The sequence below is a fragment of the Helianthus annuus genome, chromosome 9 (genome assembly GCF_002127325.2).
Source record: "Helianthus annuus cultivar XRQ/B chromosome 9, HanXRQr2.0-SUNRISE, whole genome shotgun sequence".
Taxonomy (NCBI): domain Eukaryota; kingdom Viridiplantae; phylum Streptophyta; class Magnoliopsida; order Asterales; family Asteraceae; genus Helianthus; species Helianthus annuus.
The window spans coordinates 187,660,512-187,721,459 of record NC_035441.2 but is presented as its reverse complement, the minus strand read 5'-3'; the positions used below and the strand labels follow the sequence as shown (position 1 = coordinate 187,721,459).

The 60,948-nt window shown below is 37.8% G+C and overlaps 5 protein-coding genes and 1 long non-coding RNA gene across 15 annotated transcripts; 3 read left to right on the top strand and 3 right to left on the bottom strand.

Annotated features, from left to right (window-relative positions):
• The first annotated feature begins 11,109 nt into the window (after positions 1 to 11,109).
• On the top strand, positions 11,110 to 14,581 carry LOC110880230 (protein indeterminate-domain 7). The gene is made up of 3 exons (XM_022128815.2): positions 11,110 to 11,766; positions 12,089 to 12,488; positions 13,483 to 14,581. The coding sequence occupies exons 1-3, from the start codon at positions 11,559 to 11,561 to the stop codon at positions 14,399 to 14,401; spliced, it is 1,527 nt and encodes a 508-aa protein (XP_021984507.1). The 5' UTR covers positions 11,110 to 11,558; the 3' UTR covers positions 14,402 to 14,581.
• Positions 14,582 to 18,958: 4,377 nt separating this feature from the next.
• Positions 18,959 to 19,813, top strand: LOC110876985 (2S seed storage protein-like). Its single transcript, XM_035977177.1, has 3 exons — positions 18,959 to 18,977; positions 19,101 to 19,473; positions 19,651 to 19,813. Exons 1-3 carry the CDS (start codon positions 18,959 to 18,961, stop codon positions 19,811 to 19,813), a joined length of 555 nt encoding a protein of 184 aa, XP_035833070.1.
• A 39-nt stretch (positions 19,814 to 19,852) lies between these two features.
• On the bottom strand, positions 19,853 to 21,199 carry LOC110876984 (uncharacterized mitochondrial protein AtMg00810-like). The gene has a single exon (XM_022125141.1). It carries the CDS (start codon positions 21,197 to 21,199, stop codon positions 19,853 to 19,855), a length of 1,347 nt encoding a protein of 448 aa, XP_021980833.1.
• A 1,955-nt stretch (positions 21,200 to 23,154) lies between these two features.
• LOC110876982 lies at positions 23,155 to 24,123 on the bottom strand. Its single transcript, XM_022125140.1, has one exon. It carries the CDS (start codon positions 24,121 to 24,123, stop codon positions 23,155 to 23,157), a length of 969 nt encoding a protein of 322 aa, XP_021980832.1.
• Positions 24,124 to 32,737: 8,614 nt separating this feature from the next.
• Positions 32,738 to 34,153, bottom strand: LOC110876981. Its single transcript, XM_022125139.1, has one exon. It carries the CDS (start codon positions 34,151 to 34,153, stop codon positions 32,738 to 32,740), a length of 1,416 nt encoding a protein of 471 aa, XP_021980831.1.
• A 7,575-nt stretch (positions 34,154 to 41,728) lies between these two features.
• Positions 41,729 to 46,675, top strand: LOC110880229. 10 transcript variants are annotated; one of them, XR_004868285.1, is made up of 12 exons: positions 41,729 to 42,340; positions 42,473 to 42,748; positions 43,693 to 43,888; positions 43,957 to 44,069; positions 44,195 to 44,286; positions 44,365 to 44,477; positions 44,571 to 44,655; positions 44,771 to 44,835; positions 44,928 to 44,999; positions 45,085 to 45,140; positions 45,682 to 45,783; positions 45,872 to 46,675. It is a non-coding gene; the product is annotated as an uncharacterized LOC110880229 (long non-coding RNA). The 10 variants fall into 10 exon arrangements; XR_004868286.1 differs by having other exon boundaries at positions 44,571 to 44,835; positions 45,872 to 45,974; positions 46,397 to 46,675; XR_004868280.1 differs by lacking the exon at positions 45,085 to 45,140.
• The last annotated feature ends 14,273 nt before the right edge of the window (positions 46,676 to 60,948 follow it).

Below are 60,948 nucleotides of genomic sequence, written 5' to 3'. Positions count from 1 at the left end.
TTTAGTTAAGTCTATTATTTTGATGTTAGTAATAGACATTATCACAGCTTCGTTATGTAAAATGGTCATTATTTTGCCTGCCTTAGTTTAACGTGCCCATAGATCACATTAGTTTTCTTCCTTAGTATCATAACTTGCTCATCTTATTTCCACTATCAGCACCCAACTGCGGGATTCCACCTTTAACTGGTGATAACTTTGCTGCATGGAAGGATGCTCTCATGCTTACTCTCGGATTGCTTGATTTCGATTATGCTCTAAGAGAGAAAAAGCCAGCGGACCTTACCACTCAAAGCACTGCTGCTGAGCAGTTAACTCATGAAAAGTGGACTAGGTGTAACCGCATGTGTCTCATGTTTATGAAGCAATCCATAAGCAATGCAATCAGGGGAGCTATTCCTGATTCTGAAAATGCTAAAACCTACTTGGAACATGTGGAGGCTCAGTTCAAAGGGACGTCTAAGGCGCACGCTAGTACTCTTATTCTCAAGCTTGTGACAACTAAGTATGATGGGAGGAGCGGCATTCGCGAGCACATCATGATGATGAACGACATGGCCAATAAGCTGAAGGGGCTGGAAATGGAAATCAGTGATGGTTTCCTTGTTCATTTCATCATTACTTCGCTTCCTTCTTCTTTTGAAGCATTCAAGATCAACTACAACACTCAGAAGGAAAAATGGACGATGAGTGAGCTGGTCGCCATGTGCGTACAGGAGGAGGAGCGTATGAGGATGGATCGCCATACTGATGTTGCCAATTTCACTACCTCCAATCCTAAGAAAAGGAAGCACAATTATCAGAGGAAGGATGCTTCTAAAGTCCATAAGTCTAATCCTAACACTAATGCAAGTGCACCTTCCAGCTCTAAGAACTCCTTAGGCAGTATCCGCTGCAAGTTCTGTAAAAAGACAGGACACATGCAGAAGGAATGCCCTGACTTTAAGGAGTGGCTGGCTAAGAAAGGTAACGATTATTTTATGATACTTGAGTCCTATAATTTAAGTGTTCCTGCTAATTCTTGGTGGTTTGATTCTGGTTCTATGGTTCATGTTACCAATTCTACTCAGGGATTCCTTTCAATCCGGAAGCTGGAAAGAAACCAAAGAACGCTTAAGGTTGGGGATGATCGAGAATTAGAAGTGAAGGCCATTGGAACATTACAATTAGTTATGAAAACTGGTTTATGTATTAAACTTTATGATACCTTATATGTTCCTGAGGTAACTCGGAACCTTGTATCAGGACCAAAGTTAGACATGGACGGTTTTATTGTTTCCCATGGTCATCGCCAACTCTCTATCCATTATGATTCTGTTCTTTATGGTACTGGTGTTCTGGATGGAGGTCTCTATAGATTAGAACTAGATGATGGCTTTTCCAAATCTTTGTTGTCATATAACATTAATGAATCACTCACAAAGATGGAAGAGAAACGAGACTTAGAGACTTCATCCATGTTGTGGCATCAGCGTTTAGGCCACATTTCAAAAGAGCGATTAAATCGTCTCGTGAAGGATGAAGTCTTACCTCCTCTCGATTTCTCTGACTTTGGAACATGTGTCAAATGTCTTAAAGGTAAAATGACATTAGCGAATAAGAAAGGTGCCACTAGGAGTTCTAATTTATTAGAACTCATTCACACTGACATTAGTGGTCCCTACCAAATCGCTGGCATAACAGGACATACTTCATTTATCACTTTTATTGACGATTATTCTCGTTACATGTACTTGTATCTTATTAAGGAGAAATCTGAATCTCTAACAACTTTTAAAGATTATAAGGCTGAAGTTGAAAAGCAATTAGATCGTCAGATTAAAGTTGTGAGGTCAGATAGAGGCGGTGAGTATTATGGAAGACATACTGATGTGGGTCAAGCTCCTGGTCCATTTTATGAGTTTTGTAAGGGCCAGGGGATTGTGAACCAATACACCATGCCTGGTACACCTCAGCAGAACGGTGTCGCTGAAAGAAGAAACCGTACCCTTATGAACATGGTGCGCAGTATGTTAGCCAACACTAACTTACCATTATTCCTCTGGACTGAAGCGTTAAAAGCAGCTGTTCATATACTCAATAGAGTTCCTTCTAAGTCTGTCCCTAAAACTCCTTATGAACTTTGGACAGGAAGGAAACCGAGTCTTAAATATATGAAAGTATGGGGCTGCATTGCTGAAGCAAAACTTTACAATCCTTTCCTAAGGAAACTTGACCCTAAAACAGTTACCTGTTTCTTTATCGGGTACCCTGAGAACTCTAAGGGTTATCGTTTCTATTGTCCTTCCCATGTCACCCGTATTGTTGAAACCAAGCGTGCCGCGTTCCTGGAGAATTTCAAGGTCAGTGGGAGCAGTACCAACCCTTACGAAGAATTGCAAGAAGTACAAGACGCGGGGGGGAGAGACTCGTCGCTTACCATTACTCCGATTACTCCTCTTGTACCCAATGCAACTATTGTTCCTGAAGCTACTGCACCAACTCCAAATTCACCTCTACAATCAGAACCAATTATACCTCATGACGAAGGCACATCAAACGCTCAAAACCAAGACAACGCTGAACCCGATAATCCACTCAGGAGGTCATCCAGGCAAAGAAGGCCTCCTAATTGGGATGATTATGTTACCTACCTGACTGAAATGGATCCCGGAAAGCTCAATGATCCTATCTCTTACAATGAAGCCATTAGCAGTGATCAGTCTTCTGAATGGAATAAAGCAATGATTGATGAGCTTGATTCCATGAAGAAAAATGACGTTTGGGATTTGGTAGAATTACCCAACGGAGTCAAACCCGTAGGATGCAAATGGGTGTTCAAAACAAAACTGGATCCGAATGGTAACGTTGAACGCTACAAAGCGAGATTGGTTGCAAAGGGCTACACTCAGAAAGAGGGAATTGATTATCAAGAGACGTTTTCACCTGTCTCTCGTAAAGATTCATTAAGGATCGTCATGGCCCTAGTAGCTCATTTCGATTTAGAGCTGCATCAGATGGACGTTAAAACCGCTTTCCTTAACGGAGATTTGGACGAAGATGTTTACATGAAGCAGCCTGAAGGCTTTGAGCCTGAAGGTCAGGAGCATCTAGTCTGTAAGCTGAAGAAATCCATTTACGGGTTAAAACAAGCATCACGTCAGTGGTACCTCAAGTTTGATGAAGTCATGAAGAAGCAAGGTTTTATGAAGAATCAAGTGGATCAATGCACCTACCTCAAGATGAGTGGGAGCAACTTTACTATACTTGTCCTTTACGTTGACGACATTCTATTGGCAAGTAATAGTTTAGACATGTTGCATGAGTCGAAGCGGTTACTCTCGCATAACTTCGACATGAAGGATCTCGGAGATGCGTCTTACGTCATTGGCATCGAAATTCACCGAGATAGAAACAAAGGGATCTTAGGATTATCCCAAAGGGCCTACATAGATCGTGTCCTTACACGGTATAACATGCAACAGTGCAAACCCTCCGTCGCTCCAGTAGTTAAGGGAGATGTTTTCGGTTCGTTTCAGTGTCCGACAACAGAGGTTGAGAAGGAGCAAATGAGCCAGATACCTTATGCATCAGTAGTCGGGAGCTTGATGTATGCTCAAGTCTGTACTCGTCCAGATATCGCTTATATTGCTAGAATGCTAGGCCGTTATCAGACTAATCCTGGTCTAGATCATTGGAAAGCAGCTAAGAAGGTACTTCGATATCTGCAAGGGACGAAAGACTATAAGCTGACTTATAGAAGAAGTGATCATTTAGAAGTGGTGGGCTATTCTGATTCTGACTTTGCCAAATGCAAAGATGACAAGAAATCCACTTCGGGCTATATCTTTATGTTAGCAGGCGGCCCTATCTCTTGGAAGAGTCATAAACAACAGTTGACCACAACTTCCACAATGATGGCAGAGTACATTGCTGTCTATAACGCAACCTGTCATGGAATGTTGATTAGAAATCTGGTCACTGGACTCAAAATCGTTAATTCCATTTCTAGACCATTGAAGCTTTACTGTGATAATTCAGCTGCCGTTAGTTTCTCGAACAGTAACAGTTCGACTGGAGCTGGTTTATATCTCGATACGAAATATCTATTTGTACGTGAACGTGTTGAGGAAAATAATCTTTGTATCGAGTATATTAGTACTAAGGATATGCTTGCGGATCCGATGACTAAAGGTCTCCCTCCTAAGGTTTACGAAGAACATGTTCGGAATATGGGATTATGTAAAGACCTTATTTGAGCATATTGTACTAGCTTATGTTTTATGTTTAATGAAATTTCCTCAAGTTTGATTTTGTATGTCTATTAGAATATGTTCAACCGGTATAATGGCATATAGACAAATAAAAAGTTACAAATCAAACAAAGGGCTTACGCGTATTTTGATCATAACGACTAGGTTTTAAATTAAGGCTATAGTATGATTAATGGGGGTCCTGAGTCGCATAATGATTCAACGGCTGTATTTCTCTGCTATAGTACTTGTTTAAGGCTAAAATGAGTGTTAACTCCTGATCAGGCTTAGCTAATACTCATAGTAAATGATTACTCGGCTAAGTGGGAGAATGTAAGATTAAATATATTATGTTTAATATTTAATCTATAGCCATCTTAATCATTTACATTATAGAGATCAAAATATATAATAACCTATTATTTAATTAGTTGGTAATTGTTGATGGACCATATTACCCTTAGTAACTAATTAGGTTTCCTCCTGGGTGCTTATATAAGGAGAATAAGGTGGAGGTTTAAGGGTTACTCAGTTTCACAATTCACACCCCATTAGATCATAACATCATTAGTTTCGGCCTCCTCTCCAAAGCCGATATCCCTTTTCGGTTTTCTTAGCACCATCATCAGTTAGCATCCTAAGGAGGAACCAAATCAAGATGACAGGCATGTCGAACTCTCTCACAGGATTCTCCTCTGCACTATCTGCTGTGACAGGTATGATTATATTGTTTTCCTTTATGCATAAACAGAACTGAACCAACATATGAATCAACCCATAACACGTAAAAACATTAATATTATGCCATATAGAACGTACTCACCTTGAAATTTGAATGCTTATAGCGTCTAACTATTGTCGTTGAGCATCACCTCAGCGTTGATCACATACAGTAAGAAAATGATCATATTTGTATGTTCTTCATTCTTCGGTTTTATAGTTTTGTTTCACATACATTAGTAATTTGATTAAAGGTTGTACATATGTATATTTATGTGATTCTGAAAATAGTGAAACACTGGTCAAACTTATGAATGACGTGTCGAGTAGATCTTCAAGTCTGAGCAAAGATTTGGTCGATCTTTATTGATGAAATGCCATTTTTTTCGCTTTCAAATTTTCTTATTCAACCCTCACACACAACCCCAAAGTCCACAAATATACATATTCAACCAACCCCACCCTATAAGTGCTTTTCTATCATTTTTATAAACATTAAAATAAAATAAAAAAATTTAATAGCAATACCAAGTCGCAACCGGTCATTTCACTTTACCTCCCGAGTCCCGACCAAGTGAACGAGCAAATATGGGTGCTGTAGTGTGTTTTTGAGTTGGAAATTGTGCGAAAAATTGTAAAAGGTTTGAATTATTTATAGGAGTAAAAATTGTATATATATATATTTTTTTAATTTTGGAATTATCATATGACTCTTGTCAAACAATCATCTCCACAACCCCATGCCTCTCCACGACCGCGATGTGTATCACTAGATTCATCGTTACATTCGTGAAAGACCCACTTGTGGCTGTGTTTCATGGGGGCGCCCCGAATACCCTAATACTTACACCATACATGATTTATACTTCCAACATTTTGATTGTAAAGTAGATCACTTAAACAACAAGATGTTCCTTTTGAGACATTTAAAAATAAATATGGAAACACTTTATTATATTTTATAAACGTGTCACATCCAATGTCACTTTACATTTCTATTTATCATTCAAAATACACTCAAATTTTGTACATTGTTACGTCCACTTACAAGCACTATTTTTTTAATACAAATATGTGTGTGTGGGGGGGGGGGGGTAGGGATCTACACCATCTGTTTGCTCGTGTCTTTGAATCGGACGCCAAACGGATACCTCCGGTGGTGCCATCCATTTTTGTGCGTCGTCGTCCGCTTTTTTGTGTAAGGGAAACCCTTACAAAATTGATGTTTATGGTTGAGAATTGATAAGATGTTTTGGGATAGCAAGCGAAATATGTTTTGTTTAAATGGTTAGTTTAAAACATATTCAGAAAATGAGAACTATTGTCCACATATGAATAAATGCTATATCAAGCTTGATTTTACATAGCATATCATTATAAAAATGATAAACTGTTTTTTATGTTAATTGTAAACATATTGAATATGTGTTGGGCAAGTCTACATATCTTTGTCCAATTGATCTCCTTTGTGTGAATTTAACTGGATTTTTAAATCATTTAGAAATTAAAAATAAATAACCCATAATAAATTATTTTAAAGATAAACATGGAGAGCATGTTGATGGCTTTCTGGTCGTGCTGCAAGATCCCATTTCAAAAGTTAATTTATTACAACGTATAAAGTGTATATAGTGACAAAATAAATACCATATTATATTTAATAATAGCTCCAAAAGACACTCATATGAGATTTGAATAAAATAAACCGAACATGGAATTTAGTGTACAAACTAGAGTCATGTTTTCGTGTCGCTTTTAGTTTTTATTTAATTTCAGAATAATATTATTATAATACAAATATACAAACGGGATGAAAGGAACATTGCCATGGTTAAAACTGAAGTTATTATTTTATATAAGATGAAGCTTAATAAAACTATGTATTTACTTTTAAATACGTGTTTTAAGTGACATGAAATGGTGATGATGCACATAACTATATAATACAAGGCTTGTACAATATGGAGTAATTTTGATACCTCTTCTTTCTACGGAACACGTTGAAAATACTAGTTTTAATTATTTCTATAGAAATTTAGTTACATTTCATACCCATAATTACGATGAATATTGGCAAACCGGCCTTTTTGGTAACAAGTTGTAACTAAAGGGTTTGTAACATGCATATTATTTAAGTACATTGGCTCAAACATAAAACCAACATCAGCCAAAGAAAACTCATGAAGAAGGTTATGGTTGAAGAACAATTAAAAACAAAATGCGTTAATTAAACCACAACACTAATTAATTTTTACAACTTTCTTTATCATGTCTAATAAAATATTATGTTTTTGACGACAATCAGTTAAGTTTTTTAGAACAAAATTAATGGTTAAAATAGGGTGTCAATCATGTCAAGCTAGTAGACGTATTTGTGGGTTGATTGGTTCAAGTTAGTGTGGTAAATCGATGAACCCTAAAACAACTCATATTTATTCAATTTAAACATATCAATCATACATGTACATGTTAAAAACATATACAAGAAGACAGAGCCGTCTCCGAAAACTCTCAAAAAAATTTAGGCCTCGGGCGACGAAAAGAATTGGGCCAAAAATTATAGTTAAGGGTAAATGAAATACAAATATAAAAACTTAGTGATGAAAAAAGACTTGAACTTGAGACCTAAATAATATTTTGAGATGGTTTTTGCCACTACACCACCAATATTTTTTTGCATAATAAATGGATGAATATACTAAATATATAATTTAATAAATATATACAAACTTATATAGACTTTTCGGGCCCTTTGAAATTTTGGGCCTCGGGCGTCGGCACGGGTTTGCCGGGCCCAGAGCCGGCCCTGCAAGAAGATGATCCATGTAACACATGAATCTAAATTGATCAAGCAGGTTAATGGGTCAAAATAGGTTAGTGGGTTGTTAATGGATAATCAAGTCGTAAAAGTGTTGAATTTATAAGCTTTAAATTCTCTAGATTATTTTTAATTCTAATTTTAAACGGGTTAAGATATCGGACCACATATACAAATTTACAACCTAATTCAAAACAAAAAAAATTTAGTAAACCAGTTATTGAGACACCTCGTTTTATGCCGTGAACTTGTTTAAACAAAACTGAAAAGATGGTTAAAAACAATTATATTCATATTAATAGTAGGTTTGTTTAGGTTGAGGAGCATATTTGAATTTGGTATTTGAACTCCAATTCAAATACGGGTTCATATAAGCTCGGCATGATTAGATATTTTATTGAATAGATTACGAGTAGCATACAATAACTCAGCTCATTTGAACACCTAATCACCGGCCCCTCAAGTTAGAATTGACAACTATGACGTGTCAATGTGGGGCTTTTGATTGTAACAAATAATTATATATGTAATGATTTTTACTAAAAATATCCTAAAAAAGAAAAGAGTTTGTTAGTTATTTTATTAGGATGCATGGAATTTACCCGGGGCCAGGGATTATGGACACTGGAGAGCATTCACGGGAACATCTGTCATATTCAAGAGCGGAATGATCGAAAAATTGTTGTTATCACGCAAAATTTGTGAAGCTGAGAGGAGAGATCAGGATGATAAAAAACAACCCCCCATTCCCCTAAGTGAACCGCAAAGCGTCTTCATCACAAGTACTTGGTCCAAAACCATGTTGTGTTGTGTTATAAAAAAATATTTTTAGCTAAATTTAGGCTACAAGATAATTGAAAATCAATTTGGTGTTGTGAAATAGCTTTAATAATTGAAATTTCAATTTGACAATGACTTGCTAATCATTCAAACATTAAAGATGAAGCAAGTAATGAAAAAGAAAGTTGCGGGATGAGGCATTAAGCACTAGGTACTTATTAATCAATAAACCAATAATCAATACACCAATCTGCATTTGTTTGAAAATATATTTGACTTTCATTTAATAAGAAACTAGATTAAAAATTCGGACATTTAAATGCTATTGGTTAGACTACTCGGTGTGAAGGAGGATAGTTCTCAAAGGATACTCCGCCATATAGGATTGGTGTGAGGATGGGCCAGAAAGGGATGGACATAAGGAAATGGAGGATAGGCCTATATATATGTGTGTATGTGTGTGTGCGCGCGTGTGTTGTTGTATGTATATGTGTGTGTGAGAAGAAGGGGCACGTCAAGAACGTCTGCAGGAAGGCGATCCCGACAGGAACGGTCCTACGGAAACGGTGTTTCGGGGCGGCGTCAGGGCTCGACGGGGCTAGGACGCGCCCACATCAAGTAGTCCTATATGTGTATATATATGTGTGATCGTTTATATATATATATATTCATAACTTCAATTATCTATTGATTAAATATTATTATTATTATTATTATTATTATTATTATTATTATTATTATTATTATTATTATTATTATTATTATTTCATCCTTTTACGTAAAACCATATACGTAATGGGGGTTGATAAGGGTGGTCACGCACATGTGTGTGTGGGGGGTGGGTGGGGGGGGGGGGAGATGGCTTCGACGTGGGATCACTTTTGCAGGTTTCTAGCATGGATGGGGCGTGGGCGAAAGACGTGGTTCCAATCACACATGAAGGGATCGATTGTTGGCTACATAGCGACGGGTCTGATGTATTTCTGAGCTAACTCCACGTGACGGGTGGCAATCCACTGGGCATGATCCATACACTACTAAAAAACTGCTGCTATTCCCACATCAATTTCCGTGGGAAATCCGTGGAAAAAGTGTCGGTATTTTCGTTCATATAAAAAGTGTAGGAAATTTTGGTAAGAATAGTAACGGTTTTCTAGTGGTGATAACAGATGGTGTAAGGCGTTTCATACATGCAGGTTATTATATGCTATTAAATAAATAAAAATCACTATTTTTTTTGAGTTTATAACCACAAAAATATAAGATCATTATTTTTAAGATTTTTGTGAAAGATTAAATACACCTATTTCATAAATAATAAAACACTAGGATTTTCCACTCGTTGTGCCGGGCATTTGGTCGGTATCGGTTCAGTGTTTCAGTTTATTACGAAATTTGACTGATACAGACACTCGACATAACAATCGAAAGAGATATGCCCAAGAGGATCTCAACACTTGTTTTATATATATCTAAAACGATAAAAATGAATGTCGGTATCAATTTACTCGGTCAAAATCAGTATGCTTCGTCATGGTTAAGAAAAAAAAAACAAATATGTTGACTCATTGACTTTAAATAGAACTCTGATCGAAACATAGATAACAATAAGCATGTTGCAACGACAGATTTGTAATATTATAAAATACTATATTATGTTATATTATTAAAATAGCGAAAATCGTAACCACTACATAAAAAAGTAAATCGTGAGACATGTTAATAACATGTATGTTTGTGTTTTAGTTGCTTGGACATTACTATTCAGAACTCGGTTTTGAGTAAATTTATATCGAAACATAAATAAAAATAAGTAGGTCGTAATAGCGTACTTAGAATGTTATAAATCATCGTATTTTAAAAGATATAAAGGAAAAACAAAATATACTAAAAACTAATTACACTAATAAAATGATAAAATATATAGAGGAATAAAAAGTCTTTATCACGTTACGCGATGTGGTCTATATTCCTCTATATATTTTATCGTTTTATTAGTATACTCTCATAACATTAACAAATTAACATTTTGTAACTTGCACAACACTAAAAATTATAGCAACTGTAACTAACTAAAATTTAAAACACTATCAGTTATCAGTAACAACTAATAATTGAGATTTAAAACATTAATGACAACGCTAAGAAGAAAGGTGAATGGTAGAAATAAGAAGAAATATAATTATAATAGGAAAATCAGTGATATGTTGGTCAAATATCAGTCCAACATCTGTTAAATATCAGTCAATATCGCTGATATTATTGATATCGATATTATTACTGATATTTTGCATTGTTATCTCGGTAAAGGATCGAAAACCGATAATTACTCATGCACAGTTTAACACTTAAAACACTTTGTTCCATGAAGGAAAAGGCGGTGGAATTTTGGAAAAGTATTAAACATAAAATGCTTGAAACTTTCATTGTCAAAAAGAGATAATTACTACAGTAATATGCAAAAAGAAAAAAAAAGGTGAGATTGGGAAACAGAAGTGATAAAAAGACAGAAAGCAGTACTCTAAGTCATACATCAACCCTAACCCCACTCTCTCATCTTTTTTAGCTTCATTCCCATTATATCTCTTTTCATCCACACCTTCTCTCTCTCTCTCTCTCTAAAGAATCAAGAACACACACCAGTGTGTGTTACATGTGTGTGAGATTTGATGCAACAATAGCTGATCATATACAGTGCTTAGAGTGACTGCTTCAGTTTCTTCCAAAAAACTAACCATTGTCTTTTTGGTTGATGCCATATTAGAGCTCAGATCATGGCAAAACAGTTGAGATTTCAACAAGTAAACTAGGGTTTAAACAAACAAAAACCTTTGTTTTTTACTTTAGCTTCTTTCCAAGTTTGATTCTTCTTTTGTCTTCTACATCTTTACCTTTTTATGATGATGCAACATACCCTTCTTTCCTTTCTATAGATACTCTTCTACTACATATATATATATATATATATACACACACGTACACATATTGACACCTAGTGAGACAAGAAGATGATGAAACAGCAGAATGTGATTTTAGAAGATGATTTGAGTTCTGCATCTGATCTTCATGCAACTACTGTTAATTCTTGCTCTGAGAATATAGGTCAAGAAAATGGAAGCAGTTATAATCCAAATCATCAAAATTACTTTGCTCATCCTCCTCCAAGTCAAAGTCAACCACTAATCAAGAAAAAAAGAAGTCTTCCAGGCAACCCAGGTTTAAATCTCTAAAATCTTTAATCTTGTTTGTTGGCTTTTTCACAATTTTCAAAATAAAAAAAGACAAAAAAATGAAAAACATGTTTTTTTTTTTTAAAGAAAGTCTACTATGGATGTACTAGCAGTTGACCCCAGGTTGAAAATGGTTAAATTTTTAATCTTTTTTCATGGGTTTTGCCGGTGTATATTTTTTACTATGTAACTCTTAAATCAAAAAAATATTTATAAAAAAAGTAATAATAAATTATGAAATTATGAAATGACAATTGAGAGAGTTTCTTACTTAATAATAAACTTAAAAATAAATTGTAAAATTGTAGATCCAGAAGCAGAAGTGATATCTTTATCACCCAAGACACTAATGGCAACAAACAGATTTGTGTGTGAGATGTGTAACAAAGGGTTTCAAAGAGATCAAAACCTACAACTTCACAGAAGAGGACACAACCTGCCATGGAAGTTAAAGCAAAGGAACAAAAATGAAGTGGTGAGGAAGAAAGTGTATGTGTGTCCAGAAGTGAACTGTGTGCACCATGAACCATCAAGAGCTCTAGGGGACCTAACAGGAATCAAGAAACACTTTTGCAGAAAGCATGGTGAAAAAAAGTGGAAATGTGATAAGTGTTCAAAGAGGTATGCAGTTCAATCCGATTGGAAAGCTCATTCCAAAACTTGTGGCACCAGAGAGTACAAATGTGACTGCGGTACCCTTTTTTCAAGGTATTATTATAATTCCTTCATTTATTATCACATTCAAACATTAAATAACCCTAAATTTACATACCTTACCTTAAAACTCTATATTTAATGAACACCCTTTTCATATTTATTGACAAGTTTGAGTCTTTCAACTGTTTATATGATTAAAAACACATTTTTTTCGATAAATCAGCCATCTTTGCTTTGTGGGTGTGGTTTTTTACTCTTTTTTTATGATTAAAACCACATTTTCTACAAACAAGTTTGAGTCTTTAACTGTTTTTATGATTAAAAACACATTTTTTTCGATAAATCAGTCATCTTTGCTTTGTGGGTGTGGTTTTTTTTACAAAAACCAAATTTTTACAATATATTAGTCAACTTTGCTTTGTGGGTGTGGTTTTTTACTCTTTTTTTATGATTAAAACTACATTTTTACAAACAAGTTTGAGTCTTTAACTGTTTTTATGATTAAAAACACATTTTTTTCGATAAATCAGCCATCTTTGCTTTGTGGGTGTGGTTTTTTACTCTTTTTTTATGATTAAAACCACATTTTTACAAACAAGTTTGAGTCTTTAACTGTTTTTATGATTAAAAACACATTTTTTTCGATAAATCAGCCATCTTTGCTTTGTGGGTGTGGTTTTTTACTCCTTTTTTATGATTAAAACCACATTTTTACAATAAATTAGTCAACTTTGCTTTGTGGGTGTGGTTTTTTACTCTTTTTTATGATTAAAACCAAATTTTTACAATAAATTAGTCAACTTTGCTTTGTGGGTGTGGTTTTTTTATGATAAAAATCACATTTTTTTCAATAAATTAGTATCTTTGCTTTGTGGGTGTCTGTGATTCTTGGATTAAGAACTTGTATCAAGATGGGTTTTTTCATATTTCAGGAAAGTTTTTGTTTTTTTCTGTTTGGAGTGTTCTTGTTCATGGGTATTCTACTATTAAACTATTATATTCTTCCAATTTATTATTATTTTTTATAAATCTTGAAAATGTACAGGAGGGATAGTTTCATCACACATAGAGCTTTTTGTGATGCACTAGCAGAAGAGAGTGCAAGAGCAATCACTGGAATAACAAACCCAACAACACTTCCGGGTCAAATACCGACCCATTTCAATGATCATTCTCATCATCATCTTCTTCTTGACCCGGTTCACACATCCTTCTTGAAAAAAGAAGAAAGCCCATTATTCCCATCATGGCTTCAAACCCAAACCCAATCCCAAGATCAAGACTGTAGCCCTAGCAGTACTAGTACAAGTCATGGTGGCTGTGGGCCCACTCTGATATCCTACCATCCAGCACCATCTGCATACATGTCAGCTACTGCATTGCTGCAAAAAGCAGCTCAGATGGGTACAAGTCATCTAAGCAGGGGTACAACTCTTCAAGCACCATGTACAACCTCTTTCGGACCCCACCCCCACCAACACATAGCTCACGTGTCTGCTAACTCTCCTGCAGCAGCTGGTAACAACACTTGTGGTACAACTGGTTCAAGCAGTCTACTTAACAACAACAATGGTGCATGTGCAGGTGGACCCTCATCCCTAACCCTACCCCTACCCCATCATCCATCATCATCATCTTTTATCCATCCCGTGAACATGAGCATGATGACCATGATGATGAATGAAGATAGTTTTGCTGATGTGTCACCTTTTGATGATGCATTTAGTCAAATGTTGGATGCAAAGAAAGAAGAAGATGATGATGATGATGATAATGGAAGTGATCTTAATGAATGTCATATGATGATGCATGGTTCCAAGAGTGGCAATGGTGGTAATATTGGTGGTGGAGTTAGGGGTAATGAGGGAATGACTAGGGATTTTTTGGGCCTCAAAGATCCCTCACATGGTGGTGATATTGTAATTGATCATACCCTTAAACAACCATGGCATCATGCAAAGTAATTATTATTATTACTATTATTATTAATAGATTAATGATATATAAGTCATTTAGGCTTTTTACCTTTTCTTAATTAGTTACCTTTATTCTGTTTCTTATAAACTTTGTTACTGTAATCCAAAAGGAAGATAACTTTTGAGCCCCAATGATCAAATCAATGCATATTCTTGTAACTTCACACACATGTGATGCTATAGACAAAATTTTAAATCAGTTAATTAGTTAATAATGCTTGATTTTGCTATGTTCTTATGGGTTTTTGGATTTAAATAACTGGGGTTTAGAGAAAAAAAAAAACATATGCACACATTGGATTCTTATAGCCCATTCCCCTTGAAAGATTCCTGAAATGATGCATGGAAAAATTATATTATCCCGTGACAAATGCTGTCAATTTACATATACCGTATATAGAGAGAATCATTAACATGTTTTAATTTTTTGAATTTAACTTTATAGTTTTAATTTTTGTACATATTCACAAAGTTATGAAGTGAAGTTACAGGTTACAAGTTGTAGCTGTAACTTTAATTGACTAATAACTAGTATTTACTATAATTTTCGCATAAATATTTAATAGTCATCATTTTTTAAATTTAATTTTGTAAACCAGATTATTTATACAAAAAATGCCTTGTTGACACGTTGCTTTATATAAATTAAGCTACATTATAAGAGAGATCAAAATGGTGTGAAAATATAATTTTTTTTTAAATTATGATGTTACATAATTTTATTATTTAAGGGTGTAAACAAGCCGAACACTCATAAGCTACTCGAGATTGGCTCGTTAAAAACTCGAATCAAGCCAAACTTTTAGTTAGGCTCATTTAATAAACAAGCAAGAATCCGAGCTTCGTATATTGAGCTCGAATTAGCTCGCAAGATAAATAGAGCTTTTAGTTATATAACTTTTATATATTAAGTATATATTTATATAATAATAATAATTATCATTATATAGAAAATTATGATAGATTTCATCAAATAACGTATGTTATAATAAATATTTACGTAAATAAATATAGAAATATGTTAATAAATAATTAAAAAATTAATAAAAAATAAACAAACCAAGCCCGAACTCGAAAAACTGCTCACGAGCTGAGCTCAAGCCTAAGCCATGCTTAACTCAACTCGTTTACATCCCTAATTTTAGCCAGTCACTACACATATAAGAATTTCATATTTAAATATATATTCACAGCAATGCGTAAAAATATTATATCCAATCAAAATAGTGTAAAAATATGAATAAACATTTTAAATTACAGATTACAAAATTCAATAATTCTAGCCAATCACTACATTTATAGTAATTTTAAATTTAAGAATACTTACATCAAAGCGTAAAACTGCTATATTAATGCAGAAGCCGGTCTCTCTGTTGCATGTAGGTGTGTTCATATAGTCTATAGAGAAGGAGTATTTCATAAGCCTATAAAATACGAGAAAAATAAAAATAAAATTCAGGCAATAAAGTTTTTTTTTTTCTCTCATTACTCGTTAGTAAGTGTTCATTAGTAAATGTCAACTCTATTTATCTATGTTAAATTTTAAACGCCGTATTTTATGAAATTTATTGAACAGAATATATATTATTTTTTATTTCAAAAAGGATTTTAAATTCCAAACACATATGAGTTGTTCACGAGCCGATCCGAATTGAGTTTGCTATGATCTTTTTTGGAAGTCTCACCGTGTTTTATCGGGTTTGCTATGATCTTTTTTGGAAATTAAAACAAATATTTTGCCATAATCTTCTCTTTTAGAGAAATAAAATCTTGAATTCAAACATTTTAAACACTACAGCTGTTCACGAGCTGATCCGAATTGAGCGGAACTTTTCTCGTACTTGGCTCGTTTACAACCGAGTGAAATCCGAACGAGCATATTCGAGCGTGTAATTTTCTGAGCGAGCGACGAGTAAATTGGACAACCATAGATTTAGCATGTTTCCTTCGATGTCTCCGCTATCGGGTCACGACTAAGGTCCAACTGTTCGAGGATAACCCTAAGATTGAGGTTGGATCGTCCGAGGATGAGGCTCTGGTTGAGGCAGGTGAGGCGATAAATATACAACAAAGAACAATTGTTGCATTGTGGCATATGGTGAGAGCGAGAGACGATTGACGACTGACGATTGATGAGAAAAAGATGTCAAATATTATCGCTTCACGACTTAGAGTTTTAGTTTTAAATTTGGTGTTAGTTTTTTTTTTTATTTGTTTGATTAGGTTAGTATGGATAAGTATAATTGTATATTTGAGTATAGTGATCCAAATCTAATAGAGCGGTATGTATAAAATGAATATACATGTAATTTGTGTGTGCATATATAATTATATATGTAATAAATTAATAAAAATTAATTCGAACCGAGCGCAGACCTTTGCTCATATTTGGCTCGTTTGCAAACCGAACCAAACCAAGCGAGCATATTCCGAGCATTTTCTGAACGAGCGATGATCGATTTGAACAGCCTTACTATACACATTTTGATTTAACATATCTTACCTACAAAGTACATGTATTTACATAGGTGGCGGACCTATGCAAATTGAATTGGTTTACCAAACTTTATGGGGGCAATTGAATTTCTTTTCTCTAAAAACAAAAGATGTGGCTGGTTAAGACGCAGATGGACTTACGGGACGTCGGGGGATTGATTTATAGTGGGCAATCAAATTGGTTTACCGAACTTTTATGGGGGCAATTGAATTTTTTTTTCTCTAAAAACAAAAGATGTGGTTGGTTCAGACGCAGACGGACTTACGGGACGTCGGGGGATTGGAGGAGCTTCTACTGCCACTGTCACCACCTCTAGAGGAGGACAACTAGCCTATGTTAGTTTGTGTAGTTTTTATTTTGTATTAGACATTCACTTATACTTTTGTTTTATATGTACAAACTGATTATATATTTATAAGTTGATCTTTTATTTATACAATGTTTGTTTGGATTGTTTGTAATCTTTTCGGTTCTTTCGCAACATATTGTACGATATTTTAATTAAACATGTTTGTGTTATTTAATAAAAAATAGAGTTTTCTAAATTGTTAAAATAATAAATAATATAGAACCAACGGAACAATAAAATCGGTTAAAAATTATAAAACAATAACATAATAAGTCAACTTTTAAAAATATATATATTTTTTAAAAACTAAAATCAAATTCTACAACTTTTGAACCAAAAACATCCATACTCACCCAAACAACAACTCAACACTACAACTTTTCAACTACAAACGCCTATACGCTGCGTTAAAGTCATAACGCAGCGTATAGGTACGACCGACAGGAAAAGAATGACAACGTCAATATCTGCTCATTGACCTTGTACCTATATGATGTGTTAAGGTTTTAACACAGCATATAGGTGTGATGGGTGTTAAAACAGACAAGAGAGATGTAAGAAACCTTAATTTTCATCAGTATTGTAAAAAAAACTTTCCCATCTTTATAAATTTTTAGATTAAAGACTTTAACTTTTACAAATATATTAAATTGTTACTTTAAAGATTGATGTAGGTATGATTAGGCCATGATCTGTCATAAAGTAGTAGTAGGAGTAAAACTTTTATTAAGGGAAATAGAAAAGCCAAAAAGCAAATATTGGAAAGTGATACTACATGTCCCTCCAATGCAATTTATTTATGAATCATTATGCCTTTTTGTAAATTCATTATAACTAAATTAAATCATTAGCTTTTACTTTTTATAAATCTTAGGGGGAACGGGGCGTAAGCGGCAAACGATTTCGGGGACTGGTTTTGCCGAGCGGTAGTGCACCGCCATTGACGCGGTATCCATTTCGGTGAGGTGGTTGGGTGGATCAGTCACCGAACAAGAGAAAGAGAGATGGTGGGCCCCATGCTTGTATCAACCAATCAGTTTTTTGTTTTTTTTTTTTTTTTTTTTTTTTAATAAAAAAACAACTCCCCTAAGAGGGGTGCACCCCGTACGTTTTTGGACAAGAGGGGAGTTATAGAGGGGAAATGACATGGCAACGTATGATTGGGTTAAAAAAAAATTTCACTCACCTAATTAGGGGTGCACCCCCTTCACCCTTATTAATTAAGTTCTAAATGACTATTAAATATTTTATTAATTTGTTTACTCATTTCAAAATTCAAATATCCGTGTGATTAGTAAGACTGCCAAAAACCACACGAAGACGACTATTTCTGAATGGAGGGCCTGGGCTGCAGGGTGGGTTCGAGCTGGAAGTTTCTTGAGGAGGCATAGTTTATGTTTAGCTTAAGGTTTTATGTTTGCAATTGTCTCTGTAGTTTTTCTTTCAGTTCCTTTTTGTTTGTTGTTTGGGCTTCCCCAACTCCTTGCTGGGTTAGTTCCCTTTGGTTTTTATTGAAAGTCCAAAAATAAAAATAAAATAAGACTGCAATTATCAATATATTATTATCTATTCTAAAAATAAAATAAGACTGCAATTATCTTTTTTTTTTTAACGGCAAATTTCGTTTATTCATGTCGTCTGTGGGACTTGAACCCAAGACCTCATTCTCCCAAGGTATTTAAAGTCTTTGACTTTGTCAATGGACCATCAACCCATTGGTGACTCCAATTATATTATATATTATATAATTATATAATACTTTAATTTTCAACATTCTTGTGCAATGAGAGTTGTAACATGTGTTTAATGAGTTGTATGTGCTTTATGTTATTGTATAATAGCAATATGGTGGTACTTTATATATTACACATGCTCTCTTCACCACTTTGTATGCCAACAGCTCCAAAACACTGAAGAGCAGTGCCAATGTGAGGCAGTGAAGCAGGTGTTCCGAGAAGCCCAACAGCAAATACAAAAACAGGGACCGCAGTCCATACCCTTCCTCCATTCGCAGCAGGCCCAACGGTTGAAGCAGAAGGCTCAGATCCTCCCTAACGTATGCAACCTTCAATCAAGACGATGTGAAATCGGAACCATCATCACCACCGTTACGGAGAGCAATATCGATATCTCATTCCGTGACAGGCCCTTTGGCACTGGATCACAACAATGCAGAGAAACTGAAATCCAACGACCCGTTGGTGAATGCCAAATGTATAAATGTATAATATACCATTTCTTCCGTATATATAATGAAAACCTACGTATAAATTATTAATGAACTATATATGTTCTTTTATATATAAATAAAACCCTACTATGTCCTTAGAATAATGAAAACCCTATGTATTATTAATCAACAACATATCTTCTAATGACGATTTCAAACAGGTTCGTGGAGCAGCAAATGCAGCAGTCTCCGAGGTCCACTAGACCATACCAACAACGGCCATGTAAGAATAGATTGTTATCAAGGTTGCCTTCTCCATTCACAATAACCGGTATAAGTAATACAAGTGAGATCAATCAGGATCTCGTATATGTGGAAACGTAATCAATACAATAATTACAATATTAACTTAATAATATTCTATTACACCCCAGCAGTCGAAGCGGGAGGTGATCCTATGCTGAGACTGGAACGAAAATCTTCAAACAGAACGCGTGGTAACCCTTTGGTGAAGATGTCTGCAACCTTGTAACGAGAGGGGACGTGAAGAACGCGAACTTGTCCTCGCTGAACTTGTTCGCGGACGAAATGGATGTCGAGCTCAATGTGCTTCGTTCGCTGATGTTGAACGGGGTTATTGGAGAGATAGATGGCACTAACATTGTCACAATAGACGAGAGTAGCTTTGGATAGTGGACGATGAAGCTCTAAAAGAAGATTGCGGAGCCAGCAGATTTCAGCAACGACATTTGCAACACCCCGGTATTCGGCCTCTGCACTGGATCGAGAGATGGTAGGTTGACGTTTGGAAGACCAAGAAACCAGATTATCCCCGAAATAAATACAATAACCGCTCGTGGAACGGCGAGTGTCCGAGCACCCGGCCCAGTCCGCATCTGTATAAGCAAGGATGGTTGGGTCTTTAGCGGATGTGAGTGTGAGGCCGAATGAGAGAGTACCTTGAATATACCGAATAACGCGTTTCAGAGCATTCCAATGATCTGTTTTTGGAGCATGCATATGCATGCAAACCTGCTGAACGGCGTAACTGATGTCGGGACGAGTAAAGGTAAGATACTGTAGCGCCCCAGCGAGACTTCGGTAGAGCGTCGGGTTGTCGAAGTTGGAACCCGAAAATGCACTGAGTTTGGATTTTGTGTCCACAGGGGTGGCGGCGGGCTTACAAGAGGACATACCCGCACGTTCAATAATGTCCGCGGCGTATGTTTGCTGAGATAGGAACATGGTGTCACGGTGACGGGTGACAGAGATGCCGAGAAAGTAGCTTAAGATGCCCAGATCCTTCATTGCAAACTCAGCAGACAGGTGATGCATAAGCTGGACCCGAAGAGCGGTAGAGGAAGTGACCAGAATGATGTCATCAACATATAGTAAAAGGTAAGCTGTGCTGCCACTGGTGTGAAGAATGAACAGTGATGCATCACAACCGCTTTGAACGAAGCCCAAGGTAAGAACGTAGTCGGTAAAGCGTTGATACCAGGCCCGAGGGGCCTGTTTTAACCCGTAAAGAGACTTCTTCAAGCGGCACACATAGTCTGGAAATTGTGTGTCACAAAAACCCATCGGCTGGTGCATATATACCGTTTCATGAGTGTACCATGAAGAAATGCATTGGTGACGTCCAGTTGGTGAACCGGCAAAGACTTTGACAGAGCAATAGTCGGTACTGTTTGAATAGTGCCCGGTTTGACCACTGGACTGAAAGTTTCCCCACAATCTATTCCAATCTGTTGCGATCTCCCATCGCATACGAGTCTAGCCTTATATCGTTCCAAGGTGCCGTCGGACTTGAATTTATGTTTGAGCAGCCACATGCTACGGATGATATTCATATTAGGCTGACGTGGAACCAATTCCCAAGTATTATTATTAATAAGAGCATGAAACTCGTTGGTTATGGCATTACGCCATTCCGGTATGGACAGGGCCTGGGAAGGATTTTTAGGCACGGGAACGATGGTGGTTGTGTTTAGGTCGAAAATTTGTTTTGGCTTGACGATCCCATCCATCAACCGGGTTCGCATAGTGCGTGTAGGACCCGGCGGAATGGTGGAGGCCGATTGTGTAGAAGGAGGAGGGGAAAGAGGAACAGTTGAGGTGGGAACCGACGGAGGGGAGAGAGGGTGACAGGTGGTTGGGGCGGGCTGTTTGGGCTGGTGGGAGATGTGGTCGGAGATGGGGCAGGTGGGGTGGAGTGTGTGTCAGGCGGTGAAGGAAAATGGGCCGAGTGAATGTGGGCCGGCGTTGAAGGGGGTGGTTGGGCTGGTGCGTGAGAAGGGGGATGGGCCGAGGGAATGTGGGCCGAAGAGGGGGAGCTGTTGGGTTGTGAGGGTTGGGTTGGAGGGAAGGAGAGATGGGGCCATAGGTGAGATGGGAGGGGATCAGTAAGAAGGTTATAGGAGGTGGGGGTGAGGAAGGAAGGAGGGTGCTAAAGGGAAAAACTGATTCATCGAAAAGAACGTGGCGAGAAATAGTAATGGTTTTCGAGTGGATGTTATAACATTTATATCCACGATGTGAGGTGGGGTATCCAATAAAAACGCATGGGTAGGAACGATGTTGAAGCTTATGGGTAGTGGTGGATGGTTTAAGAGGGTAGCATAAGCATCCGAAGACGCGTAAATGGTCATATGTGGGAGTTTGGTGATATAAAAGGCGGGTGGGTGTGTGAAAGTTGTGGGTTTTGGAGGGAGTGATGTTGATTAGGTAAGTAGATGTGTCGAGAGCATGGTGCCAAAAGTTTGTGGGGAGAGAGGATTGGGCGAGAAGAGTACGTATGATATTGTTAATGGAGCAGATTTTTCGTTCCGCTTTCCCATTTTGTGACGAGGTGTATGGACAAGAGAGGCGGAAAAGGATGCCATGTTTATCAAAAAATTGTTTGAATGACGTGTTAACATATTCTTTTCCGTTATCGCATTGAAAGGTTTTAATAGTTCGTTGAAATTGGGTGTTGGCAAGTTTGGTAAACGATTCAAAGGTGGTAAATACTTGTGATTTGTTAGATAGCGGGAATGTCCATAAGAAATTCGTGTAATCATCTAAAAATAACACGTAATAACGATGACCTCCCGAGCTGAGAACCGGCGAGGTCCACACATCACTATGCACTATGTCAAAAGGTTGTAAAGTAGTATTTGTAGACGAATAAAACGGGAGCTTAGTGCTCTTGCCAAACACACAAGGTTCACAAACATGTTTATTAAAATTCTTAAAAACAATTGAGTTCGAATTTTTCAAAGACTGAAGAAGGGAAGGGCCAGGGTGGCCAAGCCGTTGGTGCCATAGACTGGAGGACTGAGCAGCAGTGGTAGAGGTAGAGAAACAATGAAAATCCTTGGAGAAGGTGTAGAGATCACCGCTGCTGTCGCATCGGATTATAGGAATCCGAGTCTTGTAGTCCTTCACAAGAAAACCAAACGGGTCAAATTCAACCGAAACATAATTATCTTTAGTGAATTGACGAACAGAAATAAGTTTTCGTATAAGGTTGGGAGCATAAAGAACACGGTTTAGGACAAAGGGCGGATAAGGTGGTGGAAAGGTCTGAGGTCCATGTCAAAGTGCCGGGATGGTTTTGCCATCACCAACGATAATATTTTCATTCATGACGTTATTAAAAATAGTACCGAAATTACCTGAATTGGGATCCATACTGACGGCGGCTCAAGTATCCATGACGCCATGTTGATAATCCGGAGGGTTCAGGGACATAGTGTATAGAACTTGTTGAATGTTAGTTGGAGAGTAAGTCGCCTGATGTCCCTGATGGGGACGTGGACCGAGAATGCCTTGACCCGAGTTGTGGTTGGGAAGAGCGTTGGCGGTTGGTTACGGACACGGTGGTGGAGCAGCCCAGTGAAACCATGGGGCGGTGTATTAGGGGTCCAAGTGTAGGTGGTTGGTGATGTCCAGGAGCCGTAGGTGTGTCCGCAACCCCGTGACCCGGATGACCTGCCGCGACCACGTCCTCGTGAGCGGCCACGGCCTCGGGAGACGGCTGTATTGAAGTCAGGTGGGTAAGCATGCTGTGAAGACGGCTGAGATGGTTGAGAGGGCGGCGACAGCTTGTCGGTGGTAGTGTGAAGAGCCTGGTTGGCAACGGTTGCGGCATACAATGCTTTTTCGTCTTTCTGACTCTCAATCAAACGTAGTTGAGAACGGGCCTCATAGAATGTCGGCGTAGGATCTTTTTGTTGCAAGATAGTGGAGATGCCTTCGTACTGATCGGTGAGACCAGCGAGAAGGTGTAGGACGAGGCGTTTGTTATCCAGAGGTGCACCGACATTGGCTAGTTGATCAGCGAGAGACTTGATGGCCTGACAATACGCAGACATGTTAGGGAAGCCGTCAAGACGAGTTGTGGTGAATTTCTGCATCAGATGGGTCGCACGCGCGTTCTTATTGTCCTGAAACAGGCCTTCCAATGTGGACCAGGCATCATGGGCAGTGTTTTCGGGGCGTATAATGGTGTTGAGGAGGTCATTTGAGATAGTACTATACATCCATTGTAAAACAATGGCATCAAGTCTATCACACTCTTCATCAACAGGAGGTTTTTCGGATGTTGAAGAGGAGGCCTCAAGTTTAGGTTTAAGGTGATCGATAACTTTGAATGCTCGACATTGAATACGGAAAAGTTCTGACCACGAGGAGTATTGGCCAGTTTCCATGTCAAGAAGGATGGGGATTAGGTTTTTGATATTAGTGACAGTGGAGGCGGGGTGGATTTTGGTGGTGTCGGCCGAAGGTTTGGGAGTCGAGGGAGGGGTTACGTTGTCCGTGGGTGGGCTGTGAAGGAGAAGGGAGGAGACGCAACGGCAGAAAGGTAGGGCCGGCGGTGATAGGTGGGGGGAGAAGCGAATTAGGTAAAGACTCTTGATACCATGTAAGAATAGATTGTTATCAAGGTTGCCTTCTCCATTCACAATAACCGGTATAAGTAATACAAGTGAGATCAATCAGGATCTCGTATATGTGGAAACGTAATCAATACAATAATTACAATATTAACTTAATAATATTCTATTAGGCCAGGACAGCCAGCAGCAGCAGACAGGGCTCCAACGAGATTCCAGACAAAGCTTTGGAGTTACCTTACTTATTGAAGCAGGTAAGGACCTCTTCGAGTCTTTGATGTGTATTTCAACATGATGTTATGTAACTTTTAGGTTGGTACATCTCCAATGTACTCTAAAACTACCAACTATTATTTTTAAAAGTATAAAGTATATCTTGTAATTCACATATGTTACATAATAAGTTAATCGTTGTTAGATTATGTAACTAGAATTGTAATACATACTTTTTTTAATCAATGTTATAGTTTATTTTTACTCTTAAGTAATCATTGAAATATGTTTAAAGATTAAGAGCCTAAAACATTGATATGTGTTTATTTGGTGCATTTTTAAGTAGAAGCAGAAGTTGTGCATTATTATTGTGATAGAAGTTGTGCATTATTATTGTGATACTTGAAGTAAGAAGCTAATTTAATTTTGGGACATATGCAAAAAGTAATGGTGTGATGGTTGAAGCACTGGAGAAGGTGTTGGATGATCCAACTGTATTTAAGATGGTCTATCCGTAAGTTAAAGCAATTACGGGGTGTTTGGATTAAGTTTTACATTTGCATTTTGCCCATGGTTATCTGATTTTACTTAGCCAAAAGTTGCAACAAAACTTATGGGGTGTTTGGGCTTGCTCTTATTTACCCCACCTTTATAACCGTAATTTTTTTATCAAGGTAAACTGATTATTGAAGACCTAAATTCTTATAAGTTGTAGTTTTGTTTTTGCCAGCTATCTTCCAGAAGAGATGAGGAACCCCACCTCTTTTAAAAGTAAGTGTCTCACACAATACATTCTTTGATACAAATATTTTTATCCTTTATTTTAAAGATCAAATGCTTCAAGACCCACAACACCGTCAACAACTGTAGGATATGCTGTAAGTTTCTCATTCGGGATATTTATCGCTCTAACATATTAAATGCTCATATGTCAAATTTAGGGCCACCGTTTTTGTATATGTGATTGTAGTAAAAAAGAACTCATGTAAAAAATACTGTGTACCCGGCGGGTACTTTTCTAGTTATCTATCTATATATTAATAAACCAAGCTAATGAATAGTGTTTGGTTTATTGCACTATTTATTGGCTGCCACGTGGCAACTTTTTTTATTATTTTTTTCTGGTACGGTCATGTTCGGTAACGGTATATAAAGATAAAAATCGGCACCATCCTGTATAGAAAACGACAAATATCCGTACTGAATTATCTATATATTAATATATAATATTAATAAACCAAGCTAATGAATAGTGTTTGGTTTATTGCACTATTCATTGGCTGCCACATGACAACTTTTTATTATTTTTTCTGGTACGGTCCTGTTCGGTATCGATACATAAAGGTAAAAATCGGCACTAGCCTGTACAGAAAACGAAAAATCTCTGTACTGAATTGATGTTGAAATTTATTTTAGTTCGAGAAATTCGGTACTGCCAACCGATACCATTTGCCCCCTGATCACGGGTACTGTACGAACAACGGTATCATACAACATTTTTTTGTTGATTTTTTTGTTGATTTTCTTCAACTTGTTTGCTTTCAGGTTGCAGGTGTATAACCTGATTGAATCTAAAGTTCAAGGCTACAGTAGCTGTCAGGTCGGTAATGTTTTATAAAATTAGAAAATTCTGTTATAACTGTAACCGCTTTTTTATGCTATATATAAAGTGGTAACTGCTAAAGCGTTTGGAACCAAAACGCTTTGGAGCGTCTTGCTTTATATTAAACCAAGCATGATACCCAACATAACACACATGTATGATTTTTATGCGTAACTACATTATTAGACGCCTGGACAACCTATGAAAGCCTTGGTGGTTAGGGCCGTTCAAAAAGCCTGTGGCTCGAGATTCGCTCGAAGTTCGCTTGAAAAAAGCTCGATTCGAAGTTAGCTTGGTTTTAAACGAGTTGGCTGGGCTCGGCTCGGTTTATAAACGAGCTGAGCCCGAGCCAAGGTAGGTTCGATTCGTGGCTCGCTCGTTATTTGGCTCGTTGGCTCGTTCGTTTGGCTTGTTTAAATTAAACCTCAAATTATATGTGTGCGTGCGTGTATATTCTAATATATTTAAAAAATTGTTTAATTAGTAAGATGGTTATTTTTTATCAAAAGAAATAGATCGTTAAGCTATATTTCTAATTAGTAATCTTGATTTAAAAAAATATTAATGTAAGTAACATAGAAGCTTTTCTTGTTCGTTTTATATATAGTTTGCCCAAAATTAATATTCCATTAGCCTAAATAATGTTTTATTTATTGTTTTTTGGTTTTGTGTGTAAAAATACAAAAATATAAACTTTTTTTTAAACAAACGAGCCGGCTCGAGCTTTTGAGGAGCCGAGCCCGAGCCCAACTTTCCAGCTCGTTAAGAAAAATGAGCCGGCTGGTCTCGATTCAATTTCTAAACGAGCCGGGTCTGAGCCCACCTTGGTTCGGTTCGGCTCGGCTCGTTTACAGCCCTATTGGTGGTAAGTCGCTCAGACGCAAATCACTAGGCCTGCACACTGGTGCTTCAACACTTTGGTTCTCGGGGTCGCCTAAAAGTCAACCTTTGACTTGGTACAAGGTAATATCAAAGTCAAACCGAAAAGTCAAACATCGACATGAATTCTATATGTCTAACATTAAAGTATGTTGGAATAGACGAATTTCGTTGCTCCTTCGGGTGATATACCAATTGCAATAGACTTCACGGGAATGGGGAAAGGCGAGGCGTGGGTTAACGGTCAAAGCATCAGACGTTATTGGCCTACATATATTGCTCCAACTACCGGTTGCTCGGAATGTAGTTACAAAGGGTCGTATAGCCCAACAAAATGCCTCAAGAATTGCGGAGAACCATCACAAAAGTTATAAGTGAAATCTTTATACAACGTACTTCATAAAGTTCAAAACTTTTTAACGATCGGATTAATCTTGTAGGTACCATGTACCGAGATCATGGTTGAAATCAAGCGGGAACGTTTTAGTCTGTTTGCAAGTTTCCGAATCTCACCCGCTCCCAATGGAAGCATGGAGTCAAGATAAGTCAAAGTCAAAGCCGAGCGTTTCGCTTGAGTGCCCTCATCCTAATCAAGTCATATCTTCAATCAAGTTTGCTAGCTTTGGAACTCCTCAAGGGACATGTGGAAACTACAGCCATGGTGAATGCAAGAGTACTGATGCACTTTCAATAATACAAAAAGGCCAACTCTTTCAACTTTGACTTTTTTTAACATGCATATTTGTTCAATACAGTTTTAGCTTACAAATGATGTATGTACATTACAATAAGAAAACTTCAGTAGGGAACATATGATTCTTTGCCTTTTTAATGTTTGAATTATGTTCCCGCCTCGTATTGTCGACTCCGCCGCAACGCGCGGGTTTCCCACTAGTAACTCTTTATGAACCAAACACAATACAAAATTCTATTGGAATTAATTCCAATTCCCCTTATGAATTCCAATTCCTTTAAAAAATGTAACCAAATGGGCCCTTAGATGTCGATTTTGTCAATTTACAAGGTTTTTTTTTTTTTTTTTTTTTTTTTTTTTTTTGAGTTTTCTGTTATTATATAAAATGACTAGCATTTAAACCTCCATCTGATAAAAGAAGTTACGACAATATCATCATAAACTTGTTCTAACAAGAGAGCATTCACAATTCGTCCCCTAAATTCTATGAGAGAGCTTTTTATATTATGAAAAGTGATTGTAGCTGGTCAGGGGCGGACCTAATGTAGGTTGAGGCGTAGCACGGGCTACGGCTCAACTTTTTTCCGGTAGTGTAAAATTTTTTTTTTTTCAATTTTTATACTAAGGACACCCCTCAACAAGTACTAGGACACCCCTGAAAAAAAATTTACAAACTGAAATCAAGCCCAAATAATACTGATTATATTAGCCCAAAAAAACAAATGATAGCCCAATAGTAATTAGCCCAAATAACCAAATAATAACCCAATAGTGTATTAGATTGTTGTGCTAATTGTGATTGTGAGTATTCTTTATTTCTTTTCTTCTTGAGTTCTTAAACTGTTTAATTTCGATCTAAAAATTAAAAATAAGCCTAGCCCAATCTAGGGGGTGTTTGGGATTGCGTTTTCAACCTTATTATTTGATTATTGTGTTTTGAAATCGCAAAAAATCTATTTTGAGTGTTTGGTAAAAAATTAATAAAAAGTGATTTTTTACGTTTTGTAGAGTTCAAAACGTGATAATCCATAAGTAGGTCACCCCTTGCTGCAGGAAAACGTGATAATCCAAAAACTAATTTTTTAAGTTTTCACTTATTTATTTTTTTAAAATATATATACTTGCCAAACACTCAAATAGTTGATTATCTGATTATTCTGATATCAAACAACATAATCAAATCCAAACAATGTTGATTATCTGATTATTATGATATCAAACAACATAATCAAATCCAAACACTATCTTTCTGCAACACGTTTTGTTACAGCTAATTATCTGATTCTGATTATTCAAAACGCATAATCTATTTTCAAAACTCAACCCCAAACACCCCCCTAATATCTAAAAACTTATTGCCAATATTAATTCATAAAGCCTAGCCCAAATATGATATGCTCAATATTGATTCGTTAACCTAAATACTAATAACTTAAAAAAAACTAGTTTATAAAATTTAATTCGGTAAGACCACCCGTAGTGGGGCATTATTTTTGAAAAAAATCCAAAAAAATGCCCCCCCCCCCCATTACATAGGCCGTTATGGGGCAGTTTTTTTGAAAAAAAAAAATTGGCTTGGCGTTTTTAAAACCACGCCTAAAAGAGATTGTGATGGGTTGACTGGGTTTGACTGGCCAATGAGAAACTAGCTTGCTTTTTTTTATAAAAAAACGCCTAAAAGGGATTATTGGGCATTATTCCCACTACGCCACTTTTGCAATAACGCCCCATGCTGACTGGACTGCCACGTGTCGGATAATGCCCCATGGTGGAGACATTATTTTTTTTAACCACTACACATGGTCTAAGGGCTTTTTTTTGGCTCACCCAGGGCACTTGAATTTTCAGGATCGGCCCCGCCCCGCCCCGTAATGCAGGTAAAAAAAATTTTGTTCTATAAATGTATCGTAAAAAAATTTGGGATACCCCTGAATATTTATTCTAGTTCCGCCACTGTAGCTGGTTGAAAGTGGTTGTGAGTAGAGAAGAGATAAAATATTACTGTTTATCTGTAAATTTGAGAAGACACTGTTCACTCTCTATAATTTTTCAATATATTTTGAAAGTGGTTGTGAGGGGAGAAAAGAGAAAATGTAATGATAAGAGTATAAAAGAAAAATATTATTTAACTGAAATGAGAGAGATAATATAGTTGGCTTTAGTGAAATTGTAGAGTAAAATTGAAGGAAGGGATGTGAATGCTTTGACTTATAAGTTCTGATATATTAAATAACCAACAATCTTAATATCTGTTCACAGCTTCTAGCGTTGTCACAGTCATCCAGCAGAAGGTTAATAACGTGTAAGACTCCGTTCCTTATCACCTTCTCGTTCAGATACGTTCTCGAGGCTCATAATCACTGTGGTCCGAAAGGTAATGCAAAGATTGTGTACCACGACATCGTCATTTTAGCTTGTTGGAGCATTTGGAAAGTTAGGAACAACCTTATCTTCACTGGTAAAGTCGTAAATGTTGACGATATCTTAAGTGAAATCATGTCGGTAGGGTACCTTTGGTATAAGAATAGATGTAAGGGTAGGAACGTTTCTTGGGATTCTTGATGTAAATTTGTAAGTATGTGATTGTGGTTGTGTTGCCGCTCGGTTTTGAGTTGGCGTGTTTTTAATGAAGTTTATTGTTAAAAAAAACAATGTTAATATCTTCATAAGGGTTAGACCTTCTAATCAAATTTTAACGTAAAACTAAGAATTGTTTAACAAGAAAGAAAACTCATTATTGAATGATGATTTTTTTTTTTTGAAAAGAAAATTTCATTAAAACAACCCAAACCCGAAGACTGGGAGGGCCAAACAACAAAACCTTACATATTTACAAATTTACACCAATCCGACCAAACAATGGAGCTACCTTTAGATCTATATTTAAACCATAAGAAACCTAACGACCGAACCTCACTAAAGACGTTATCCACTATCACTTCCATGTCCGCAAAAACCGCGTTATTCCTAGCCAACCAAAGACACCAACAGGAGATCATAATAATGCCTTGAATAATGTGCCTTCTTTTCGAGTCAATAGCCCTCCCTTTGTGAATATCCATAAGGTCCTTGAATGAAAAAGCAAAAATCGGCGGGATACGACACCAAGAACTAACCTTTTGCCACAGGACCACCGCGGTGACGCAAGAGGTAAAGAGGTGCTCCACGGACTCCGCCTCCGTACTGCAAAGCGGACAAAGATCAATACCGGCTCCGATACCCCTTCGACGCAAAGCATCACGAGTAGCAATACCGTTTAAACCCGCTCTCCAAACGAGAACGTTGCACTTGATCGGGACCCACTTGCACCACTCAAAAATAAAGCCGCTTCTGTTAACAATGTCATCATCCAGAACCCGTTTCACAGACCTATCCGAAAACTCACCATCTTTTTCTGGTAACCACTTCCATTCATCCGGCCGATCGGTCAAAGAAACAGAAGCAACAGCCACGTTCAGACCATCCAACTCCAACAATTCCTCAATAGAATCTGGATCATGTCTCCACAGCCAAATGCCGGAAAGACGGTCCTTCACCGAACAAGTCTTCACAGTTTCGAGAGCAAAGAGCTTAGGGAACTCGTCCTTTAAGGGAATCTCCTTCAGCCAAGGATCCAACCAGAAGAGGATGTCCTCTCCCCTACCAACCGATCCCCTGAAATAATCCCGAAGCCGGGCCGAACCGATCACCGGTTTATTAATAACGGTCACAATAGAATTCCACACTCCTCCTATAGATTTTTTAAAGGGTAAAAACGACCACGCCGAACCGCCGATATGGATCGCTTCGACCACCTTAACCCAAAGCCTTTCCTTGTTTCTCTTAAACCTCCAAGCCCATTTACTTAACAAAGCTTTGTTAATGATTTTTAGATTACAGATACCCAGCCCCCCTTTATTTTTCGGACGCGTAACAGAGTCCCATGCCACCCAGTGAGTTTTCCTGACCTCGCTAGAACCCCCCCACAGGAACTTCCTCATAAGGCACTCCAAATCATTAATAACCTTTGCCGGAGCTTTATACAACGAGAAGTAATAATTAGGCAAACTCTCGAGAACCGAACGAATAAGCGTAATCCTCCCGCCAAAGGACAATAAAGCTGATTTCCAAAGCGCAAGTCTGGACTCGAAAATATCATAAACAGGCCTCCAGTTGTTGACCCGATTCATGTTCGCCCCAACCATTAAACCGAGGTATTTAAAAGGGAGGACGTCCTGCCTACAACCAACAACATCCGCCAAGGATTCCACCTCCCCATGATCCACCCCAATCCCGAATAAATTAGATTTCCCCAGGTTGATTTTCAAGCCAGAACACACATGGAAACATCTAAGGATTCTAATAATATTGACAGCATTACTTTCCACCCACTCACCGATGATCAAGGCATCGTCCGCAAAGAAAAGGTGGGACAATTTAGGACCATCATTCGGGAGACAAATACCCGAGAAAACACCCACCTCCTCAGCCTTGTCAATCAAACAGGATAGAGCCTCCATGACCACAATGAAAAGGAAAGGCGATATAGGGTCCCCTTGCCTCATTCCTTTACCACACTTGAATTCGAAAGTAGGCGCCCCATTGACCAAGACAGAGGCACGGGCCGACGATAAAATGCCCCAAACCCAACTACACCATTTGACCCCGAAACCCATTTGTCGGAAAATATCCACTACGAACCTCCAGTTAATGTTGTCGTAAGCTTTCTCGAAATCAATTTTTAATAAAAATGCTTTTTTCTTACTTTTCTTCAACCATGAGAACACCTCGTTGATAACGAGAGGACCATCCAAAATAAATCTGTTCCCCAAAAAAGCAGACTGGCTGTCCGAAATAACCGAATCCAAAACTCTTTTGAGTCTATTGGATAATATTTTAGAAATCACCTTATTGACAACTCCCACCAGGCTAATCGGCCTGTAGTCCCCAAGGCCCACTGGATCTTTTCTTTTGGGAATAAGAGCAATGAATGACGAGCCGCACCCGACATTCACAGTACCTGACTCATGGAAAGCCGCCATTAAAGCAAAAAAATCGTTCTAAAAAAGGTCCCAAAATCTCTTGAAAAACCTGAAGTTAAACCCATCAGGCCCCGGGGCCCGGTCTTCCCCACATTCAAAAACCGCCGATTTGATTTCCTCAATAGAGAACTGGGATTCCAGCCAAGACGCATCAACGCCTGAAATCTTCTTAATGGACGGGCAAGGCAAAAGCGGCCGAGACTCACAATCCTCCACGAATTTCTGTCTAAAAAACTTGAACACCTCCTTTTTGACTAACGACGGCTTTGACACCCATTCGCCTCCAACCGACAAGCCATGAATCGAGTTACTAGCTTTCCTGCAATTAACAATCGAGTGAAAAAATTTAGAATTCTCGTCCCCGTCCTTTGCCCACCTAATACGGGATCTCTGTTTGAGATCCATAGATTTAGCAAGATCTAACTCAGCAATGATACTTTTGTTCTCCGCCAAGACCCACTCCTCCTCCTCCGTTAAATCTCTGGAATCTAAAATGGTCTCCAACGTAGTGAGCTCATCTTCGGCCAGGTTACGAATTTCACCATCTTTGAGGATCATCTTATCTCTCCAATCCTTAACCCTACTACGAATAAACCCCAATTTTTTAATCAAAAAAACATCCGGAGGACAGCCCTGAGACGAGAAATCATGACACGCTTTCTCAACCACTTCCACAAAACCATCTTTGCCTAGCCAAGAATTGAAGATGCGGAACGGACGCGCCCCGAAATTGACAGACTTCGAAATCAAAACAATAGGACTGTGATCCGACCACAACTTCGGGAGAGCTTGAACACGGGCATCGGGCCATAAATTCAGAACATCAGAATTGACTAAAAATCTGTCCAACTTACTGAGCTTCTTACCATTGTCAGACCGCCACGTAAATTGGGAACCTCGCATATCAAGATCAATGAGCCCCGTATCGAAAATGAAAGAGTTGAAATTCCCAGCACACGTACTCTTAAACGAACAATTTCTTTTTTCTTCCTTAAATCTGACCGAGTTGAAATCTCCTCCAACTATCCAAAGACCGTCCGAACCGGTAATGATCCCGGATAACTCCTCCCACACCGCTTTCTTCGCCGCTACCCCTTGCGGAGCATAGACGTTGAGGAAACACACAAGAGCACCACAACCAACCACCCTGCCCTTAATAAGAAGATAATTCCTGTGTTTAACCGACTCCTCCATTTGAAACAGAGATTCATCCCACAAACACACCAGCCCCCCTGAAAGGCCCGTGGCATCCACCGAATCAAACCCAAATTTCGAGTTTCCCCAAAATTTCGCTAAATCCGCCCTAGACACATTCACGTGCTTCGATTCCTGAATGGCTAAGAAATTTATGCCGTACTCCCGAACTATAGATTTTATCCACCCCGCTTTTAGAGCACCCCCCATACCTCTGATGTTAACAGAGAGCCAATTCATTTTGGAACACATTGAATACCTGCTGCCAAAACCGAGTTTCTGACCAAATCAGCATGCTGACTAAGATTGACCCCAAGAGCGGCCCCGATCGACATTGTATGATTGATTTCCTCAATCGCCTGAGGGATATCCTCTGGGTCTTTGACCTCTTGATCGCCACGACCTGAACCACCAGAACTTCCATCGGCGACCTCCTTCTCCGTGCCCTCAATATTGAGATCAAAACCTCCCACGTCCCTTCCGTTTTCGGAGCTCCTCACATCGGAGCCTCCAGCTGAAAGAGAAGTAAACCCCACAAAGCCGAACCCTGGTTTATCCTCCATCGCTTGACTTCTGGACCTTTTTTTGGGCCTAATTTCCCTTGAAGAGGCTCCTCCACTACTACTCTGGGCCCTATCCTTTCTACTATTTAAGCCCACCCTCTTTCTACGTTGGGCCTTAGAGGCCTGATAACCTTCCTGAGAGCAAAACGAAAAAACCTTGGGCCCACCTAAGGAACCAGACAGATCTTGTCCCACCGCCTCCATACCCGCATGGGGACCCACGCCAGCATTAAACTCGTTATTCCCAGCCGCCTCCTGCATGGGAAAATCCACCTTGGGACTCCCGCCACCATCAACATGCAACTCTTCATTTTCCACCGTTTCAAATTCCTGACCCAACCCCTGGCCTCCCACATCACCGGACCACCCCGGCCGCACCACCGGCGAAGAACGATCGTGAGAACTGCCGTCACTAAAAATATCGTCGTCAACATCATCATCGTTGAGACAATCCGGCACCCAAACTTCTTGTTCCTCCTCCACCCACACTCTGAAACACTTGTTCTTCCACCTCAAAGACACCGATTCTCTGATCCTGTAGGCCTCCCCTGCTAACACCCCAATTCTAACGACGGAGAGATCAGAAACCTCGTCCGAGATGCTAGGAACATGCAAAATTCTACCGAAGAGCGAACCAATCTGATAAAACAAATCGACACCGAACAGATGCAGGGGGATACCATGTATCTTCAACCAAGCCACCCTTTCAAGCGGAAGAGACTGCCCGGACCAAGCTTCCAATTTAACAAACCAAGGACCCCAAATCTTCTCTGACCCTAAAAACTTGGCAGCGGCGGCCTCATCGGAGAACGAGATCAGGAGGGATAAACCACCCAAATACTTAAGACTGGAGAACTCGAACTTAGCGATACTCAAGAGTCTCTTAAAATCGACTAAAGTTTCCAGATCAGTAACTCTTCCGACCACAGCTAACCCATGCAAGTTAACAAACTCAGAAGTTCTATCCGGAACCACCACCGACTTCTCAACGTGAGCATTCCCCACTCCCGAACCACTCCCCACCTCAAACACTGTGTTACCGGAACCACCAGTCTTACCCAAAGCATCCAGATACGACCTGTTATCCCTTGTATTGAAAGGAAGATTCTTCTCCGGATGACCCGTCGGAACTGAGCGATTGATCTTTATCCCAGTGTGGCCAGCAACACCCACGTTCTCAGCCGCAAAACGAGCAACATTGACCCAAAGCTTAGAGTCCCCCATTTTAGCTCCCTTCAACTTACCTTCCAGTCCTTTAGGATCCCGAACACCCTTGAAAGTTACGAAGCCAAACCGGTTGCCAAACTTATCCCTTTTTCTGGCCACATAGACCCCCATAACATCTCCGAAGGCCCCAAAGAAGTCGCCTATCTCCTGAGAGCTACAACGTTCCGGAAGATTGGACACAAAGAACTTAGCACGATCGAGGACGGGATCACCCATGGAAACGCCCGGGTGAGAACAGACCAAACGAAGAAGATGAGGAGGCAAAGAAGGGGAATCACCGGAAGAATACAGGGCTGTGCTAACAAACTCGTTATGATCAGTCGGAGGAGATTCCGACGATCAATCACCGGCTGTTATACACCGCCTGTGCGTCCGCCGGCAGAAACCCTAGAGATAACTTGTTTATTGAATGATGATTTGATACATGTTCTTCTTCCTCGTATGATAATCTATACTATACATGATGCATAAGACAAACACATTTTTAAAATACCCAAAAGTTAAAAACTTTTTTTCTTTAACATATAAGGTACAACCTAAAATGCGGATAAATTAGTCTTTCAGACAATAATCATATTTTAATTTTCTCGTCTTAATTACACTTTAATTCTCTCATCTTTAACATATTATAGATAATTAACTAATAGTTATAGTTTATCATCTTATAAAAACTAACTACCCCACGATTTTTAAACAATCATAGTTTTTTTGTACAATTTATAAAAAAGTACACCATAAAAGCGAGTATTTTGTTCTCTTTAGTTTGAGTATAGTATTGCTATAAATTTTAATTAAAAAATTAATAAATTACGTGATTAACACTGGGGTGAGCAATAACTGAATCATTAACCGAAACCGAACTGAAAACAGACGAAAGCGAACCGAAATCAACCAAAAACTGATAAACCGAAATCCAATTAACCAGAACCTGTTATCGATTTTTTGTACCCTCCTTTGACCAAAATTAACCGAACCGAAACATTCACATTTTCATATATTTTCTAGCTTTTATACCTTCGGTTCATATATTTCATATTTTATACCTCCATTTTATGTATTTATATTTCCATTTCAATATTTCATATACTTATACATCCATTTCATGTATTTATACCTCAAGTTCATGTATTTTATAAGCAAAAGTTTTAGCAAAAGTTTAGTTTTGACTATTAACAAAAATTAAATGAATCAAACCAAAACTGTCAATCTAATCGAATAAACCGAAATGATTAACCAAAAACCATTTGGTAAATAATATAGACTAACCGATAACTTTGGTTTCAGTTGAGGATAATAATCAAACCAACTGAACAATACATACCTGGTAGTGTTTGTGTTCCCCGCCACATCACGCGGAAACTATCTAGTATATATAAACTATACTATATATATATATATATATATATATATATATATATATATATATATATAAAAGGAAAAGAACGTAGCATTTGGGTTTTTAGGATTATTACAAATACAACTCAATGAAATTTTTAAAGAAGCATCTTTAAATGAAGTTCAAGATATTACGATTTCTTCATAAATTATCATAAATTATAAATAGAAGTTGTAATTCATCATTTACTATGAATTAAATTATTTGGTTTTTTCAGAATACGAAATAACACTTTGTTTTTTTTACATAGAAGAATATATCGTTTTTTAAAACCCATTACGCCTTATCTGATTATTAATTTGGTGTGCTCATCAAATATTTTTAATATATATCGTTTTTTAGAACCCATTATGCCTTATCCGATTATTAATTTCGTGTGCTCATCAAATATTTTCAATATAAAAGTGATCATATACACGATTCAAAAACTCATCAAAGAAAATAAGAATACAAAGCCTACAAAACACAAATGGCAATTGTAAACTAAAACAATAATTGATTTTCATTAGTTAACCGAGTCATACGCCAATCATCAAACCAAATCTTCAATCTGAACTCAAATCAAACTAGAATCATGAATTGCCTATTCGTATTCGTAATTGTGTAGATTTGACAGTATGTGCAAAACCCATTTCACAACAAACAAAAAGAAAGAGGGTACGTGGTATTTTTTTTATATATTAGAATCTGCAGCAGCTTCGGGTTCCGATTGATGAGGTTGATTCGGTGTTACTTCATAAGACGCTCTTGGGGATTGCTTATACAATACAACGGTACGGTGTATGTGAAAAGCTAGAAATGAGAAAAAACTTCAAAGGCGTAAACAAAGAGGCTGATTCGATTTTGGTAGAGATTGCGGCGACACTCTTTGGCTGGATTAATAGCAGGTGCAAGGAGGCGAATTGTTGATGGGAAGACATGAAGATAGATCCTTGTACTAGCTTATATTTTTGAACATGTAGTAGGATGTATGTTTTTTTGTCTTTTGCAGCTTTGCTTTATTTTTTTCTTCTGTATCCAGCCCTTAGCTGGCCTTGTTTTGCAATGAATGGTTGTTGTTCAAAAAAAAAAAATGGTTTTAAGTGTAAGGGTAGATTGATAAGTTGACATCAACTTAGTAAATTTCGAAACGTTTGTTTATTTAGGGAACAAAAGAGTGACAAGTAAGTGACCAAGACAAAATGTCAAACGCTATTTATTTACTTATTTTTGTTCAAAAAAAAAGCTTATAGATCTGTATGTTTAAGTGATAAACATGTAATTATAAGTGTATATAGAGATAGCAAAAAACCTGAGCTCAACGGGAATGCTTAAAACTTGAAACATCTGAGACGGGTATTTGGGTATTTAGATTGGATTTTTTTTTTAGTAAACTTCTATTTTGCTTCCTGTGGTTTGGTCACTTTAACGGTTTTGCCCTAAACAATTAAAATAGCCATTTTTCTCCAATAGTTTGCTATGGTTTTTCCATTTTGCTCCCTGCGGGGAGCAAAACGGAAAAACAAACAATTTGAATGGAGTTAAAGGCGAGGAGTAAAATGGAAAAACCATAGCAAACTATTAGAGGAAAATGGCTATTTTTAAAGGTTTTAGGCAAAACCGTTAAAGTGACCAAACCACATTAAGCAAAACAAAAGTTTACTCTTTTTTTTTGCAGCTAATGAATTAGATGATACCCGACCTGATTACTTGAAACTATATACCCGTTTTTCTATAAACGAGCCGAACCTTTCTCAAGCTCGAGCTCGGCTCGGGCTCGGGCTCGATTCGTTTATTATCTATTAACTAATATATTAAATAAGAAATATAAATAATAGACTTTTCAGACTCGTGAGCTCGATAAGTGAAGCTCGGGCTCGAGCTCGTTTACTAAATAAGTATATTTTTAGTTCGGGGTTTGCTCGTAAACAAGTTTAAATAAGATTGGCTCGGCTCTTTTACACTAAAGCTCGATAAGGCTCGACGAGCCTAGGGGTGCTAAACGGGTCGTGTTCCCGGGTTGGTGAGTTCAACCTGACCCGAGCCCGAAAATTTTAGACGAACCCGAACCCGAAAATCGTGCCATACATATGAACCCGAACCCGACCCGAATATTCGCATACTGACCCGAACCCGACCCGGTCAACCCCAATTTTTTATTTATTTTTTATTTTTTCAGAAAATTAGTATATTAAAATTAACACTACTAAAAAAAACATAAATTTATATAATAAAATTACATTAAAATCATAAAAATTTATGTCAACTTCCATTTTTAAGTTATATTTATAGCATAAAATACACACCCAATTTTATTTATGACATAAAACATATTTTAAAAAAAAATACAATATAATAGAAATGGGTTAAGCGGGTCAACTCGCCAACCGACAAGGTTGACCCGAACCTGACCCGTTTATCTTCGCGGGTTCAACCTGAAACTGACTCGAACCCGTTTAGACTAAACCCAAACCTACGAATTTCGTGTTAGGTTGGTATCGTGTTTTCGGGTCGTGTCAGAAATTCACACCGTCGAGCCTGACGAGCTTCACATGCCAGGCTCGAGCTCAATAAGGCTCGGCTTGTTTCGAGCTTTTTCTCGAGCCGGTCTCGAGTCGCTCGTGAGCCGCTCGTCTCGTTTGCTCCCCTACCTATAATCATATACCAAGAAATTTTTACTTTCTTTTTAACCCTTTGTCTACTAATATATACTACCGTATTAAGAAAACTGGGTTTTTTTTATCCTTTTAGTAATTTCCATCAATTTTAAGATGTCAGATGAAGATAAAGAGTCTTTACTTAAAATCTCTATTCACCTTGAAATTTCTTCCATATCTACCCTGCTTACACAAAGTTCGACCTCTTCTAATCATTATTAGGGCTGTTCTTTTTTATCCGAAACCCGAAAACCGACCCTAATTCGAAGTCACCCGAACCCGAATTAGAGATTAACTGAAAAACTCGAACCCGAACAACCCAAACCCGACCAACCCGAACCTTAAATGGGTCGGTTATCGGGTCGCTTTTTCCCAACAAAAAACCCGAACAACCCGACCCGAATAACCCGAAACTTGAAACCCGAATAAAAACTGGAACATTAGTTGTCTTTTTTTATAGATGCGATTTGATTTTGAGTGTTTTGCGTTTGAAACATTAAGTTTTGAGACTTTTGAATATTATAATACTGTATTGTTAAATGATGTTTGAATATGTGATGATATTTTTTTAATAACAACATGATATATATGCCTATATTTTCTAAAAAAAACATTTTTTTTTCATTTTACATCTAAACTCGAAAATCGAACAACCCGACCCGAACTAACCCGAACCTGAATTACCCATACCCGAACAACCCGAACAACCCAACCCAAAAAACCCGAAACCCAAAAAAATAACAAGAAGAACACCCTATCACCGGCAAACCGTTCAATTTCTCATCATCATCTATCAATTGAATTGGATTCAATCAATGCGACTTTCAATTACCCTGCCCTGTAATTAGATCCATTTATATTTGATTCTTTGACTGTAACGCATCAATCAGGGAAACAAACATCGGTTTATAAATCGTTTAAACAATGTGTGTGGCCTCAATTGTGTTGCCTCTCTTTCTCGGAACTGCTCCTCCTGTGCCCTAAATCCCAATTCTACTCATCGATTTCAGGTGACACTTTCTTTGATTCTTGTTTTAAGTTGCATACTGATTAGCTAAAATCAAATGGTAGTGACATATGTACTATTATATGCTCTTGATTTGCTTTGCAAAATTAGAGGCTATAGAATGACGAAGAAGAGGTTATGTTGAAATTAGGGGAAATTGGTTGCGGGTATTAGGGTTTTGCTTCATTAGTTGAGTCATTTGGTGGTGGTTATAAAATATGAAGCTTTCAACATTAGTGTGTATCAGCAGCCTCTTGTGCGACAACCGGTAATTTACGGCTCTTAATTACGCAATTAACAAATGTTTAGGACGATAATAAACAACGTTTAAGATGTAAATAAACTTAATTAGGCCCTTGGAGTGTCTATGAACGCCTAAGCGACTTTACAGCGCGTGTACGACGATCTGCGGAGAAACCGTTGAATATTAAACAATAACGAATAGCAACCGTACGAAATACTGACAACGCCGACAAATACAGATTTTATACGAATATTTTATATTTATAAATTTAGTTTCGCGAATTTATCGTGCTTCCGTACGCAACAAAGTGCAAGCATAGATGAGAAACGCGACTACAGAAACGTACCGGCAACGAAACGAAAGCATCGGACACACGTGTTACCCCCAAAACTTAAGTTTTACGCTATATTTAGCTCCGTAATTATATTTTTGTAATCGTAGTCAAAACCGCATCGAAAAACGGTTTTAAAACGGCAAACGACGCAACTTTATGCAAACTTTACCGTAAACGACGAACGAAAGCGCAAACGTCTACCGACACTATGTCACGTACATTTAACCCTAAAATTTTAGTCTACGACGTTCCGATGATTTCGGGTTTTGATAACGGATTCCTAAGAGCTAACGGGTCACTTTAAACACGAAATTAGACTTATAGGCCTTGGGCCCAAGCCCAAAAGCCCACTAACAAACCCTATGTATTTAAAAGAAGTAAGCCTAGTTCCAATCTCATTTCATCAGCCACTTAAAAGTCCAATCTCATTTCATCTTCATTCTCGAACCACAAAGCAAAAACAATGCAGACATCTTACCCTTTCAACTCTCTCTCGATTTCTTTTCTTTGCACAGACAACACACCATCTTTTTTTTTTGTCTGCTCTCTCCCCCACTCGATCTCTATAAGGTAATCACCACCAAATCCATTCAACACTCATATTCCCCACACACCACAGCCTCTCTATCCCTCCCTCTGACTACATGCCGGCGGCCGGAATAACCGGCGGAGCCATGCTCCGGTCATCTTGTTCTCCGGGGTTCAGTTCACCGACAAACACCCACCTTCTCCCTTCTGACTGACGGACGGCTGACCACCGCCACCACAGCCGTCTGGTGGCGGCGTGGTGACAAGACAGAGAGTGGCGTAAGAGGGAGAGAGCGGCGGAGATTAGGAGCAGCGCCGCCGTCCACGGCAGCGGCGGTCGGCGTCTTGGTCCGGCGGTCTGCGTCAAGGTCCGGCGGTCTTTGTCATTATCCGACGGGTTTTTGTTCGGAAGTCCCGGTCCGGGTCAGATCGATTACAGGTGACCGACTCAGCTCCGGAGACGGCTGTGGAGAGTGATGGTGATTATGTTCAGGTCTGAGTCATGGTTCCTTTCTTCTCATTCTCCTTTAGATCCGGCTCGAGTTCAGGAATGTGACTCCCGTTTCGGGTCATGGCTCGAGGTTTGATTCTGATGTGGTTTTTGGTTCGTCTTTCGGTTCAACAGGATTTAGTTACGTTCGGTTCGGGAGTTCCGGGTCAGATTTAACGGCTCTCGGTTCGGTCAACGATGGTCAACGGGTCAGTTGGGTTCGGGTCAGCTGGTCAACGTTCAAGGAGGGTCAAGTCGACAGGATTTCGGGTTCGGTTGGCTCAGATTTGGTGTTCGAGTCAACCGAGTCAACCCGGTCAAACCTGGTAAACTCAGCGAGTCAACTCGGTCAACCCGGTTGACTCGGTCAACCCGGTCAACTCAGTCAACGAAAGCGGCACGAAAGACTTGGTAAAGATTATTAGTGACGCGAATAAACATTTACTTTAATTATAAAGTCTTCGTTTATTTCGTGAAACGAGCTCGAACCAATTCGGATTAGTGTTTAGTTTTAAATAATATATTGGTAATTGAATCTCGATTGAATTTTGAAAAATAAAGACAACTTGTGTTGTCGGGGGCGTCCAAAAATAGAGGAAACTCTTTCCATTTTTTGATAAAATCCGAAACAAATGTGTTTTATTGAAAAATGACAACTAACGACATCAAGCGACTTTTATGACAATCAATATAAATGTGTATATTTCTTCGACGACACTTTATAACGTACAAGAAACAACGATAACGCGGATTCTTTTTATAAATAAATATGGTTTATATATTTCTTTCGAATATACAACAATACGACTTCTTTTTATGAAAATAAATATAGTTTATATATTTATTGCAACAACAACACTTTACGACTTTCGAAAACAACGATTCGGAAACTATTTACAACAAATAAATATAGTTATTGTATTTATTCTAAAGAGTTAATTACATAGTTAGTCCCTGTAGTTTGCTCAAAGTAACATAGTTAGGTACTAATAGTTTAAAATCACATTCTAGGATATTAACTTTTCATTTTGTAATATTTGGAGGTATTAAGGTTATTTGTAGGTTTATTGAGGTTTATATGAGGGTCGAATTCGGCTCAAGCTTGTTTAAGTTCTGGTCATTTCCGACTTTTATAAGTCCGATCCTATCCAAGCGGCTCAGCTTGTTTACACCCCTAAAATATTATATCTTACTGTATGATTTTTACCAAACCGTACCATCTCGCAGACACCATGCGTTCCATTTCCACTGCATTAGCGTTTGTTGAAAACACGTCAAGCTCAACTGCTATATTTTCATGATGATGCTTTTTTAATTGTCTTTATAACATGGTGTTTATTGTTTTTCTTTTGCAGATAATAGCGAATGTGAGTTTCAGAAACACGGTCACTAGAGAATGCTACTGCGCAGGCAGGAAAGCGGTTACTGTCAGATGGAAGTTTATGAAGCAAGAGAGACGTTTGTTCTCTTGTATTGTTTAATGTACTTTGATTGATGCAGATATTGTGCTGGACAACTGTGCGATTTGTAGAAATCATATTATGGATCTATGTGAGTGTTCTGTTATTGAATAATTGGTTTACTTGTTGGATGTAGTCTTATGTGTTTTGATTATTCAGGTATCGAGTGTCAAGCTAATCAGGCTAGCTCTACTAGCGAAGAGTGTACTGTTGCTTGGGGTATGCCGGTATCTTTTTGTTCACTGTGATAATGATCCTGCACCATGGACAAGGTTTGCCATTATATTCACGATTTTGGTATTTTTTTTAATCATATTAACTCTATAAAAGCATGATTCCGTTCCTTCAATATGTAATTATTTAACTTTTATTACTTTCTTTTTTTTGTTTGAGGTAGCTTGCGTAAGTCCAGCTGATACCAACGCAGAAGAAACACTAAACACCTTGAAGTATGCCAATCGAGCTCGTAACATACCAAACAAAGCTATTGTAAGACTAATCTTTTTTACAGTGCAAGAACTCTCTCTTAATTTGCATTCATGTTGATTTCGTTCCTTCAATATGTAGGTTAATCGTGATCCAGTCACAGCTCAAATGCAAAGAAAGACAAGTTACTGCTTAAAATTGAATCTGCACGTGGTGGCAAACCATGGGATGAGATAGACTGTGACTCGAATAAGGTTAAATAAGGGCTTTTTTTTTTCTTCAGATTTCTTTGATGTTATGATTCACTAAAATCAATATAAGATTCCTGACCACGTAAAATGTTTCAGGTTCTTGGCTATTATCAATCGAAAAACCGGCCTCGAGAATCACGTTCTAGAGTGTTGAAGCTCGATTTAGAATCCGTTAGAATCCGTAATGCATGATACTAAAATTACCGATGTCCCACTTCAATTAACTATATCTCAAATATCGGTCCTTGACCGATTTCCAATTTTTTACCGCATTAACGGCATAGATTCTGTTACAGATTTGTGTGGCCACGTGACCTTTGTTAAGTGCGGTATTGGCGCCGAAATGATGATGGGAGTTATGGTGAGTGCATGCACATACTAAATAGTCATCGCTTAATATTTTTAGTTTATCATATCATATTAAGAGTGTTAAGGTTTATTTGTTATCTGCAGTTGGACTCTTTTGCTCTAGGGAGCATGAGAACTGTGGCCCACAACCAGGATACGTGCGCGCTCATATTGAGAGTAAACTCCTTCCCCTTTAATATAGTAACCAACTTTAATGTTTTCAGATCCACATCATACTTACAATCATAATGTTTCAATTTAGGCGGAGGGTTTAATATTTCCCCTCTAATACCCCGAAATGGACGGCCCAGATCACAGGTCCTGCATCTTATGCAAATTGATCTAAAGGGATGGGGAATGGGTTATTTTTCTTCATTTCAGCAACATTGCCTGCTGCAATCGTTAAATAGCGTTGCTGGTTATTTCGGTTATTTACACACATATAACCATAACCGAATCATAAAAGTTGGTTCATAATAATAAAATTATCATTAACAATATTGTTTTTATTACTAAAACAATAATTTACAAATAGTGAAGTTTTTTTTTTATGAAAACAATTTAAACCAGTCAAGTATTACCCCTTTCAGATTGACCAGTTAAATAGAGAAGCGATTTACAGCTGTAAGTATTACCCCTTTCAAATACCAAATGGTTTAGTTAGAATCCAACTTCAACTTATAATCCAACGACATTTTTCATATTCTTAATATGTCTTTAGTCAGAATAATATCTTTAACATATGTCAGTCAACCTTTTCAGAAACAAACTCATGTCGAATCTTTTGTTTGACTTTTGTCCTTTTTGATTTTTTTACTACGAATCGTACTTGCTTTTACTTTTGCTTTTACTTCTACAGCTGTAAAGCAAGCTAAACACAGCATGCTTGGAAGTCTATAAATACAACATCAATCTCAACACTCTACAAACACTCAACTGAGACGAATTAAACCTTCAAATTGTAAGTTTTATCTCAGTTGAACTAAATCCTACATCAATTAAACCTTCAAAACATCAACCTAACAACTTTTATTTTGCTTCGATTTCAGAATATCAATACTCTTTGCATCTGGATCTTGCGTTGTTTCTCGGCTCTTCACATCAAGGTTTTACATTTTTTGTCGGCTTTTTACATCTGGCTCTTGCATTGTTGTAAGTTCTCTCACATTTCTTGGTTACTTTTGTAACTTTTAACTGTAGTTTTTGCATCTGTATTGTTTAACTGTGGCTTTTTATATCTGTTAGTTTTGTAACATGTATTGTTTTAGTTTGTTTGTATTGTAAAATTGCAAATTTACCCATTATGATTTATTTTCTTAAAAGTGTATTATAGATTGACTCTTTTACCCTTATTTCTATTAATACTTTTAAAAGTTTTCTATATTTTAATATTTATCCATTTTTAACTTTTTGTTTTTTTAACCAAATTATGTTTTTTTACCGTTGTATAATTGCATACTACGAATAAAAGTGATTCATCTTTCCTTTTTTGCTCTTGCATCAAAGCAATGAACATGTGGACCAGATTCTTAAATTTTTTTTATTAATTTTATGTTTTTTAACGATTTCCATAGATTTGCTTTCTGCATTCCTCTAGATTTTGGATCTGTCTTTTATGGCTACTTTGAAATCAAAGTCGATGCTTTCTGCCACTTGTTTTGGAATTTGGAACGGCCATTGAATCTCCTTTGATTTCCAGATGTCAATCGGATTGCTTTTTTTTTTTTGTTGTTGAAACCGATTTGGGAATTGAGTTGCATGACAGATCTTTGTTCTTGTTGTCGTTTTGGCTATTGACTTTTTGATTTCCGAATAGTTTAGCTATTATGAATTAATTTGTTTACGAGCTTTAACTTTAGTCCGGATAGTTTAGCTATTATGCATTAATTTGTTTTTGAGCTTCAACTTGAACTAGAGTGATTAATAAAGTTGGTTTTATTAGTTCTTTTGCTGGAGCATTAAGCTTTGGAAAAAAATCACAGGTCAAACAATGCTAATTAACCTTATATAAATTAGTTTGTAAAATAAAATCAAGTTATAAAGCTTCTCACCAAAAGCTGTTGTTCAATTTTAATCTATTTAAAAGAAATAGTGTAAAAACGTTTTTTATTACATTCTCTAAACTATTTTAAAAATATATTTAAAAATATGTGGTTACAACAAAAGTAAAGTAAAACAAAACACTTCTAAAAAAATATAAAAAATAAAAAATCTATATCTAAAAAACCGAAAACCTATCTATTAAAAAATTCATTAAAACTTGTTAATGAAGACATCTTTAGAGATAATTAAAAAAACTTTTAATAGAATATCATAATATAACGGAATGTTTTCTTTTTAATTTTAGTCTATAATTTATATAAACCTAAAATAGCAATACCAGATTTTCTTTAGTTAATATTGAATTAGGTTAAATCCAATGAGATCATGAGAGAGACAAAACAAATTATAAAAAACTTACTTAAAGACAAGGGAAATCACCCATTTTGTTAAATACTTTTCAAATCACTCATTTTAGTAAATAATTTTTCTACAACACCCGTTAAGAAAAAAACTCCTTTATTCTTTCCTATGCATATATTTGTGAAAAGAGCCTATTTTTCATTTCATTAAATACATCTACACTTTATTCATGTTGTATACATAATTATGGTTTTGGTTTTAAATATTGTTTTTTTTTGCTTTTATTATTTAAAAAATAAATTCAGTTACAATTAAAAAGTCGGTATCAAATGACTACATGAAATGATGAACAACCGGGAGTCTCTGGAAGGCCGAAAGTATTTCAAAAATGCAAAACGTTTTGACTCATATAATCCAATTATCATGCAATTTAATATATGGGCTTACCGCTCATACGGGCCTATCCTCAGGCACAAAAGGTGTTGTCCGGTTTATCACCGGCCCCATTCTTGCAAATATAATGCTTATATTCCACGTCGGGGAAGTCCTCCACCCTCTTCATAACGAGTTTGTTTTGGCGAGCCATACCGGTAACCCCCCACTTTGCAAACGAACCCGTAGTTTTGACGGTCAAATCAATTTGACCCTCCTCGTTCATGTGACTGGAAAAACTCTTCATAAAATTATCAAAATTAAATTTCTTGTTTTTCCTGAAAAAAATACAAATTCAAGTTATTTCAAAGTTTGCCAACAAAAACAAAAAAAAATAAAAAAATAAAAGTTGTTACCTGATAATCTCCGGATTCCATTCTTTCCCAAACACCCCATACTGAGGGGTATTGAAAACGACTCAGTCAAAGAACTTATCCATCAACTCAACGGTTTTAGATAAGTTGGTCGCATCGACTTCGAACAGATGTGTTACACATAACTTTTCCAAAATCGTGATATGACCCCGAGCTCTCGTGTACTTAAGACATGCCTCATCTGTTAAACATAATCAATCTCGGTAAATACATAAAAAACAATTTCATAATACTTACCGAAAACGATTTCAAAATACTTACCGCGAGTATCAAACATGGTTGCGATGAATTTTTTGGCATCTTTCAGCGCTTGGCAAATACTTAGAGTTTAACCGAAATCGCTCTCGCCGACTACAAGTACAGATAAATCGGACGGGGTGGTATAAGGTGTTGCTTGTGGCGCCTCTGTTTGTTCCTGTTGCGTGCCTTTTGGTTCTGCTAAGAAAAAAGAATGTTAAAAACAAGGTATGATAGCAGATATATGAACACAGTCGAGAAACCCAAACCAAATGATTCATTTCCATTACTATGATTCACACACCTCACACTTAAATCTCTCACAAAGATTATAAATACAATAACGAACAAGGATTACAACTGAATAACAGATTTAGCACGAATCTGTTGTTTAATCGGGAATGAAACCCTAGTCACCAAACTTTGAGAGAGAAAGTTTGAGATATATGAACACAACCGAGAAACCGAAACCAAATAATTCATTCCCAGTACTGTGATTCACACACCTCGCACTTAAATCTCTCACAATGATTATCAATACAATAACGGACAAGGATTACAGCTGAATAACAGATTCAACACGAAACTGTTGTTTAATCAGGATAGAAACCCTAATCACTAAACTATGAGAGAAACTTTGAGATATATGAACACAGCCGACAAACCCAAACCAAATAATTTATTCGAAATATTGTTAAGATTTGATTACAATACTATGATTCACACACCTAAAACTTAAATCTCTCACAAAGATTATTAATACTGAAGGGTAAGGTCCCAAAAACCTCGTTCCGAGTGTTTGGACCATACCACAACCTCGATTTTCTAACCTTTTTTAGACCTTGCGAGGCCGAGCACTGGTCCAATAAAGAAGACTTAAGAGAGAAACGACAGACAACATTTGCGCGCCAAAAGGAAACTAAAAAATCCTTGCGCCTCTCCCCATAACAGACAGAGATAAAAATCTCAATCAGCACTCCCGCTAAATAATACCCAGATTTGGATATTATTTATTTCACCTATACCACACGATAAGGAGTTACACTGGATTATGACAGTAATCTTGTAGAAGACTCAATCGTGCACTACTAGACGGTTGTAACCGTCTGGCCACGTGTCATCATCCTGGGCCCCCTTGAAGTCACGATGATGGCATGAAATTGAAGAGAAATCTCCACTTGCCCACTTTCCACGTGGCAATACCCCAGCCGTTGATCTAAATCACGATCCGTGTGCTCTCACGACGGGTTAAGGAAATTAACGGAGGGAAAAATAACCGCTTACGGAGTTACGCACATTCCTTCAATATTTCAATAACATGTTTTTCCGCCCAAAGTTCGGCTATAAATAGAAGAGTAATTCAGGTACAAACTTCAAGTTACATTCACTTCACTTATACTTCTTCTTCTTCCTAAACCAATACTTATTCTCACGTCGGAGGGTGGTTACGGAGAGACCCCCCATTCTCCCCGTGGCAAGTCTTACGGTTTCTGTTTTGCAGTTATCGAGAAGAGGAGTAGATCCGTCCCTTTGAACCAAACGAGAAGAAACCAACCCTTTTATGCAGAACCTAACCCCCTGGTTTATCTGATTCTGGTTATTTAACCAGTGTTTCTTCAAATACAATAACGAACAAGGATTACAACTGAATAACATATTCAACACGAATCTGTTGTTTAATCAGGAAGGAAACCCTAATCACCAAAACTTTGAGAGAGAGTTTATAAGTAATCAGAGTGCGACCATAATATAAAATAAAAACGAGAATTGAGAATCTCTTTCTCCTTTGGAAGTGCGGCTTAACGAAGAAGTAGAAGAAGGGTACTAGGCTTTTAAAACTAAAATTGTTTGGGCTTTTGAAAACGAGTAACATACAATTTTCTACAAACAAACTAACAATACTATTTTTTATATATTTCTTTATACAAACAAACAAACTAACGACAGTAACATATAATTTTTTAAAACCAAACTAACAATATTATTTTTTATACCATTCTTTATTAAAAGTTAAAAAACAAAAAAATAATAATCAAACCTTTAGAAGAATTCTTGGATCCTTGTGTGTTCTTCCTATTTTTCGATCGACGTCTCTTAAAAGGTTTGGAGGACTTACTAATTGCAGCCAAAGGTTTTCTGTGTTTGGCTTTAAGTGAAACTGGGGTTTTCAAACCCGGTGGAAAAATCGGGCTTGTAAGAATACAAGTCGAAAAACAGTTTTGGATGTCTAATTTTTTAAGATGGAGGTGGAGATGGATGGATGAAAATTTGTCTAGAGAATGCATTTTTACTAGGTTAGTGTTATGTCACATAATACTAACATAGTTAAAATGCAATCTCTAGCCAAATTTTTATCCATCAATCTCCACCCCCATCTTAAAAATTAGTCATCTAAAAGTCTTCTTTGGCTTGTATTCTTACAAGCCCGATTTTTCCACCGGGTTTGAAAACCCCAGTTTCGCTTCAAGCCAAACACAGAAAACCTTTGGCTGCAATTAGAAAGTCCTCCGAACCTTTTAATAGACGTCGATCGAATATAGAAAGAACACACATGGATCCAAGAATTCTTCTTAAGGTTTGATTATTTTTGTTTTTTAACTTTTAATAAAGAAAGGTATAAAAATAGTATTGTTAGTTTGTTTGTAAAAAAATATATATTATTGTTGTTAGTATAAAAAATTGTATTGTTAGTTTGTTTGTATAATTTAATAAAGAAAGATATAAAACATAGCATTGTTAGTTTGTTTGTAGAAAATTATATGTTACTGTTGTTAGTTTGTTTGTATAAAGAAAAGTATAAAAAACTAGTATTGTCTGTTTGTAGAAAATTATATGTTACAGATTATTAAAAGCGCAAACAATTTTAGTTTTAAAAGCCCAGTACCCTTATTCTTCTTATTCGTTAAGCCGCACTCTCAGAGGAGAAAGAGATTCTTAATTCTCGCTTCTATTTTATATTTCGGTCGCACTCTGATTACTTAGAAACTTTCTCTCTCATAGTTTTGGTGATTAGGGTTTTATTCATAATTAAACAACAGATTCGTGTTGAATACGTGTTAAATCTTTGTGAGAGATTTAAGTTTGAGGTGTGTGAATCATAGTACTGTAATCTGATCTGAACAATATTTGGAATGAATCATTTGGTTTGGGTTTGTCGGCTGTGTTCATATATCTCAAACTTTCTCTCTCATAGTTTGGTGATTAGGATTTCATTCCTGATTAAACAACATATTCGTGTTGAATCTGTTATTCAGTTGTAATCCTTGTTCGTTATTGTATTGATAATCTTTGTGAGAGATTTAAGTGTGAGGTGTGTGAATCATGTACTAGGAATGAATCATTTGTTTTGGGTTTCTCGGCTGTGTTCATATATCTCAAACTTTCTCTATCATAGTTTGGTGATTAGGGTTTCATTCCTGATTAAACAACAGATTCGTGCTGGATCTGTTATTCAGTTGTAATCCTTGTTCGTTATTGTATTGATAATCTTTGTGAAAGATTTAAGTGTAAGGTGTGTGAATCATAGTACTGAGAATGAATCATTTGGTTTGGGTTTCTCGACTGTGTTCATATATCTGCTATCATACCTTGTTTTTAACATTTTTTTTCTTAACAAAACCAGAAGGCACGCAACAACAATAACAAACAGAGACGCCCCAAGCAACACTTTATACCACCGTGTCCGATTTATCTATACTTGTAGTTGGCGAGAGCGATTTCGGTCAAACTCTGAGTATTTTTCCAAGCGTTGAAAGATGCCGAAAAAGTCATCGCAACCACGTTCGATACTCGCGGTAAGTATTTTGAAATCGTTTTCGGTAAGTGTTATGAAATCGTTTTTTTTGGTTTACCGATATTGATTATATTCAATAGATGAGGCATGTCTCAAGTATACGAGAGCCTGGGATCATATCACGATTTTGGAAAAGTTAGGTGTAAGACTTTTCTTCGAAGTCGATGCGACCAACTTATCTAAAACCGTTGAGTTGATGGATAATTTCTTTGACTGAGTCGTTTTCAATGCCCCTCATTGTGGGGTGTTTGGGAAAGAATGGAATCAGGAGATTATCGGGTAACAGCTTTTATTTTTTATTTTTGTTGGCAAACTTTGAAATAACTTCAATTTGTATTTTTTTTTTCAGAAAACAAGAAATTAATTGATAATTTTATGAAGAGTTCTTCCAGCCACATGAACGAGGAGGGTTAAATTGATTTGACCCTCAAAACTATGGGTCCATTTGCAAAGTGGGGGAGGGGGAGGTTACCGGTATGGCTCGCCAATACAAACTCGTTATGAAGAGGGTGGAGGACTTCCTCGACGTGGAATATAAGAATTATATTTGCAAGAACGGGGCCGGTGATAAACCGGACAACACATTTAGTACAAAAGATATGAAAACTTTCATGTTTGCTAAACGTGTTAGGAAAGCAGCTATACATAAATCCTGCGATTCAAGCTGCAAACGACCTCCTTCACCATCAAGCTACAAACGACCCCCTTCAAGCTGCAAACGACCCCCTTCACCTTTAAGCTGCAAACGACCCCCTTCAAGTTGTAAATGACGCCCTTCACCTTCAAGCAAAGCTGCAAACGACCACCTTCACCTTCAAACTGCAAACGACCCCCTTCAAGCTGCAAACAACCCCCTTCACCTTCAAAAGCCTCAGAAACATGCTTAAAATGAGTAAATGGTATATAACAAGCCTGATTTATAATTCTAAAATTTAGATACCTGCAATTTTGGAGATTATGCTAAGGTGCCAAACTAGGATTTGATGGTTGCAAAAGTTGTAGTTGTTGTTGAAGCTGAAAACTGCCTACTGAGACAACATTTGAGCCCATGGTGTAGCTAATTGAAGCCCATATATCATTAATGCTGATCTGGCAGCTGATACTGATTCATCGTTGTAGTGAGAACTGATGGTGTTGTTGAAGAGAGACTAGCTTGGGCATATGCATGGGCCTACACTTGGGCCAGCTGTAGGGAGAACAACCCTATGAAACCAAGCGTAGGCTGTGATGGGAACCCTTGACTGAAAGAAGTTTTACATACTTCTTTTTCCAGTTGCTTGTTTATTTAGCGAGCCAACAGATAACTTGTAATCCTTTAAACCTAATATCAAAGAAGAAATCACAATGAAAATTAAACCAAACAACAATGAACATAATTTGATTTCTGTTTCCACAAACCAGAAAGGATGTCAAATTACCTAACCATTCATGCTCCTCATCAGCTTATCTGACCTGGATGGGACCCAGTCCCTGTAGAAATCACACATCATTGCGCCTTACAGTTGAAAAAGTATCACCAAATTCTTAAAATATGTATCTTTGTGAAACAACAAACTGACCCCTAGCAAGTTATACTAATTATGTAAGGCGTGTATGCGCTGTTAGCCTCTTCCGGTGTGGCATATTTAGTAAAACATCCTGTAAGCAAACACAATGTTTCCTGGTACATTAAAATTGCAGCTTGATGACGAGAATCAAATACACAATCAACAATTCAATGAAAGTCATCCAGAGAACATAAAAAACATTAATCTTAAAGTAAACCTCAAATACGATAAATATACTGAAACTAAAAAAAATATGTTAAATTATGGTTGAGATTTCAAACCAACCAAATCATTAACCATCCAGCTAAACATTACAACTAAGGCTCACCATAAGACACCTCATGATGCCCCCGCCTCGTCTTGCGTCATACAACACTGAACACTCACGCACGCCAACTCAAATACACCCCATGATAAAAGTGTTTGATGGCCAATATTTTCTGATGATCTTATTCAATCAACAAGAGCCCTTTAAATAGGAGCAATACAATGAAAACCCTACCTCTAAATTAGGAATCAATATCGAGCAATATTAACAATATTATATACAAATAAATGCCTAAAATATGTATCAGCTAAGATTCCCCCGCAGTTTGAGCGTTCATGGGACAGACGCTTAAACTGGAACGAAAAGACTGGAACAGTTGCCTGGAGAGTCCTTTATTAAAAATATCTCCGTACTGAGGAGATGAAGGCACATGAAGGACGCGGATATCACCAACTCAAACCTTTTCCCGAACGAAGTGTATGTCAATCTCAATATGTTTAGTACGTTGGTGCTGAACTGGATTATCAGATAAGTACACAACGGAAACATTATCACAATACACAACTGAAGCCTGTCGAAGAGAAATTTGAAGTTAAAGTAACAAATTCCGACTCCCCGTAGCCTCTGCTACAACATTAGCAACCCCGCGATACTCAGCCTCTACACTAGAATGGGAAACTGTTGGTTAACGTTTGGAAGACCATGAAATTAAATCATCCCCAAGAAATACACAGTACCCGCTAGTTGAACGTCGGGAATCTCGACAACCACCCCAATCAGCATCCGAATAAGCAACTAAAGAATGTGACCTGGATTTAATATAATGCTTATATTCCACGTCGGGAAAGTCCTCCACCCTCTTCATAACGAGTTTGTTTTGGCGAGCCATACCGGTAACCCCCCACTTTGCAAATGAACCCGTAGTTTTGACGGTCAAATCAATTTGATCCTCTGTAGATCCCAAAATGTATCCGGATCACAGTGGTTGGTTGTTTTAGTCCAAAACACCTATTGATTAAGTGTTTGAACTATGAAGAGTTAAGAAATATCAAGAATGAAGATGAAGGTGAAGCTAATGGATTGATGAATACAACTAGTGTTGTATTGAATCCAAACAGAAAGATATAGCAATGAATAACCTTGGAAATCAGATCTAAGCACAAATATGAATGTAAACAACACTTGATTCAACCAAGAGCCAAAAGCTTGATGAAGTTACAATGCTTGGGGTATATATACTAGCTTCCTGACTTGCCAGCAAATTTATAAATTTGCTGGAATCTTAACTACACTAAGTCAGGATTACAACTTCTAGATAATTACAAAATAACCCCCTAAACATTCAAAATGCATACAAACTACTATCAAACTAATCCAGCACAAGTACCAACGATCTCATATGCTCTAACAATATCCCCCCTAGATCGTTGCGTGCTTGTCTTCTCATTCTTCCGTGGTAACCGCTGGATCTTCCGTAGTTTGCTTTTCAGGCTCGGTTGGATTTTCTTCAAGGACGATCGTTTCTGGTGGTGTAACATTCTCCGTTGGTACTACCGGAGTTTCCTGATTAATGTTAGCTTCACTTGATTGTTGATCCTCCTTAGCGGCCTCATATGTGGATGAGGCTGGAGGTGTTGATGTTGCTTGAGAGGTGGTGGTAGTTGGATCTGTTGTTGAAGTAGAGCTTCCTCCCACTGTTTTCTCGTGTTTCTTTTTCCTCCGTGCTTCTTTCTTTTTCTGTTCTTTCTCTTTTCGCTTCTCCATTTTGTCTACCATGTCGAGCATATCTCTTTTTAATCTCCAGGCACGCTCCACTGCTCGTTGAAACAGTGCTGCCTCTTCAAGATTGGCATTGCCAGCTCCGACGTTAATGCGACTTGCATTCAGCATGGTGAGATCTGAGAGCCCGAACTTAAACACGTCCATAGGATCCAGAATTCGAATATCAACATTATCGTTTGACCTGATTACAGCTTCACCGGTTTGACTATCATAAAACCATTTCTTGAAATCCTTGAGGGCTACAGGGATTTCTTCTGGAAGCTTGACTCTGGTGACAACTTTAGCAGGGTTGACTACCCACGTCACCTTTCCTTTGCCTGTTACTGGATCGAAGGTAGTTTTTGACACTCGGCGTCTTGGGCGCTGCGGGGCATGATTCGGGAAATTCCTGTCACATTCTTTCGTAATTAGTCGTTCAAAATCTCTTCCGATGCCTCTGTCACCATGGTTTAGCAGATTCAGACGCCCAAGCTCTCTCAGATCCCACCTTGGGAGAGTGAAGAGATCAAACCCTGTTTCAAAATACTGTATCACTCCACCACGTCTCTTTACTACAAACATGCCTCTGAGATTGTCATACATCCAACTGATGATTTTCTCAGTTTCCTCAGATTTTACAACTCTTATCACTTGATGAAGATCAGGAAGCTTTTCTCGTTCCTTTCTAAACCATTCGGGGTGCTCTGGAGTAAATGTTGTGCCGTCTTCTTGCTCATACAGGACTTCATCCTCGAGCCCCCATTCAATAAAGGTCGGTGGCATGATTTCTCGATCCACCTCCTCTTCTTCGCTTTCATTTCCCATTCAATAAAACCCTTTTTCAAGAATTCTGGGAGAACGTGAAGCTGGAGTCTATAAACAACAAACCGGGAATCTCTTCAACCGTGCGCAACAAAAGAGTGGAAGTGACAGAGGAAAGGATACGTCAAGTTCTGAAGCTTAAAGACAACAGTGATGAGCCGCAAAGTCTTAGTCAAGATGATATTCTTGACGGTTTTAGAGGAATGGGATACGCCGGGTATTTCAGAAACAAGAAAGAAATCAAGAGGGGCGGTCTCACCCGGGATTGGAGGTTTATTTTTCACGTGATCTCGATGAGCCTAGCTCATCGAAAAGGCGGTTTTGACGGGCTGAATCTAGAATGGTCTGCAGCCATGCTAAGCTTGTGTATAAATCAAAAATTCAATCTCTCCGGCCTCATATTCAATTATATGCGAGAGAATGCAAATGGAGCAACTTGGGCGATGTACCCGAGATTTATTCAAATGCTCATTAATGATCAACACAAGGACCTCCCAAATGACGGAAACACCTACAAGTTTCACGTGCCTACAAGCAGACAGTATACAGAAATCAAAACCAACGAATGGGTTTTGCTGCACGATTGGATGTATAGAGCTGAAAGACTACCAATCGTTAAAGCTGCATATCAGAAATACAAAGAAGGTGTCAAAGCTAAACAACAGAAAGCTGCACAGGCTTAGGCCGAAGCAGCTGCCAAAGAAGAAAGAAGCAAAAGAAAAAGAAAAGACAAGCAACCTGCTGAAGGAGAACCTCCAAAGAAGAAAAAGACAACGGAAGGTTCTGAGCGTCTCATGAGTTCAGCAATCAGGGCGGCAGAAACTGAAGAGCATCGTAAACATATTCAAGATTTGAAAGCCATCCATGCAATGCAGGAGAAAGAGAAAAGAGAGAAGAGTCTGAAGCGCAAAGAAATATCTTCTTCTGAGATGCTCGAAATAGTTTCTGAAGAAACTCAAACTCTAAATGATTTCGTTGACCAAATTCTTATTGATCCATATGAGGCTCAAGCAGGTCAAGGCACATCAAAGGTGTCCCCAGTCAAACCCACAAGAATCTCAAAGCCACCTGTTGTTCCACAAAGGCTACGTCCATTTCAAGACTTGTATGATCGATTGATAAAAGACACCGGGCCTTCTGTGGCGAAAGAAATTTGTGTATTAAAGAATCAAGTTAATGATACAAACATCCTGAGGGAGAAACTCAAAGATCAGAGAAAGAAGAACAAGGAAATGACGGCATACATGGCCAAGCAAGCCAAGTTTGTCAGGTTTCAGCAAGCTAGCTTGGAAAAACTCTACAGGATGATGCGCGGGATATGTGAAAAGACGAAAATTGAGCCGATGTTTACATTCGATGAAATCTTCGACTTTGATGCTTTCATTCAGGAAGAAACAGCTCGCAAAGAAAAGGAAGCTGAAGTAAAGAAAAGGAGATTAGAATCTGCTGATAAAGCATTGGAGGGAAATGAAAGCGAAGAAGAGGAGGTGGATCGAGAAATCATGCCACCGACCTTTATTGAATGGGGGCTTGAGGATGAAGTCCTGTATGAGCAAGAAGACGGCAAAACATTTACTCCAGAGCACCCCGAATGGTTTAGAAAGGAACGAGAAAAGCTTCCTGATCTTCATCAAGTGATAAGAGTTGTAAAATCTGAGGAAACTGAGAAAATCATCAGTTGGATGTATGACAATCTCAGAGGCATGTTTGTAGTAAAGAGACGTGGTGGAGTGATACAGTATTTTGAAACAGGGTTTGATCTCTTCACTCTCCCAAGGTGGGATCTGAGAGAGCTTGGGCGTCTGAATCTGCTAAACCATGGTGACAGAGGCATCGGAAGAGATTTTGAACGACTAATTACGAAAGAATGTGACAGGAATTTCCCGAATCATGCCCCGCAGCGCCCAAGACGCCGAGTGTCAAAAACTACCTTCGATCCAGTAACAGGCAAAGGAAAGGTGACGTGGGTAGTCAACCCGGCTAAAGTTGTCACCAGAGTCAAGCTTCCAGAAGAAATCCCTGTAGCCCTCAAGGATTTCAAGAAATGGTTTTATGATAGTCAAACCGGTGAAGCTGTAATCAGGTCAAACGATAATGTTGATATTCGAATTCTGGATCCTATGGACGTGTTTAAGTTCGGGCTCTCAGATCTCACCATGCTGAATGCAAGTCGCATTAACGTCGGAGCTGGCAATGCCAATCTTGAAGAGGCAGCACTGTTTCAACGAGCAGTGGAGCGTGCCTGGAGATTAAAAAGAGATATGCTCGACATGGTAGACAAAATGGAGAAGCGAAAAGAGAAAGAACAGAAAAAGAAAGAAGCACGGAGGAAAAAGAAACACGAGAAAACAGTGGGAGGAAGCTCTACTTCAACAACAGATCCAACTACCACCACCTCTCAAGCAACATCAACACCTCCAGCCTCATCCACATATGAGGCCGCTAAGGAGGACCAACAATCAAGTGAAGCTAACATTAATCAGGAAACTCCGGTAGTACCAACGGAGAATGTTACACCACCAGAAACGATCGTCCTTGAAGAAAATCCAACCGAGCCTGAAAAGCAAACTACGGAAGATCCAGCGGTTACCACGGAAGAATGAGAAGACAAGCACGCAACGATCTAGGGGGGATATTGTTAGAGCATATGAGATCGTTGGTACTTGTGCTGGATTAGTTTGATAGTAGTTTGTATGCATTTTGAATGTTTAGGGGGTTATTTTGTAATTATCTAGAAGTTGTAATCCTGACTTAGTGTAGTTAAGATTCCAGCAAATTTATAAATTTGCTGGCAAGTCAGGAAGCTAGTATATATACCCCAAGCATTGTAACTTCATCAAGCTTTTGGCTCTTGGTTGAATCAAGTGTTGTTTACATTCATATTTGTGCTTAGATCTGATTTCCAAGGTTATTCATTGCTATATCTTTCTGTTTGGATTCAATACAACACTAGTTGTATTCATCAATCCATTAGCTTCACCTTCATCTTCATTCTTGATATTTCTTAACTCTTCATAGTTCAAACACTTAATCAATAGGTGTTTTGGGCTAAAACAAACAAAATTTTGCCAAAGATGGCACTTATTATGGATTTTGGCCAGTAATGGCGCTTATTATACAGGGTTTGGCCTCCCTTTTTTTTTTTTTTTTAAAGGCACTTATTAATAAGAAAATATTATAGCATTGCGTCTAGGTCAGTACCACCGTACAGCAGAAGAGCAACTATGATGTCACACCCTCAAATTACCACATAGGGAGTGTCCCTGTTAGGCGTGTGACATACCGATAACGAGCCACCAATTACATTGAACCCATACAAGTTATAAATAAAATCCCCATCATTAATAAAAACATCTTCAACAAGTTTAAACGAAAATCAATAAGTTCAGCGGAAGCAAATAATAAACCAAGTTAAACTGTTTCAAAACCCAAGTATAGTTTTATGAAATCAATCACATAAATCCTTCCAGTCGACCCATGACGACTCCAGCTACTCCAAACAGCAAGTTCCCCAATTCCAAGATACCTAACGACCTGCGAGCATGCAACAAGTGTATCAGACAACGCTGGTGAGTTCATGGTTTTACGAAAACGTTGATTACCAAGTGTTTAGTTAACCCATTGAAGTTAATTCCGAAAGTAATATTGATAACAATGTTGATAATACCCCGAATACAAGACGGCTTCTGATTATTTTGCCCTTTCTCCAATGCTCCTATCAAAGCATTGGTCATGACTAGGTCATTAGTTCAACACCCGTCCTCCCAGGAACGGGGTGAGGTTGCCAAACCTAAGTAGCGCTACTAACTAACACCATGTTACATTCCCGGTAACCAAACAACACGGAGGGACTTTAAAGGTGATAGGAAGAGTATATTATCCAACATTCCCGTTTTTACCCAAAAGACTTATCCCTCCCAGGAATACCCACTGACTGTCCCAACCACCGGGACGCATGCTCAAGAGATGAACTCACCTTTGGTTTGCTCGGTAAGACTAGTTACTTGTTTAACAGTCAGTCACAAACGTCCTAACACAGTTATTGGCAATAATCAGTCTTTGGTGCACATTGCATCACATTGATTGTCACATATTACACAAGTAACAAACAGGTACCACACATATTCCTATCGCTTATCATAACAAGAGTAAAATCACAGATTTTCGCACGTCACGAGTACACATTCTCCACACCATGCAGTCAAACAGTTAAGTTCACAACTAAGTTATATATCACACAATGACATTCGAGTCACGAGTTACTTGGTTTCACAAACACGACCGACTAACAGTTCATAACCATTTAGCACGCCCACCCATTTAAAGTACTAAACCAACCGAGCCCAAACTCTCGCCAAAGTGTGGCCCACTTCAGTTTGCTCGGTCTACTGTTACACCTAGACCCACAATAACTTTGTGTAATTTATAATTATATCTCGGCCCACATGAACGGGATCTTCGGCCCATGTGCAGTTTAGTCCACAACAAT

Excerpts from the sequence above, each read along its gene's own strand:
- LOC110876985 (XM_035977177.1), top strand. Across the intron at positions 19,474-19,650 it reads CCCGTTGGTGAATGCCAAAT|GTTCGTGGAGCAGCAAATGC; the intron begins GTATAAATGTAT and ends GATTTCAAACAG.
- LOC110876982 (XM_022125140.1), bottom strand. The coding sequence starts at position 24,123 with ATGGAAACTGGCCAATACTCCTCGTGGTCAGAACTTTTCCGTATTCAA.
- LOC110876981 (XM_022125139.1), bottom strand. The coding sequence starts at position 34,153 with ATGAATTGGCTCTCTGTTAACATCAGAGGTATGGGGGGTGCTCTAAAA.
- LOC110880230 (XM_022128815.2), top strand. The coding sequence starts at position 11,559 with ATGATGAAACAGCAGAATGTGATTTTAGAAGATGATTTGAGTTCTGCA. Across the intron at positions 11,767-12,088 it reads AAGTCTTCCAGGCAACCCAG|ATCCAGAAGCAGAAGTGATA; the intron begins GTTTAAATCTCT and ends GTAAAATTGTAG. Across the intron at positions 12,489-13,482 it reads TGCGGTACCCTTTTTTCAAG|GAGGGATAGTTTCATCACAC; the intron begins GTATTATTATAA and ends GAAAATGTACAG.
- LOC110876984 (XM_022125141.1), bottom strand. The coding sequence starts at position 21,199 with ATGCGATGGGAGATCGCAACAGATTGGAATAGATTGTGGGGAAACTTT.